This window comes from Leuresthes tenuis, unplaced genomic scaffold (assembly GCF_036924035.1).
Source record: "Leuresthes tenuis unplaced genomic scaffold, fLeuTen1.0.hap1 SCAF_18, whole genome shotgun sequence".
Lineage (NCBI taxonomy): Eukaryota > Metazoa > Chordata > Actinopteri > Atheriniformes > Atherinopsidae > Leuresthes > Leuresthes tenuis.
The window spans coordinates 24864414-24924854 of record NW_027325372.1 but is presented as its reverse complement, the minus strand read 5'-3'; the positions used below and the strand labels follow the sequence as shown (position 1 = coordinate 24924854).

The 60441-nt window shown below is 41.4% G+C and overlaps 1 protein-coding gene and 1 long non-coding RNA gene across 9 annotated transcripts; one reads left to right on the top strand and one right to left on the bottom strand.

Annotated features, from left to right (window-relative positions):
* Positions 1-16555: 16555 nt before the first annotated feature.
* phactr4a (phosphatase and actin regulator 4a) lies at positions 16556-44393 on the bottom strand. Of its 8 annotated transcripts, none has more exons than XM_072370732.1 (16): positions 44037-44393; positions 40562-40666; positions 38497-38538; positions 32147-32317; positions 31942-32022; positions 30271-31818; positions 27976-28341; positions 24537-24668; positions 23516-24092; positions 21844-22076; positions 20333-20501; positions 20099-20154; positions 18998-19059; positions 18239-18376; positions 17788-17864; positions 16556-17648 (listed from the first exon to the last, which is right to left on the bottom strand). In XM_072370732.1, exons 3-16 carry the CDS (start codon positions 38507-38509, stop codon positions 17633-17635), a joined length of 3639 nt encoding a protein of 1212 aa, XP_072226833.1. In that variant the 5' UTR covers positions 38510-38538; positions 40562-40666; positions 44037-44393; the 3' UTR covers positions 16556-17632. The 8 variants fall into 8 exon arrangements, with proteins under 8 accessions (XP_072226833.1, XP_072226834.1, XP_072226832.1 ...); XM_072370733.1 differs by lacking the exon at positions 44037-44393 and adding an exon at positions 43291-43391; XM_072370731.1 differs by lacking the exon at positions 44037-44393 and adding an exon at positions 42136-42674.
* Positions 40375-42038, top strand: LOC140275296 (uncharacterized). The gene is made up of 2 exons (XR_011908395.1): positions 40375-40481; positions 41606-42038. It is a non-coding gene; the product is annotated as an uncharacterized lncRNA (long non-coding RNA).
* Positions 44394-60441: the final 16048 nt, after the last annotated feature.

The following is a 60441-nucleotide window of genomic DNA, read 5'->3' as shown; positions in this document are numbered from 1 at the left end:
GTCATACAACAAAATTGCACTGGAAGTCAAGGCTGTGCTGCTACCAAAGCCTTAAACTGACCCTCACAGGGCAGGGGATGATACACATTACTGTCCCTGCTGCTACCAATTACTTGTATGTGTGCAGATACAGCGTGACTGCTTTTTCCATTTCCAGTTCGCTACACCATGGCTTTTATACTTTGCTGTTATCAATTCTCTAATTATTTAGGGTAAATCTAATTTCCCTTGAAATACTGGTTTTCAGTTTTTGATAATTATATAAATTAGGTACATTCACCTTTTATACATCTTATTGCAAATATCCATGGCTGTTCCATGGATATTTTGAAGAAATAGGACTTCTACCGCCACAGCAGCGAAGAAAGAGCAGAAAAAATGCACTTATAGGTTAAAGTCTTGCTCTAAAGTCCCAGCCTTTTAAAGTCCCAACGTTTTCTGAATCTGATGAAGTGCGAGAAAATGATTGATGTGTTTACCTGTGCTACCCTTATCAGGGAAAACAACATTTAGAAAAAGGGGAAAGAAATAGATCGATAAATCCTGCATCAAACATTTTCAAATTATTAAAATACTTTTTTTTCTGGTCAGGTAACAAAACATCTTTCAAACTCACTGAGTACTGACAAACAGTACTGAACAGTACTGTAACAGTACTAAACTACATAATGACCTGGGCCCTTCACATGCCTTCAAAAGGCCACAGGTAGCAACTGTATTTCTCAGGCTCATTGAGCACTTTTTCAGCTTGATGTTGAAGGGCAGAAAATGAAGACTCTTAGGACTTCTTCCTTCTTTCCACAGGTGCAACACTGGTGCTTAAGCATATCTGGGCTGGCTGGCGAACAAACAAGCAGGAGGTGCATTCCAAATGAGGTTTCATTTCTCTTTGATGTAGAAGAGATCATCAGTTTGTTTTCTTTGGGTCCTGATTTCTTTGGAGCTCCAGTCAAATCCAGTCATGGATTTTTTTTTTTCAGAGCACCAGAGGGAGGATTATGAAAAATGACTGAACGAGGTCTTTAATGTGATTATAGACATTGAGAATTTATTATTTTTTCCTGGAAGAGCTTTCCAGAAGCCTAAAGTGAGTTCAGTTCATTTTATTCATGCAACATGAATAAAGTGTGCATTACAGAAGCAAAATAAAGTAACACCAAGGTGGACGGTATTTTCTTGTGTGGTTGATTTTTCACTTTGTGCTTCTTTTTTTTTTTATAAAACAAAGTTGTTAACAGAGGCTGATGTTGCTCACTCTAGCTACAAAGATGCTTAATGGGCAACAATGTAGCACAACAGGCCTTCATTCTACGAATGATCGTGTTTGATTTTATGTAGCACGGGGCTGATGTGGTGTGTGTGTGCGCCTGCATGCCTGAGAGAGAGACACAGAGAGAGGCTGAATCAATGTGCTGCATGCGGCCTATTCAAATATTTATTCTATTTTGGATTGTAATGTTGCAGGCCGACTGGGTATAGAATTTTGGGTGGAGACTTTACTAGATGTAACCCAAACGAGACAATCCATAGATGAGTCACAAATATTTCACTGCTGCGTAAAATCATGTGCACAAAAATATAGAATGATTTGTACGCATGGATAACTCGTGTAAACATTTTGTGCACCCAAGAAAATACACAAAATATTTACAATATTTTCACTGATGACAATTCACTGATGGTTGATATTACTCTTTGACCGTTGGATTGTGGTAAACCAGTGACAAAAGGGACAGCTGGCATATTTATTTTAGACTGATGTTCTAAGAATAAATGGCTAAGCCTATGTACTCTTATTAGCTCTTATTAGTGGCATGTCAGTATAGTGTAGCTCTGTCCTAGAGCACATCCTCCTTTATCATGTATTTTACTAATATTTACATTTCAAAATCGGAAGAAAATTATCAGTAATTGCTATTCTGACACGCTTGGGACACTGCTGAATATCCCACAATGTCAAAATGTCAGTTCTTGGACAGAGAGTCCATTTGGGGAGTTGCTGGAGAATAGCTTTATTTGTTCCTTTTTAATGACAAGGGTGTGAAAAGCATATCTCATAAATACGTTTGCAGAGATGTGTTGACAGACACACCTGCATTTATTTAGTGCTTCCCTCAGGCACCTCCTTCAGCCTTCTCCAATAATCAGGATAAATTTCCTCTCTGACCTGAACTCTTGAGCCTCTGATTCTTCACCTCCCCCCATTATTCACTTCCCCCCAGCAGCAGTTTCCTTGAGGGTTTGATACCGTCAGAACCTACTGTAAGTCCATGTTGACCAGGATGAGGGTTTGAGTTCAGCCCAGGCTGCAGCAGGTCAATCAAGTCAGTTTAATTCCTGGAAACTATGTGGTCATTTTCTGTAGTAATAGTGGAAATTTATGAATGGTTGCACTCTGTCTTTAGTTATATTTTGCACAGCTTCCAATGCTTTATGGAAATAACTGAGATTGTAACCATGTAGTGGGGAGCAAACACTTCTGAATCATCATCATTCTGCTTCATCACCAACCCTCCAAGCATTTAATTGCCCTAAGAGTCCCCCGAAGCATTCATGGTGAGGAAGTTTAATTAAACTGAACTTCTGGATAAGCACATAGCAACTGACATGGGGGGAACTGCACAGCTGATCCTGTTTTACTATCTGATCTCGAAGCACTGTTTTTTCTCACAAAGCAGACTTATGTTTTGTCAGGAAAATAAATACTACTTTCCCTAAAAACAGCTTGGCCTTGGAGTTTTTGTCAAATTATTATTTAAAAATGTCCCAATATTGCCTTTACTAGTTGCCAAAAACATCTTTTCATCTACAAATGAGGCTATTCCACCTTCAGCTGACAATGTGCTATACCACACAGAAAACTGTCTGTAATACCCACAGAATAGCATAGGAATACTCATTACATGACACAGAGTCAGTGTTCTTAATAGCAGCTGAACAGAGATTTCTTTTATCCTGTGGGGTTTGAACCATGGTCAAAGACCATGACCACTACTCTAAAGGGTATGATAGTCCACTGGTGGAATCTCAGAAAAAAAGCTTGAAAAAGTAAGCACACCCTCTTTATTTGGCCCCCGGAAAGGACCAGATGATCCTTAATTATTGCTGGATTCTTTAAACTTTTGAATTAAAAGAGGATGAACTTTTTTTCACATGGCTGTATTCTTAGTTCCAGTGTGGGGAGGTTTTTGCACTCTACAATTATAGGCTTTTTTCAGCTCAGAATACATTCAGAGAGGATAATAGATATTTGTTTTTATTTAATAAAGAATTTATATATATATATATACTGGTTCTTGGAGCTATACCTTCAAAAGTAGGATAAGACCCATGAAGATATCTGATTTGTTACCAGAAGAGAGCACTGATTTCCTGTATTAAATATTTATGCTTTTGGCCTCAGAGCTTTTGTGGTGACCCCTTCACACAAAAGAGGAATTCATTAAAAGTGCTGATTTGATTAGCCAAACTCTACGTCAGTCAGTGAAGATTTATTAACATAAAGATTTAAATATATAATTTATTAACCTTCACAAAGAATTATGAAACTTGAGCTATGGAACATTTGCCTGGGACTAAAAGGATCTGCTACCAACACCCCCATTCCAGACATTACATTCATGGAGCTAATCCTGCAAGCTGATGTGCAGAAATTATGTACAATTCACGAAAAAATTTAAGGTGCAGTTATTGCTGTGCAAGAGGTTCACAAATGGCCAACTATGATACCTCAATCCAATCTTATCACAAAACATGTCATACATGTGTTTCTCCGCTAGTCCAAAACATAGTAATGTCACAAGCTGTGGCTGACTCAAGGCAACTGCGTTTTCTGTCGTGACACGTGAATAGTAACATGTGTAAGCAATAACGATGTAGACTTTTAAAACTCTCTAACTATGTATTTTGTCACATGTAGAACTAAACAGGAACATGAATTCCAGTCTTAACCATTTACTTTACTTTAACGCCTAACCCTAACAATTTGGGGGTGAGAGTGCAGGAGAAAAATAAGGAATACATAGAGGGGAGGGAAGAAGGAAAGTACAATGACTGTTGAAAGCATTGTGCAGGACTAGGCTTGAACTACCAATCTCTTTCACGGCAGTGTCTACAGTATGTCTGATCTCTCACCATCTCATCCCTCCTCCAAAAAGTGTTTGTGACCAAGAGAGATGTGGAAAGAAGGTTGTCATAGGAACAGATGTGGAGACATTGGACATTGATTTGGTAACAAATCCAAACCTAAGCTGTATCTGTGTAATGAACACGTAAGAGTAAGAAAGGAACAGTTATTGTACATCTTTTTAAATCTTAATTGGGATCGAAAGGGGTTTTTAAAGTTTGATTTGTCTCTCTTTCGCTGGTGTTGTATATTTGCAGAAAATCTGCTTTTTAAATTATTATTATTATATTCATTCAGACACATAGACTATTATATTTGTGTAATATTACTCAACCTTGTTAGTCAAAAGGGGGTCATATATGGAACAGATATGGAGATGTTGAACACTGATGTGGTAACAAATCCAAACATAAGCAGTGTCTCTGTAATGAACAGAGTAAGGTAAACACAGAAATATAGACTATTCCAAACTGTTCAAAAACGTTTTAGCTCCATCGTAGATTCATCAGATTATGGAGACACCAACTCAAATGTTGCTGTTGGTATTTAGACCACTTTAGTGGGATTAGGAGGACATTTACCATCACCTTTCATTCTGGTTAATCCCAAGGAAAAACGCCCAAAATATATTGCTTGAGAATAAATACACAACATATAAGAATATGTAGATTTTGTACCTTTGGACAGTGAGTTTGTAGTCACAGGCCAATAAGGGTGCCACGATTAGTCGACGTTGTCGATAAAAATCGATAACATAATTAGTCACCAACGTATTTCATTGTCCATAATTGTCAGTTACATCATCATACGTCTTTTTCACGCTGTCGAGCTGAACATCATTTTTCGTACAAAGTGAGTCATCTCACTTCCTATCTATCTCTGCTTAGAGATGCATGGTGTTTAATAGCGAGAGATGACCTGTATTTAGTGAAATGGCTGCGGCTGAATTATCGTTCTCTGTCCAAAAGTGACCAGGGTTTGGGAACATTTCACCCTCAACACCCAGAAAAAATAGATTACCTGCAAGTTTTGTAAGGCTGACCCCACGTATCACAGATGGTATCATCGTCATAAGATATTTAGCTTGTTAGCGTAGCCTGCTAGCTATAGATAAGCGGAGTTGTCTTAGATTTTAAAATTAAAGTGCAACATTAAAATTGTATCATTCAACTTCACAGTCGAAAGTTACAACCATGCTGTATTCTTTTTCCCTTGTTCACTTTTTGATATTGATTTGACTGTTGGTGCATTACAGCCGCACTCTTCTTAGCATTTTCATTTTATATTAATGTTAAAAGTCAAGATGAAATATGGCTTGAATATATCCTTTTTCAGTTTTAGATTGTTTTAATTAGTAATTAACTGATTAGTCGATTAATCGTTTAAATAATAGTCGATTATCAAAATAGTCGTTAGTTGCAGCCCTACAGGCCAATGACAGTGCACATGGATGCGGGGACTATGAAAACATAGGGATGAGTTCAAACAGCGTCTCCACGTCTACACCACACATATGTTTAGGCTTAAATGGTAGAATGGGGACTGTCCATAAAATCTGGCAGTGTAGCACCTTCCCAAGGGGTTGTGTGAATTTGTAAATATCTTAATTTTTCCCTTAGAACTTTATTACTGTGAAACAGTTTGTAAATTAGGGTTTATTTGTGCTTTTTACTGCAGTCTGAAAAAGAAAACAAACAAAAAGAAACTTGATAATTGCACTACCATGTGTTCTGAATTAAGGAGTGATAGAAACATTAGATTTACTATAGTTCGTCATCTGCTTCACAGGATTATTGCAAAAGCTAAAACATAGGGATGAGTTCAAACAGCATCTCCCATTTGTCCTTCTGAACGTCTACACCACACATATGTTTAGGCTTAAATGGTAGAATGGGGACTGTCCATAAAATCTGGCAGTGTAGCACCTTCCCAAGGGGTTGTGTGAATTTGTAAATTTCTTAATTTTTCCCTTAGAACTTTATTACTGTGAAACAGTTTGTAAATTAGGGTTTATTTGTGCTTTTTTTATTTGTGCTGCAGTCTGAAAAAGAAAACAAACAAAAAGAAACTTGATAATTGCACTACCATGTGTTCTGAATTAAGGAGTGATAGAAACATTAGATTTACTATAGTTCGTCATCTGCTTCACAGGATTATTGACTGTGACAGCAGTCCTGATTATTCTGTTCAATCCTCAAAAAGAAGACTCAGTTGGTCCATTCAAGGAAACACAAAAATCACTCCTGTTAATGAAAGGCACATCTCAGTTTGCACAATTTTGTTTTAAGAGAAAATAAAACTGAAAAGAACTCAAAGCAACAAAATTTCTGATAATAAAACTGGGTTATGTATTTGTTGTAATCTTAATAAAATCAGAGTTTGCTTGCTTTCTTTTACTGAGCAAGATTATTGGATTCAAACTACACTCGTTTTGATTAAATCCATTAAATAACAAGAGACAGTGTGCTTAGTTAGCTCAATAAAGGGAAGCATCATACTTATGTGTGTTTAATAAGGGCTGTTGGACTATAAGAAAAGGAAATTGGTAATCCAGGTCCTTGCTCTGAAGGAGATGATACAAAGTTGGCTGTTACAAAGTTGGCAGTGGAGACTGTTTTTCAAAAAATAAATCTTGTATTGTTATTGTCTTGTAAGTTTTTTGACAAAACCAGATAAGTATGGTGACTTCCTACTGCGAGGGTTGTGACAATGAAGGCTGCTTCAACGCACCTGATTCAGATTAAATTAATCTCTTCGAAAGATTGTTACAGTCTGCACAAACCAGCTAATGAGGCATTGACCTCAATCAGGTGTGTTGGAGCAGGGAAACATCTAAAACCTGCAGGACAGCGGCCCTCGAAGACCGGAGTTTGACATCTCTGCTATATACCATCCGAGCTGTTTGCCACTGCAAGGCCAGATGAGATGCAAAGGGGAATAATAATCCCCCTATATTTGAGTTTCACAAGAAACCTACCAAAACTAAACCAAAGCACCTCTGCACCCTTTGTGTATGCAGTGACTGGAGGCAGTCAATCTAAACACAACCATTAAGCAAGGAGCACAATGAAGACATAGACACTCTCCAAACAGCTCAGGGACAACATTCTGAAGTACAGATGAGGATTGGGTTACAGAAAATATTTTAAAAAATCACTTGCGTCTCCATTAAATCCATATATGGTAAATGCAAAGAAAAAGCACCACCTGAAAACTGCAAAGAAAGGACTGTCCACTAAAACTGGCGAACCAGGCAAGAAGGGAATCATTAATCAGAGAGGTAACAAAGAGACCAAGGTCAATAGCATGGATTGGGTTATTTTTCCATAGGGCCACTTTAAATAATACACTTCCACTGCTCGAAGAAAAAACAAAAATACTGATAATAAAACATTTTTCAAGGATTTTAAAATGTAGAAGAGCTGACTCTGTTCAAATGAGACTTCACCTGGATGTTTCCTTTTCTGCAGTGGGGTTGTATGAAGTATTTGAGCTGCCAGTGTCTTTCCTACAGTATGGCGGTCAGAGAGCTCATAGTTGGGAGAATCAGAAACTTTGCTGACAGACAAACGAAAGGCATATTGTGGATGTTTCCACCACCTCGCTTCTGTATCAAACAGTTGCTCAGCCATCCTCCAGCGCAGACTGTTTGTGTAGTTAAACTTTCCAGGATGCGTTCAAAAACAATCTATGTGGCAAACATGACCAAGTTACACCATGTAAATATCCACAATGATATTTTGGTCGTCTAATTTTCTGAGAAAGATTCTTTAAGACATCCTGGTCACATCATATCAGTACACAACTCACATCTCACATCAGTAAACAACTCAATACTGACCAATAGCGGTGGTCACTCACAGATGACAAGCAGATGAAAGGGGATTTGGTTTGGTTTCGGAGTGAAAGTGAGAAAGAAAGCTGACAGCAGCACAATCTTTGATCATCACCCACTGTCAGCCTTGAGGATGGGAGTAGTAACGCCACCCATGGATATAAATGCTACCTTATTTTATTCTTTCGTACTCTTTTTTTCCTTTGAGACATTAATAAAGTGAATCGAAAGATTTTTGAGAAAGGCAGTCAGGCATAACTCGGAAGTTTCAAGGCTTACAAAGCTTTGTAGAATCACTTCAGGCTTAGTAATTCAAGTTGAGGTTGTTTCCCTTTTTTGCTTGCTGTCTTAACTTTTGTTTACAAAAAAAGCCTTGAAAATCTTTTCTTGCTTTTTGTGTATGTTCGTTTTAACATCCGGTTCTCAGGGGACACCCACCAGCCTCAAATCCTCTTTTCTGTTTTATGTATTCCAACATATTTTTTTAAACTCCTGTTAAAGAGACACAGCTTGGTTGTGAACAGATATTTACCAGCAACATATGTGTTCTTTGCCCCATCTTTACCCAGAGTAATGTTCAACACTTCCACACGAGGTCAAAGCCATGGCTAGCAAACAAACAAAAAAGCAGTGCTCATCCCAGTTTGTTTGGCAGCGACATAAGCAGAGATGACTCAGCAGTTGACAGTACAAAGCGCTACAAAGATGGATGGAAATTGTTCAGTATTCCAGGAGGATCACATTCCTTTGCCAAGAGCAGAAGATCATGGATTCAGACTGATAGAGTCCGAGAGGCAGCTAAAACTCTGCTGTGCCTACTTTATGCCTCAAATGACAAAAATAAAAACACTCATACTGTGTCATAGAACATCCTCTCTTATAACCATGCAGAAAACATGGTTATAAGCATCGACATCAAAGGATGTGTTTGCATGTAGCTTCTCTGTTGTATGAACCCAGGGCTCCTCAGTGAAATGCATCAGGCTGTGATATTACTCTCTTGGAAAAATTGTCTAAAATGTGTCTTGACAAAAATAGTGCCAGGATCTGGTAACATCTCAGCATATTCTAAAAAGGTTATTGATATGATTGCTGAGACCAAACTAACAATCTAATCAGTGCTAGACACCATCTCAGACTAAACTCACAAGAACTTAAAAACTAGTACATTGTAAATTGATTTATTGCAAAATACATTACTTGAGAATTGATTTACTGATTTTAAAAAACATTTATTACAATCTTGTGACTAACAGCCCCCGTTTTGGCTCACAGAGGCTCACACATCCAATAACCTAATGTTTCATCAGCAAGAAACCCATTTATAGTTTAAATGGCAGCAACGACTTGTCTTCTTTAAACTTTTGGAGTTTTGAATATTGTTGCTTTGAGTGTCACGTTTTGATTATGTTTTGTCATGTTTTCAGGTTTCCAGGTTAATTTCTTGTCATGTTTTCCTCCTGTCACTTAGTTTCACTCAAGCCACCTGTTTCTGTTCCACTGCTGCACACTTGCATCACTAATCACCTCCCCACAGTATTTAGCTTCCAGGTTTTATCATGGTAATAGAATAAAAAACATGTGGACCAAGTATAATACTGTTTTAGAACAAAGCCCTCCTCAATGGAAAAAAAAAACACTCACTAAGATTGTATTTTTATTATTGGACCCCTTTTAAGCATTCACTGCTCTCTGTTAATCTGGTAGCAACTGAATTTCTTAGTGTGAATCACCCATGAATTAGCCATCTGACCAGGTTTGAACTATTGATACCTCACTTCCAATGAAGTGGGGAACTTCTGTACATTAACAGACTGACACAGATATTTTGACATATGAGCCACTATTCAGAGGAATCTAATAAAAAAAATGTAAAAAACATTCCTCCTCCGTGCGATAATCAGTCATCTTTTTACATCACCTGAGTCAAATCAATGAGAGAAAACTTTTTAAAAACGTTTGAATTGTAGCTGAGGCTGTTGCTGTCTGTCTGATCACATAGAGGTGTTTCCATCTGCACCCATCCACTGTGTTCTGCCCAACAGCATTTATGAAAAAAGATCTCATGAGAAAACTGTTACTACTAGAACTTATAGAGTTTTGGTGGTACAGCTGCTCATCTGACAAACTTATCCTTTTTTGCACAGTTGTTGTCTCCATAACTTTTCATAGGAACATTAATCCAACAGTGACTGCATAATGGAATGCCATCCCTCTAACAGAGTGATGAAGCCATTCATGTTATATATATCATGTGGGAAAAGGGCCTTTATTAAAAAGATAGTTAAAAAGGTGTTTGCAGAGTTTGTGTCAACTGATCAACACAACATGCCTACTGACCAAGCTTTTTGGAACTTTTATAAGTTCCTTAAAAAAAAAGTCAAATCTTGATCAGCCACAGACTGTGTGAACCTGAACTACAAGTGGACAGACATCATAGCCTTTGTATTCAGGGCCATGAAATCTTGTGTCAAGGTAAGTAAAAGTGAAAAAATTATAGTAAACTCAGATATTTACAGCTTAACTAAAAAGCACTGCTGCCTTGCAGCAAGTTCCCGGCTTGGCTCTCAGTTGGGTTTCTTCTCTGTGGAGTTTGCATGCTCTCCATGTGTATGAGTGGGTTCTGCCTGGTTATTCTGGCTTTCAGCCTCAGCCCAAAAACATGTATGTTAGATTACTTGATTGTTCTAAATTGACCATAGGTGTGAGTTTGAGCGTCCTTGGTTGTTTGTCTCGTTTGTCTCTGTGTCGGCCCAGTGATGGACTGGCAACACATCCAGAGTGTACCCTGCTTTTTGCCTGATGGTAGCTGGGATAGGCACCAGCCTCGCCACAAATGAATCAATGAAAGAATGAGCTGTGAGGCGAGGAGACTTTGACTGGGCACGATTTTCAGGGTTTGAATGACTGAGAACAGTGTTATACTTAACAAACAATGGGCACTGTGACTGGGGGTTGTGTAGAATAATGGTACGTTTACATGCACAGTTAATTAGAGCTACAGTTACAGCTTAACTGGAACAGTTAATTGGATTGCTCTCCTTTGTCCAGTATATACACTGACTGAAGAATGTCCGATGCGATGATGCTGTGGACTGTTTGAGAAAATGTTCAAGACATTCTGCTTTTCTAACTTTCCTTATGGGAGATCATAGTACGTAAATACAGCGTAAATCTCTGCACAGACGTTTTGAAATTACTGAATTTGCTGCAGTTATAAAATCAGGATTGTATTAGAGTAGAGTTGCTTTAAGTGACCATGGGCTGACACTTTGTCTTAATGGGCTACTATTCTTTTTTTTTTTTCGGACAAAAGAAACAAAAATGTAAATGAGAGCAGCTTTACTGGGAATTCGGCTTTATCAACTTGCAATTTGGCTTTAAAGTTTTTACAGAAAGATGCATGCAATCCCTTGAAGCTGTGAGCTCTTTTCCATTAGCTCTAGCTGACAAAATCGTCAAATGGCTAACTGTCTTTGCTTCTTCTGGTAACTAACATAGTGTTTGCAGTATATCTAGACCAGTACAAATCTGAATTTCCATTTTGATGGGCAACATAGTGTTACTTTTGCTTGCACTTCTCTGGAGAAAACCTCAACTATCTTTTACAATGCAGAGCACGAAACAGCAATATAGATCTGTTTGAACCTGAGTTCAGCATTTTTTTCTTTTTACTTCATATGAGAACCTTGTGAACTTGGAACTCATGAAAGTTTTGTTGATCAGTCAGCATTCCCAGGCGTACAGCAGCACTCCTCTAATTATCTTGTCCCTCTGTTTCCCCTTGAGTTTTTCAGAATTTGAAGTTGATGGCAGCACCAACAAAACTGAAATGCAGGCAGTTTATACACACACACTCACACACATATAGGAGTAGAGATTTTTGAGAATAGAGATAATCAAGAAATTATCATAAAAGGAGGCTGGAAAAAAGCAAAGGAAATGATTGCTTTTCTCTGCCTAATAGCACGACTGAAAGGCTGTCATGTGAGATCTACTCTGTTCACTAGTCTAACGGCTCTCATGAAGAAAGGACCTAAATGAACATGAAATCTTTACATGTTCCAGCTCATATTTCATGTTTTCATTTCTATCTTTCCCAATTCCTTCTTGCTGACCTCCATTGCTTTGCTTTTTCACTGAGCAGCACCCATCCCTTTTTTTTCTTTACCCACAGAAGCTTTCAGTGCAAAGGGCTATGATTCTTCCTGGAACAGAATAGAATTTTCCAGCAGCCAGAGGGAAATCTGAGAGATACAGAAGACTCATAACAGGGAACACCTTGCATCACAGACAGCGTGGTTTACTAAATCTAGCAGCATTAGAAAAAAAAAAGGTTTGATTTTGAGGTTTGGCTCGCATTCATTTTAATAAGAAAATTATGTATGTAATGTAATGTGGCACATATGAATCCAAATGTTAGGATCTTCAGATGTCAGAGGATGTCAGCAGTGGCACTATAGAATTATCATCTAAAAACTGAGGACATTATTCCGCTCAGGTTCAACTTTGGCTTTTATTCAGTACTGGCAAATGTTAACAAGCTAACCTTGGACGATGTACATCTGAAACATGACAAGCAAACAGAAGATGCAGAAATTTGGCCATCGAAAATACTTTGCTTATGGGTGAAAACAAGTTTTCCAGCCAGGAATGAAGGGAAAAATGTGTCACGGCTAGGTGCCTGGTCGACTTACAAAAAGTACCCAAGACCAGACGCAGAACACTGGGAGATTTAGAGCTAGAACAGAGTTTATTTACAGGTGCGCAGCGTTAGGAGGGTGGGAGGGAGGAGCCAGGTAAACGTGGAACTCAGAGAGGAGGGAGACAGTTAGTGAGGAGAATATAAACCCAGCAGAGCTCTTGGATCCAAGGACTCAGGTCAGCTGGTCCAGTCCAGAGTCCAGACTAAACATGGAGAAGCAGCATTTAGCTGTTATGCTGCAAACAAGTGGAACACACTGCCAGAGGAGATTAAACTGTCACCAAATGTAGACATTTTTAAATCCAGGTTAAAAACATTTCTTTTCTCATTTGTCTATGCATGAAATCTGCATGGTATCTTTTATCTCGACTGTTGCTTGTTTTTATTCATTTTAATTATCTTATTTATTTCTATTTATATTGTTTTACATATTTTAATGCTTTTTCCACTCCCTGCTGCAATGCTTTTATTTTATGTAAAGCACTTTGAATTGTTTTGTACATAAAAAGTGCTATACAAATATTTTTGACTTTTTTATTCTGACGCTCCTGCAAATTTCTATTTTCCCAGGCGGAGCAACACAGGCTGCCAGGAAGACACTGAAAAGCAGCTGGAGGGTTGATGAGTTGATGAGTTCTTTGTTATCATTTTCGTTTTTTCATTCTCTGTCGTCCACCCTTCGACACAAATTACCTCATTATCTTGCAGACCACATTGTACCAATGTTCAGCGTCCATGAGCATTGTAAGCACCACTGAGGTGACGGAGAATGGCAGCGGGCTTTGTTATATTTCACAAAATCTAATAACAGTCTCGTATCAGCTCCCCAGCACTGCCCTGAGTACACGCTGTTTGGAGACTCCCAGGGTTCTCTATCGATTCAGTGATGGCCTCCCCCCACCTCTCTTTCTATAGCCTTTTTTGCACACTCTTTAAGATTTTTACAACAAAGACTTTATTTGTTCTTTGTCAGCAGCAGCAACACGTGATGAGACTTAAACATCTCACCTCAAGAGCCCTGAATTTGGATAAAAGCTAAATAATCTCAATGAAAACAAATCATAACCAGATGGTAACGGTGCATTAACTTTACAGCCGAGATGGTATGTGGTCACATTATGAATTGTCTCTTAATGCAGTTCTTTACCTTGATGTAGCTGACTGCCACCAAAATCCATTGCTTTCATTAGTTGTCAAGAGGCAAAATTGGATAAAAAATACTCGACATTCATATCTTGGATGAAGTGAGTATATTGGTTTTCCCTCACACAAACCCATTATAGAAAAAAAGAAAAGAAAAAAAGGGATTTGTTTCTCAGCTCATTAAACATTCATATAACATTATATTACATTCTAATCATACACACAGTACTACACAAGGCTGCTTTTGGGGAACACATACAGTATACACATACTTGACTTAATGTTTCTTGGTTTGGAATTCTTAAGGGAACTCCCTGAGGCAGAAATGATATTACTCTGCTTTTGTGTCTGCAAAGTCATTTTCAAGGTTTTAAGTTTAAATAGTGTTATTTATGAGCATTAAATGTACCACAGCCGCACCTGTCAAATGTCATGCTTTCAATCATTGTGATTTCCCACAAAATCCCAATAATAATAGGGAAAATAAAAGAGAAAAAGTCACAATCTGCTGGAACATGCCCGACATTTAGAAAATGGCAACTATAATCTTATAATATTCCATGGGGGAACAGAGTTGACCGTGAGCTACCAGGAATAATGAAAAAAAAACAAAAAAAACAATCTCTAGTTACAGCCATGCTCATAGCGGTGGGAGTCTGTACACAGTAACAGTAGTGACTGCTGTAGCTCAGGAGGAAGAGCAGCTGCCCATCAACTGGAAGGTTGGTGGTTCAACTCTGGCTTCCTGGAAGCATCAAAGCATGTTGGGCAAGACACTGAACCCCTGTATTAGTATGTAAGTGATTTGGTGAATGTGGTATGTAGTGTTAAAAGCGCTTTGAGTGATCAGCTAGACAAGGAAAATGCTATACAAGTACAGTTCAGTTACCATTTCATACTTTTACCTGAATTAAAATAATTCATTCAATATAAGAACTTCGATAGAACATTCATCACATGAATGAAAGTTCATTGCACAGCAGTCATGGCAAAATAATTTGCCATAATTTGGACTCGAGAAAAGTTGTACAAATACAAAAAACAGGAATTACACCTTCACTGTTAACAGCTTTGCAGATGTCTCTTCTGTTGGTGGTTGATGGAAAATTACACTCTTGATGCATATATTCGATGCATATATATGTATATATATTTGTTTATTTTAACTTCAAAGCAAGGCCAAATAGACTATTAGCAGCGCGTTTTAATGACTCAAGCAAACAACGTACAGTGTCACGGTAAACATAATTAAATTTTATTTTAAAGTGTCGGAGACAGAGCATGTGAACGGAGCTGAGCGGTAAGAATAGACTTTTTTGGGAATGTACTATTTTTTGTTTGAAGGCCTACAGAGTAGATATTTCTGAACTCAGTTATATAGGGCTAATTTAAGTGTGAAACTACTTGAACTAATATTCAAATGTCATAATATTAAATAAACATTTAGTTTCTTTGAAAATCATGTCTAAAAATGTATTTTATTTATGCAATATTTAAAAAAAAAACAAAAATGGAAAAACTTAACGACCACATTCGGTATTATACGGTATTCAGCCAAGCATTTTGATTTTTATTCAGCTTCGGCCTCAAATTTTCTATTCAGTGCATCCGTACTCTCTAACTTTAAGATTAGGCTTAAAACTTTCCTTTTTGAGTTAGGGATGGCTCAGGTGACCGTAAAACATCCCATAGTTAAGCTGCTATAGGCCTAGACTGCTGGGAGAACCTCCCATGATGCACCTTTTCTCACTTTGCTCTCTTTTACTCTCCATGTACATAAAACATTATCGTTGTCATTACCTTGTATTCATCTTTCTCAGCAGGTATCCCTAGCTCGGTGTTATGGTGTTTGTTGTTCCCTATTTCTGGTCCTTTCAACCCCCGACCAGTCACGTCAGTTGGCCACCCTTCCTGAGTCTGGTTCTGCCAGAGGTTTCTTCCATTTAAAAGGGAGTTTTTTCTTACCACAGTCGCCTCATGCATGCTCAAGATGGGCGATTGGATCGAAGAGTAGTTTTGGTGGAATCTATTGGTTTTCTTAGAAAGGCAACTTTATCTTATTGGCTTTATGACTTGGGATAATTTGGAATTTAATTAATTGGAACTGATTGGATTATGATGGTATTACAATGAATACGATTGTAACTGGCAGATTATTTAACTGAAAAGGTTTACGCTGATGCTATCCAGCTTTATTGTTTGTTCAAAGTATCAGAGAATCAAACTGTTGGATGTGAAGCAGATGGTCTGATAATGGTTTCTTGTTAAATTCAGTGAATACAAGATCTTTGATCATTGCCCCATAATGGTTTCATTTTGAAAACCAAGTAACAAATTGGCTCAGTTTGTTTTAGTCTAGCTGAGTCTTAGGAACATGGGTTTGTTTTGACATATGTCTAGAGAATTGCTTCAAAAGTTATTCCCTGCTTCCCTGCTGACTCACCCCTGTTGAAGCCTGTTAACACTGAGAGCAAATGGATCAAAGATACAAACACACCTGTGCTTTTCTTCAGACACAACAGCTGCGCTCGTCTGAAAACATTAAGCCAAACAGCAGCAAGGAAGGAAATCATGGTTTCATGTAACCGCTGCTCTCAAGATGGTGGTGGAATCACTTTGGCTAATACTGCCCCTGTCTGGTCATTTTAAAAAGGACACGTATTTATGACTCATTCCCTCAATCATTTCATTTAAAATATTTTCTTTTCTCATTTTTTAAGAAATTAAAAGACTGGAAGAAGTATGCTGGATTTGAAAAATCAGTGTTTTAATTTCTAAGTAGACTGTTCAGTTATTCAGTGTGTTCACAAAAAACAGTTTAAAGGTCTCTGTATCAAAAAAAAGTACCATTAATAACGGGAAATAACATTTGAGAAATACTTTACAATTAAAACATGTCAGCATTTCATGTCAGTAGTTTACATTATAAAGTCAATCAAATCTACATTATTGATCTATACAACTGCAGTCAGCAATGGACCTGCATATATAAAGTACCATAAAACAGTCAGGAAAATAAAAATATGTACATTTTCCTGCTTTGATTAATTCAATTATAAACATAGAATTAGAGGATCATAAATGAGAGATTTGTACACACCCAATTAAGCAACATAAGGTGCCTTCTCAGAAAATAATCTAGTGATATGGGTACCGTGAGAATAATCAAATGAATCAACAAAAGACGGTAAAATGCACAATTTAGAAGACAGGTTTTTGGAATTAGAGCTTCGATACTCAGAGTTCAGCTGCTGAGTCAAATGAAGCCTCAACTGAGCTTTTAACTAGTCTTTCACATTTTGTCTGAGCCTTAAATCAGGCGGGTAAGTTCATGTGTAAGGCACACACTTATCAGGACTAGTTTAGTGGTACCATCAGCATTGTTAACATAAAGATTTTTCTGTGCTTAGTCTTTGTGATTTGAAAAGAAGGGACATATATACATGAAGGCAGTTAAAGGCAAGAGAGAGTCTTTTCCCCTGAAGGAGACAGTGTGATAATCCTCCTTCAGATCCAGTCTGAGTCTCGCTGAGCTCCCACCCCAGCACAGGAGTGGGGTTTGGGTGGGGCTCTCTCTTGTAGAATTGGCACCGGGCTCCTCCACCGACAAACTCCTCCTGTCTGTACCACAGTCTAACACCTCTCTGAGAACCGGCTGTGTTTGAACCGGTGTGTAGCTCCAGTGACCCGTGCTGTCTTCAGGTGCTGTCGGTTAGCAGACGGTTGGACAAAAGGAGGCCACATATTAGTTCGGAATGGGGAGGGTTGGGCTGTGCCTGCTAATTCCTTCCAGTTTAAGTGCTTTACTGGTTGGTGTGGGCAGCTAAGGCCGATGAAATCTGGAGGAGAGAGCAGAGAGGTAATTCTAAAAACTGCATCACAGCAAAAACAGCTTCAATAAAGTATTAATGAGTCAAATGCTTAAAAGTCCAGTAGAGCTGTGATGCATCATTTATGAGAACTGTGCACAAATCTGACCGAGTATAGATCCTGCTTTCTTCATGAACTTCCATTTCTGAACTCTTGAATTCATTGAGTTCCTTGCGGATGGCAGCCTGAGAGGAAGAGACATGAAAGAAAAAGCAGCAGAGATGATTTCTATGTAACCAACAGAATATATGAAGAAATGGTGTATTAATTGGATTTAGATCACTGATTTTGAAAACTGAGTTCAGTTAGAACTGTAAGTGTTTGTGCCACATCCTTCACTCTAACGTGTACGATTGCTGACCTACATATTTCCAGAGCTTCGCTTGTTAAAACTCAGCCCAGCCCTGAAGGAGCATCTGTATTTCCTTTCTGGAATGAAATACAGATGAATCTGCAGGCAAACTAAATCCTCTCAGAGGTGATGAAAAGAAGACGCTGCAGCTGAAATATGAAGGCTGAAGTTCTCCCAGTTATGTCCAGTGTGAGTGTGGGGCGTCACCTTGTCAGCAGGAGTTAACTTGGTCCATGGCTTGTCTGCGCGGCGGTCGTAGTCTTCAGCGTGGGTGCACTCCACGTACTCGTGGAAACGCAGGATCTTTCTGGCCTGCAGTTCAGCCACTGTGGGTCTCTGTGACAGCTGATGGCAGCATGAAGAGGGGAGGGGTCACTTTAAACTTCATAGTAATAACAAGAACAACATTCAAATGGGCCTGGGCCGGTTTCTGGTACCATGGTTATACAAAACAAAAAGTTACGGTCATAAAGTCCTGTTGTATGAGCTGCTCTTTATGACTTTATGAAGTGCAGGGACGGTATGAGTCCGTATGAGGACTGAAGGAGGAAAACTTTTCCACCAGATAAAAGAAAAAGGACACAGAGGAAGCAATGCTCATGATTTCACATCTACTGGAGCTCTGCACCACTCTTTGTCTAATTCAAGATTTTATCTAGAAAGTGTAAATGAAAATAAACTGAATCAATGATAATATCTGATAATCATTATTAGTGCTTTTAATAAAATCAGTTAGATTTAAACGATGTTCAGTGACCCTAAGTAATTCAGTGTCGCTATAAATACGGGTTTATTAATGTTAAATATTCTGCATGTTGGCTAAAAATGTGTTCATGTTTTTCCATTGAGACTTTTCAAAGGAACACATCTTAGACCTGTTTATTACAATGCTGCGACACTGTCAGAGTCTCATAGCAGTCCATGCCTGCCGTTAAGTGTTTTTCAGTAAATTTGTTGTATCCTGACCTTTCTGGTGAGCCTTCGCTTGATTTCACTTCTCTCCATCCGTCGATCAGCTTCGTTCTTGGCTGTGAGAGGAGAACACATTCCATGAGAGAGGTGGAACAGTACCTCCAGTCAGGTAGATTTCACCTGAGCTGCGGTCGGCGCGCTGCCGTAAAAGGATTCTTTAATCACAGCCCGGAGCTGCACAGGGCGCTGCTTTGTTCTCAGCACGGCTGAGCCATTTGAGGACAAGTGAGACACAGCAGAATCCTGTCTATGGGTGCACTGATCACTACAGAGTCACTTCACCCCACAAACAAGGGGCAGGTGACATATCAAACGCTATTGGAGAAATTAAGAAGTTTGGGATTTTTTTTTCCCCAGTAGAAAACACTCATTCAGATGGAACGACAAGAAATATTTCAGTTCCAAGCTTGGATGCATCTGCTCGGCCATGGAAACCCATTCCAGCTCTCTACGCACTGTTCTTGAGCTAATCTGAAGGCCACATGACGTTTGGAGGTCTGTCACGGTAGACTCTGCAGAAAGTTGGCGACCTCTGCACTCTATGCTCCTCAGCATCCGCTGACCCCGCTCGGTCATTTTACGTAGCCTTCCACTTTGTGGTTGAGTTGCTGTCGTTCCCAATCACTTGGAATATTGGAATATTTAGTGGTGAGGAAATTTCACGACTGGACTTGTTGCACAGGTGGCATCCTCTCACGGCACCACGCTGGAATTCACTGAGCTCCTGAGAGCGACTCATTCTTCCACAGATGTGCATGTCTAGGTTTGGGAATTTATACACCTGTGGCCATGAAAGTGATTGGAACACCTGAATTCAATTATTTGAATGGGTGAGTGAATACTTTTGGCAATATAGTGTAGGATGAGGGTGCTTTTGGACCAGTCATTTAAATGTAGCCACTCAGGTCACACATATCTTAATGAAGTGACCTCAGTGTCATTTTGGACCAACTGCAATAAATCTAGAGACAGTCAATAAATCAAAAGGTTAAAAAGGAACAAGGAAGATGCATAGCAGAGAGCAGATACGTGTAGTTTGCTTCTTGAACTTTCAATGCAAACAAATAAGCAGAAATGAAGGATGAAGAATCTCACCTTGAAGAATGTTTCTCTGCTCCAGCTCTTCTGCTGTCGGTCTCTGACTCAACCGCCTGAAAACATACATTTTATTTATCAATCAGCCCAAAGGCAAGGGGCAAACTCATCATACGAGTGGTGGATGAAGGCTCTGTGGAACAGGATGAACTTCACAATAAATGGATGTAATCAGTGAAACTGCAACAGAAATGATGCTTCAGCTCTCTAAAGCTTTGCTAACATGTTCTTTACCTTGTGAGCGTGGTGCTGATCTTGTTCCTCACAGCCACCCACTGTTCCCTGCTCTGCCAGCTCATGCCGTCCTGGTTCTCCTGAGCGTCCCGCTCCCTCTCCTGCCTCTCCTGTTTCTCCAGCTTCAGGGCCAGCGTGTCCTTCCTCTTCACACGGCTCGCCAGCCCACCTGTTGCACAGAAGACCAACTGGTTTATACAGACTTTCACGAATATGCAGTGGAGTGCATTGCTTTTTTAAGATTCAGAATCAGAGGTGTGTTGGCCAGAGACGTCCCAGTCAAGATTTTTTTTGCCCCGAAACCAACTAAAGTAATTTGGGAATGAACATCTACAGATACAGTTACAGTCTCATTCTGATACTTGCATCTTCCTACAGAACAGTTACAAAAACCAAACACGTTAGTCCTTCATTGGAAGCATGTTCAGTGATTTACACCGTTTTTAATATATCGAGATAAAGCCCAGTACTAACAAAATGCAGTCGGACATCAACTGATTGACCTCTGGGGTTCGTATACTGCGACAGTAACTTAACTAAACATCCATCCATCCATCCATCATCTGCCGCTTATCCGGGGGTCGGGTCGCGGGGGCAGCAGCTTGAGCAGAGAAACCCAGACGTCTCTGTCCCCGGCCACTTCCTCCAGCTCTTCCGGGGGGACCCCGAGGCGTTCCCAGGCCAGCCGAGAGACATAGTCTCTCCAACGTGTCCTGGGTCTCCCCCGGGGTCTCCTCCCAGTGGGACGTGCCCGGAACACCTCCCCAGGGAGGCGCCCAGGGGGCATCCTAACCAGATGCCCGAGCCACCTCATCTGACTCCTATCAATGTGGAGGAGCAGCGGTTCTACTCCGAGCCCCTCCCGGATGACTGAGCTTCTCACCCTATCTCTAAGGGAGAGCCCAGACACCCTGCGGAGGAAACCCATTTCGGCCGCTTGTATTCGCGATCTTGTTCTTTCGGTCACTACCCACAACTCGTGACCATAGGTGAGGATGGGAACGTAGATTGACCAGTAAGTAGAGAGCTTCGCCTTCTGGCTCAGCTCCTTCTTCACAACGACGGGTCGGTGTAGAGCCCGCAACACTGCAGACGCCGCACCGATCCGCCCATCAATCTCCCGCTCCATTCGTCCCTCACTCGTGAACAAGACCCCGAGATACTTGAACTCCTCCACTTGGGGAAGGATCTCATTCCCGACCCAGAGAGGGTTAGGGTTAAACTCGATTTATCCGTTTATGTAAACTCTCTGAGTGACACTGAAAGCTATCATGTAAAAAAAATGAATTAAAAGGGCTTGGATTGGGTTCCAGATCAGACTGGGACACAACCTGGTAACTGGCTTTAGCAGAGGCCCGTTTCCGCAGATTCCGTAAAAGGTTCCGTAACTTTCTCCCTGTAGATTGCATCTAAAAGAGGTTCTACAAACATTTCCTCGTTGGTGAAGCAGGATGCAGAAAGCTGCAGAGAGCTGCTTTTAAACGGCTGTTAGCAGCATTAATGGAACTTACTTGGAGGCCCTTCCTCATCATCATCCTCGTCATCATCTCTGTACAGGATGGGGCCGTCAGAGTCGGTATCCTCCTCGCTGTCCCCGGGGCCTCCTCCCTCAGGGATGACGCTGACTCGGGGGTCTTCCACCAGACCCCTCCTGCTGCGGGGCTCCAGCTGGGGCTGGCGGGGCGGCCTCGGAGGATGGAGCTTCCGCAGCTCCTCCTCCATGTCGAAGTCGTCGTCCTCTGGCCTGTGAGGACACGACAGCTGTGAGTCAAGTGTCAGCTGTCCCTTCTTTTCTGTTTTGAGAGTAGCTGCAACACTTGAAGGCTGCTCGTAAGCAGCCACCTGGTATGCAGCTTACAGAAATAAAGCTCAGTTATTCATTAAAGAGATTACTGCAAACTGCAATCCTTATTTGGAACTCGTGCCATTAGCTTCGGAGCAACAGACTCCCTTCAGGTCAACTAAGTTCTTATATACTGAATTTCTCAGTTATAAACATTCACATCCAGTATGATCATTTAATTTCAAATGATAGCTTTGCAAATCAAGTGCCCTACAGATTCAGTTCAAACTAATTAAAACAGTCGTGTGTATGTGATCAGCTCTCAGTAAATAACACCTGCGTGTGTTGATTTGATAAGAGACGACCCTAATGTGCCACTCTGATATTTCAGATGTGTTCGCACACAAAGACAGGAGCTCCTTATTCAAACTTTTCCTTTTTTCCTTTAGTCTTTTTGTTTGTTCATATACGTCCCATCTACACCAGCTCATTAACACACATCAATCCATAGTGCCACAAAGACAGGTTTCCTCTGATGGAAGTTTTTTTTTTTTTTTTTTTTTTTTAGAAATGTGACCTTAGAAAACCACTAGGTGTCACACTGAAACAGCAGAAGCTAACTCCGAAAGAAACTGAGCCAAAAAATAGAGCAAAATCAAACTCCTAGCTCATAAAATAGCTCAAAGATCCTGATATCCAGAAAACAGTCAAGCTTTAAAAAGTCTCACTGTATCCCTCTTTTTATTCGAGTCTTTTAAAACTAAGACTACGGGTTATACTTCTGATGTATTAGTTTACTGCTGTGTTAAATATGGATGCCTTTAAATATGGAGCAAAGTTTTCAGTTGTTGAGTAATATATCACTTTACATTGTCCTCTCAACACATAGTTTCACTGGTGTAATCAAAAATAAATGAGAAGTATATACAGATTCATCTCCTTTCCACTTGGCATGTGTTCGGTTGGATCTTAGATGACTTTAAAATAAATGTCCAACCAAGTTTATTTTGCAAGAAGAATATAGAGCAACTAATAAATGAGGAAGTCATTATTTGCAGTGTCCATCATATTTCATTTCAATAAACTGTTTATAATACATAAGAGAACTTTTAAAGCTTTACGGTCTGTAGTTGAACTACTGTAGAACTTTACAGTAGCATTATAAAGTGTGCATTTGATGCCTGCTGTAAGAGGAAAAAGACAAAGTTCCAGATTATTCTGATAAGCAGGGATTTAAAATTTGTTTTAAAAGACAAAGACAGAAATTAAAAAGCTATCAGCTCAACCTTAGAGTTTATCAGGCTAGAAGAACACAATAAACTTATCAATTAACTAACTGACTAACCAGGCTGACTGATCCTGTTTCACCTTATGTAACATGGAGTATAAAGCTCACTTACAGTCTGAGAGGTTCGATGGTGACAGGGAGGGAGCGGCGGTGGTTGCCCCCCGCCTCTGTGAGGAAATCTGGGGGAGACTCAAACAGCAGTGAGTGGGCCCTCTGGGAGCTGTCTGGGTTGGCCTGGACTGGGCCGGGGCTTGCCAAAGCTCTCTGGATGAGGATGTGGAGAGGGATGGTGGGATGCTGGCTGGGAGGCTCAGTTGTTGGGCTGGGAGGATCGGCTTGCACAGTTGGCACAGGACCAGAGGAGGTGGCGTTGGGCGGATAGAGCAACTTAACCCGAGGAGGTGATGGAGGTATGTGGGAGGGCGGCAAAGGCAGAGGCTCTGTGGACGTCCGGGGAAGTGCTGTATTTGTTCTGTCTTCACCGGTTTCTCCTTTAAGGACAGCAGGGGGCACCAGAACAGGGGCAGAGGCAGGCTCAGTGGAGGGACCCTCTGGGACCTGACTGGGTGGAGAAGGATCCACAGAATGGCGCTTGGTGACGGGCGTCATCCTCTTCGGTGGGGTCGGCGGGGAGCGCTTAGCAGGTGCTGGGACTACAATCACACTGCTGCCAGGCTGCGAAAGCTCTGCTGCCAAACAAAGACAGTCAGTGTTTTAATAGTTGTCATTTATATAATCTATAACCTAGTAGCAGCCCACAGACAGATTACACTGGAGTGAGGTTAGTTTTATTAACAAAAAACAAGCAAAACCACGAACACGTCAGTTTTGGTCAGCGAGAAATGATGAACCTGTTACTGTCGAGCTGAGTCAGAGGTGGGTAATACACGTGTACACACTGCATCAGACCTTTAATGAACACATTCACTGCACTTCAGCGTTTCCATGCCATGCTTTCTAAGCAGCATTTAGATCACATTAGTTTAAACTAAAAACATGTTGATGGCTGCAACTATGTGCGATGCATGTTTGGTGTTAAAAGGAGATGAAGTTCTCCACATGCTGTGAAGGGAGCAGATCGATACCACCAGGCGGTTTTCAGGAGGACCGAGGTCTGGCTGCTCGCTGGGTACCTGAGCAGGTCTGACAAGCCCCGTGGCGCAGGTACACGGGCAGAGAAAGGTAGAGGTCGAGCTCACTCTGCCGTCTCCAGCTGGTCCAAAAACAAGGCTGCCTGATTCTAGAGCCTCTGTTCAAGGAGGAAGCTGGCAAAAATGAGTGGATATGTCAGGGCGCTGGGTTTACATTCCAAGCTGGGAGATAAATATGAAAGGTTCAGATAATGTTTGTCTTGGCTTTACACTGTCCAGAAGAAGAGTATACATCCATCATTACACCATAAACACAATCAGTAGAAACGTAAGTGAGCAGAAGATAAGAAACATTTGTGCAGCATGGTAATTCTTTATCGCTGTTTTCTGACATTCCTGCTCACTCATGATAGTACTTTTTTTTTACTTTTGTCCTAAACTGATCAGACTGCCAGGGTCAGAAGTCTTGAGCCACCTCTCATTTCTTTATATATTGCCAGGAAAATGTGACCGAGGTGCAGTTGTTTCTAATATGTTTGAGAATCAACGTATGAACAGATGTTGGCTCGCTGTTTCTTTGTTGATTAATGAGAAGCACGCAGATTATATGACATATGACATATCCACAACCTCAACGAGTAGATGATGTGAAACACAAACTAATGAACCAGCACAGTGAAGGAAAGGAGAGCTGAAGACAGCCATGGAGAATATTCAATAACACGACCGGTGCAATCTCAGACAACATGCTGGTAAGCTATTTCTAACTGTGAAATTGCAACTTGTGTGCAGAAGCCTCGCCTAACAAATGGCAGTGGAATGTATAATGCCATAGAGGCTGTGCGTTTTTCTAACTGACAGTACAGGGATGGGCTGTAAACAAGAGCAGCTGTGGCATGCTGGGACAAAGGATATTAAAAATCCAAAGCTAATCAGTTTCTATCTGCCCTCCAGATAAAATTCAGATGGTGTTGCATAAAAAGCACACACAAGCTGACGCACGCCTGCTGCTCGCAGACTGCTGGCTGAACACAACATCAACATGCTGAGAAATTCCCACACAGCTACGTGAAACTCCAGCTTATAGTCAGTACTCTAATAGCCTGAAAAAGCATTGTGTGGACGTTCTCTAACAGCAGCTTTGACTCCACCTGAACTGAAACGGTCAGTGTGAAAGGATTGATCCACATGACAGAAGCCTGAGAACACTTTGAAATGATCCGCATTTATGTGTGAACGTGATCGGATCTCAGTCACAATTACAAACACACGTGTTGTGCTGCCATGACCAGTATGTGAAGCCCTTAACCAACGATATCAACAGAAGCTAACTGGCCCAATGGCTGTAGGAAATCCAACATGAAACCATCAGTTAAAAGGTGAGGCGTGGTGGAGGCAGCATCATGATTTGGGTCGTTTGGGTGCCTGCGGACCTGGACAGACCTGGTTCCAAAGAAAAAATGTCCGAGTGTTTGTTCGGCACCACAATAACTTTACATATCATCACCTAATACCAGCTGCAGATCTGCTGAATTCTGTGGTAAATCTAAAGCAGAATGACTTCAAACAGGAAAGTGTGCTTTTCATCAAACTTCAGCTCCACAGAGATTGTGCTGAATGACTCACGCGAGTCATTCAGAGACAGTCTGGCTCAGCTGAAGCAGCAGCAAAGCTTCCCCTGAATGTTGCTCCACTCTGCAGATAACACAATCTCATGTGAGTCCATCACTGCTAAAGCGAGGGTGGAATCGTTACCGAATTCAGACTTTTTTCCAATACTTTGATGTTGGATCTGCTGCTCAACGTGTACAGTTTCAACTCCAGTAAAAAGTAATTAGTGCTCAGGCTTTCCCTCACATTTTGGTGCCTTTGATCATTTTTTGTTTAATAATTTAATGACACTTAAGTGGAGAAGCCTAATGGATACAGCAAGCCTGTATACTAAATAACTGTGTAAAACTACATCTGCTGGGACTCAAAGGAAGCGTGACAGCCGACTGTCACCAACATGGTCCCAGACAACACAAAGCCGAACACTGTGTTCTTTGTAAGTCTCTGCAGAACAGAGGTTAGTGCTGAGCTACAAACCCACATCCTGTTCAGGATGACAAGAAGCCAATCGCCCTCCCAAATCTCAATTGTGTCATAGAGGATGGACCTTTGTGTATCTTTGATGACGAGTACGTTTTTACCCGCATAATTAATCAAAGAGTTTGATTTACAGCAGGGAAAACTAAAGGAAAAGGCTGAAAAACAACAAAATATGGAAGCAAACTGGACACAGCTTAACAACAAGACAAGAGAAACAATGACTCGAGTTCCTAAGACCTCACAGCCCTGGTCTGATGGCGACTGGGACATACAACTGGGGGTTTCGTGTGACAGAGACATGAAACTACACTGCCATGTTCACCGCAGTTTTAAATAGTAATGGCTATTTACAGAAAGCAAGCTGAAACAAGCTGATGATTCACAATAAAAACAACCGGTTCAAAATCCGCCCCACGCCTCTAGCAGCTTTCTTCCTATTGTTGTTGAAAAACTTTTAGGAAATCATTTCTCATAATCATAACATGGGAAGTCAGACTCATCAGATGTTTGTCTTGATTTCACACAAAAACATTCCGTGATTTGTGGAGTAGATTTATACGAATTAAATCTTCTTTATACACATCTTAAAGCCGCCATTTCCTTATATTTCCCTTCCAAGCAGCCAGCCCTTTCTTGTAATCTTAAGTGTTCTGAAGCAGCTGTTCTGCAGACTTTTTGAAGGTTTTTCAGAGTTTTTCTTTACACATTTGCAAAAAAATAAATAAATAAATAAATAAATACTCATTTTCAATCCAGTCTTTGTCTGACCATTTTCAGAGAAATTAGTTGGTTTTTTTTTGCCACTCATCACTGACCGATGAATCATTCAAGCATACAAAAGGCACCCGACTCCAGAGATGAACCAGTATTGTGTCCACATATCACAGAAAACTTGAACACAGAAAAAAATGCCAAAAACACCACCGTCAGAGGTAGAATCTTATCTTAACACCAACAAGATGACACAAAAGAGCTCAAACTTGGCATGTCTCAGCATGGTGTGTGGCGTGTCATTAATAAAAAAATCATTCCAAAAATCTGTTTTCCTTGCAACTGTAAATGAAAGCGGAGCGGTTCAAGACTTTTTCCACAGTATCAAGTTGGTACGTTTCTCTAGGCTGCAGCTCGCTCTCTGTAACAAGCAAGTTTCAAAAAGGTTTAGCCATTTTGTTGCAACATTTCCACGTTGCAACGTCACTTCAAGTCGACCAAGTTCTGACACCTACAACAGGCCAATAAACAAACACTTCATATAATTAAACTGAGATATTGTATGTGATGGGACTTCTTTTTAAGATAAACAGTCAGTCTGAGAATGCAGCATGAAACCACGGGGAAAGAAAAAAAAAGACACAGAGAGGCTCGTTTTATGTGACACCAAGAAACTCACCGAGCAGTGCGGGATTGCTGTTGCGGTTGGTGGGTTTGGGTGGAGGGACGGGAGGCTGCTTGGCATGAGGAGGGACAGGTGGGGGTGTGTCACTGTCAGCTGATGAAGCGGCAGCGTGAGGTTGCCGAGGCAGGTCGTCTGCTATTAGGGAGACCGTCCTCGGCGGCTTGGCCACAGGTACTTCAACAGAGGATGAGGAGGAGGAAGATGAGGAGGATGAAGAGGAGGGGGGCGGACTTCTGCTAGACTCAGAGGGAGGACCAGTGAGGAATTTTGGGGGCAGCAAAGCCTGCTTGGGTGGGGGAGGATCCAGTTGGGAGTCTTGTGCAGGGTGAGGGTCGGGAGCGAAGCGGACACCAGCAGACTCTACAGAGGCGGGCACACACACAAACACAGACACACAGTCATTAAAGGAGCCACTTCTAATGCGGATCTATGAAAACTATGTAAACAGGAAACAGACAAGGGTCAGCGCGCACACACACACGGGACAAGGAAACCAAAAGCTGAGGTGAGGAGCCAAACTTTTAACATATGCAGAACTTTCAGAGGCTTTTAGTCTTTACAGAAGCATGAACAACATGAATCAAGACGATGTGAAGCTCAGACAGCAGACATGAAGAGATGCCACAGAAGGGTCCTATTGATTTGTTTTCTCTCATCTTTTCATGTTAACTGAAACAACGTATCAAAATCCAAAGTTTACTCTTCATCTCTAGAACCAACAGTCATCCATCTGACAGGTTTGTCTTTGCGACAGGTCGCCAGTCCATCACAGGGCCACATAGAGACAAACGAGACAAACAACCATGCACGCTCACACTCACTCCTACGGACAATTTGGAGTCACCAATTAACCTGACATGCATGTTTTTGGATGGTGGGAGGAAGCTGGAGAACCCGGAGAGAACCCACGCATACACGGGGAGAACATGCAAACTCCACACAGAAAGGCCCCAGGCAGGGATCGAACCTGGAACCCTCTTGCTGTGAGGTGACGGTGCTAACCACACCACCACACCACCATGCAGCCCCCCAACAGTCATCATTTACCCAAAATGCCTTTAGCGCACCACCCTGAGACTCTGGTTAGGCAAAACATTAACTGCTTAACAAAAAAGGAGTCATCTGTGACTTGGCAGATCTAGAGCAATTATTACATCTGCTGACAACGGGGAACAACACAGTGAAAAAGAACATGGGGCATGTGTCCACACAATATTTTTATTTTTTTCCCTTTGAGCAACAAAAAAAAAAAGAAGTAAAAACTTGTCTTCAAAGTCTAGTTTTGTTGAACCCCATAACAGCAGGCCCCAGGTGTTTGATTGAAGTCTGGTGAACAAAGTAGCTTTTGACAAACACTTTGTATTCTCTTATCAGTGTTCGGAGCTGTACTCAGAGATTTGAAATGCTGTCACGTAAAGAGGACTCCCTGCAGAGTCCATTTAAGGGAGTCATAGCTACACATGTGACGCACATAAAAATCAGATCTGACTCACTGTAAGTTTGCAGCACCATCTTTAAACTAGAGGGGTGAGTTAGCCGTTACTGTATGCTTACAACATAGACAATAGGGAGGCTGGAAATGGGTCCAAATGTTTCCAGCTCCTGGAAAAAAAGACCTTCATTTCAATGCAACTTAAACCGAATTTGTCAGGCTTGAATTGTTTAACTTACTAAAAAGCTGGATTTGCTTTGAGAAGAATACAACTGAAACAGGCTGTTTTTTAAGATTAAAAGAAAGACCGTATGGGCAAAAATACAAATATTGGACAACAGTCAAGTTTGTAGTTTTGAATATAAAACTTTAATAACCTTTAAATGTGTTCTCTTGTAAGTATCATCTTAAAAGATACAGAGAAACTCTGTGTGGGACGTCCCCTCTTTACACTTTAATCTGTCAGGACAGTGACGGTCCAAAGACAAAACAGAGTCCAACAGTTAAGTCAGAAAGCAGGTGGTCCCACCTCAGGTCCTCAAGAGTAAAGAAGATTTTTAAAAAAGGGGTGGCAGCCATGATGTGGAATTTGAGCACATTTGCTGAGGTTGAAAACCCGGTAAACATTTTTGTGCTGGGGACTTGTGCAGCACAGAAATGTTTCTAAGATAAGTAAAGTAAGTCTGGTGTTACCTTACAATACCAGAGACAATGTGCACGACATGCATAGGCAGCAGATGAAATGTTCACCTTTTAAGTGTTTTTCTTCACATCCTTCGAGAACTCCGCAGCTCACTTTCTGATAAATGGTACCATCGATGTGAACTTGAATAATTCAGCACAGTGACAGGTCTTACCTGAGCGCTCTCTGAACTCAGCAGGTGGGTTGTATCTGGGCAGCGTAGTTCTTCGGTCATCCTCTGAGACCAGGTGACCTTTCTTTGCTTCTTCTGAGGAGCTCTTCTGTAGAGGAGGCCTCAGGTCCATCTCAGAGACGGGTCTAACAACAGGCCTCGACTCGCCCACAGGCCGCTGAGGTCCTGGTCTTTCTTTTCTCTCACGTTCATCTCTATGATCTTTTTCATTTCTCTTGGCCCAGTCATCCCATTTATCCCTGTCCTCTGTCTTCTCTCTGTCCTCCAGTCTGTCCTTGTCACCTTTCCTCTCTCTATCATCTCTCTCCATTTGAACGTCTTTATTCTCTCTGTCATCTTTGTTCTCTCTCCTTTCACGCTCAAGCCACCGATCTCTATCATCACGCTCCCCCCGGTCTTCCCTCCTTTCTCTCTCATCTCTATCCTTCCGTTCCCGCTCATCCCGATCTCTGCGTTCTCTCTCATCTCTATCTCTCCGTTCCTGCTCGACCTGGTCCCTATCCCTCCGTTCCTGCTCGACCCGGTCCCTATCCCTCCGTTCCTGCTCGACCCGGTCCCTATCCCTCCGTTCCTGCTCGACCCGGTCCCTATCCCTCCGTTCCTGCTCGACCCGGTCCCTATCCCTCCGTTCCTGCTCGACCCGGTCCCTATCCCTCCGTTCCTGCTCGACCCGGTCCCTATCCCTCCGTTCCTGCTCGACCCGGTCCCTATCCCTCCGTTCTTGCTCGACCCGGTCCCTATCCCGCCGTTCTCTCTCGTCCCTATCCCTCGGTTCCCTTTCGTCTCGATCTCGATCCCGTTCCCTCCGTTCCCTCTCGTCCCGATCCCGTTCCCTCCGTTCCCTCTCGTCCCGATCCGGATCCTTCCGTTCCCTCTCGTCTCGATCCTTCCGATCCGGATCCTTCCGCTCCCTCTCGTCACGATCCCTCCGCTCCCTCTCGTCACGATCCCTCCGCTCCCTCTCGTCACGATCCCTCCGCTCCCTCTCGTCACGATCCCTCCGCTCTCGAATGTCTCTGTCTGTTCTTTCATCTCTTCTATCCCTGTCATCTCTCCATTCTCGTCTTTCTCTGAAGTCTCTATCTTCTCTCCGGTCAACTCCTCCATCCCTTTCCCTTTCCTCTCGCTTGTCCCTTCTTTCCGTGTCTTCCCTGTCCTTCCTTCCTCTGTCCTCTCGGTCATCTTTACCGTCTCTCCTCTCTTCTCTGCGGTATCTATCATCTTGTGGAGGTCCTCGAGGTAAAGATCCTCTCTTATCAATATCTGAGGGAAGACGGCTTCGTCTATCTACATCCACAGGGAGCCTTGCATGAGAGTCCACATCAAGAGGTGCTCTGTTACTTCGGGAAGCATCAGACGGCACTCTGCTTCGACGTTCATCTCCCTGAGGGAACCTGATGGGATTCCCCTTGATGTCAGAGTCCCCTCGGGACACTCGCACTCCAGCTTCTGACACTCTATCCACATCCATGGGCACAGGGTGCCCATTTTTCACTGGCAGAGCTTTGGAGTGGTTCACATCATTGGTCTCTATCAAAGTGCAGACACAAGCAGTGAAATATGCGTCATTAAAAGGTCATTTAAAAGAGCCAGTTCACTTTCAGACTTCCCATGGATTATTACTGAGAAACAAGAGCTTACAACTCTACCTACCGTTTTCAGGAATTTCCTTTAAAACACCTCTAGCAATCAGCTCTTGGCGACTTTTTCGAACAGAAATTTTTCTTTCCAAAACTGGAAAAAAAGAAAGTCCACACAAATATGTCAAGCATCACATTAGGCACAACCAAGGGAGATAATAAAAAAAAATTACGATAAAATGAACAAAAAAAAAAAAAACAGAAGAAGAAAAGCATACCTATAGATGTTTCAGTGAACTTATCACTTGGCTTCTTCTTCCTCCATTTCCAGGGCTTGAAGATCCTTCCCATTTTAGCAAACTTGCCTTTGCGTTTAGTTGGAGGTGTTCCTCCACTGGAGTTTCCTTCTTCATTACCAGTTGTGCTCTGCTGCAGGTCAACCTCATCATCTGCATAAACAGAACACCGGCAATTACAAAAAAGCACTAATACAGACAGAAGTCAACGATGTGGTCTTTAATTGGAGCAGAACTCTGAACATTTCAATAACAGAGCACTTTAGCATTTACTGACATTCTCACACCTTTATTCTCACATACTTTTCCTTTAAATTTGCCAAACAAGTCCCTACTACATCGTAAGGCTGCAATGACGAGTCCACATTGTCAATTTACAGAAGACATAATTTTGTCTATTTATGCAGCATATGTCAAGGCATTGCACTGTTTACATCCATCCTCAACAAGTCTTCCAAAGTGTGAGATTTTTTTCTCTCTTTCTTCTTTGTTTTTCAAATGGAGACACAGTAAAAGAGTGCCATGTGATTATGTGGAAAGGCTCTCCCATCTCAAAACAACAGGAAGTATTCGTTACTTTAGGTCAAGTCCAGTGATTGGTTTATATCAGCGGCTGGGAATCGTTATTCTTTGATGTTCCATTGTGCCTATATAAAAACTTGTGTTAACACAAGTGAGATCCTGCATTTATCAGGGAAAGCAGAGGCTAGGATGGCAAAGCTGCCGCTTCATTTCTGCACAGGGCTCAGCAATAGATTGAATTTTACATCTGTTTACAGCTCAATGATCATGAAAACAAGACAATCTGCATGAAACTACAAGCGTGCTGCATTCCATCTCACAACAACACTCCTGTTTTGTCTTCAGTGATAAATACAGTGCACCCTATTCATTATTTCATTAGTCCAAATTGACTCTGTGTGGATGTCTGAGCTCTGCTTGAGTCAACAGATGGAGTTTTCCAACGAGCTGTTTCGAGGAAATAAAAGTCGGAACAGCTTCTGGAAACTTTTACTTAAGCAAATCTTTGATTCCCCAATTATGGAGGGTTACTCCCCATAGTTTCAGTGCAGGTCTTAATAGGTCCACGAGTATCGCTGGGCCCCCCAGTCTGTTTGGCAGGACAGGCTTCACACTTTGGAGTTCTGTCTACAACCCCTGACTAACGACTGTGTAAATTAAGGTTGTTTTAAACATCAATGAACAATTTAGTTAAACAATTGTGAGCCTAATTTTGACCAAAATAATCATGATTAGGACTTTCGCTACAACTGAGCAGGACCGAATATTGGTTGAAAGATCGAATATAGGTTGAAAGATTAATGAAAAAAATTATGGTAAGCATTTAAAAGAAGATTCCATCTCTTAACAAAACTAGTCCCACTGCCACTCTAACAGCTACAGCATTTTATGTCCCAATTTCAACATTTGGAATGCAACTTTCAGCGTTCTTAGTTTAAACCAGTAATGAGTAATGGGAACCAAATAAAAAAATGTAGTCTGACAAAATAAACAATACACAAGAGGATCAGAAACTGTGAGTCAATACTCTACAGTTGTTCTGATGGTACTGAAAACACGAGGCAATAATTGGGTGTGAAAACACTAAATATTCTTTGATGAGTTGTAAGACAGCAGTGACAGCATGCCCAGCCCTGCATCACAGCAAGTACTGAACCACAACTATGAAGTAGAAATCACTGTGTCGGCTCTAATGTACAGAAATAACACACAACAAATGAGGCCTTGAACTGAGGTTGCAGCTTATAACCTTTAAATAAACTGCAGCGGTTGCGCTGCTTGGTTCCAAAACCCTTAGAGTTGTTAACAGGAGAAGCAACACAGCTCAGTATTAAACAGACCAACCCAAAACTTTCTCAAATTTAATTGGTGACACCAAAGTGAGCGTGTATTTCTCTGCTACATTTGTCTAAATAATCACTTTAAATATGATTTCTTCAGGTGAAATTTGACAACTTTTTTGGACTTGTGAGCAGATGTGATCCTGATCGTTTCGACACATCTGCAAATACAAACAACTGTAAAGTTACTGAGAAGGTGCGGCCGCAATCAAACAATAACATTACCAGTCTGTACACGTAGCCGTGACAACGAAACATGATGATGAAAAACATTTTCGTTTTGATGATTTAAAAAAGTGAGAAAAAAAACAAACAAACTGTCCTGCAGTGTGAAACTATGAGTCCCACAACTTAAAATGGACTTAAAGGATGTTATACTTCAATATTCTACATATTTGTAGTTTATTTTTCCTGACTGCTAGAGTTTTCAATTCTCTCTGATACTACAGCCCAGGTGCCATCAATCAAAGAAAATGTGTCTACAATCTGCTCCTGAAAGATTGTTGGCTGTTTATCTCCTGGCAGAAAGCAGGAGTTGCTGAGTCATGCAAAGTGAGATTTATAAATCTAACCATATGTTTTAATCAATTTATTAGCATTTAATCAGAAAATGGATGGATTTGAATATTAACAGTCAGTGTAAACCTGCTCTACTGTCCTGCTGACAGATAGATGCTGTCCTACCCTGAGTCATCAAACAAAGTCCAGCACAGATGGATTTGCACTTTCACCCCTGACCCCATTTTTGAGAGGCACTTTGTTTCAACACTTAGTTCCACTTATCTCTGCTACAAGCAGACAGAAACACTTCTAAAAGGCAGGTCAGACGAGGCTGTGAGGTGCTGCAATACGCAGGGTTTTCTAACATCTGCTACCATCCATTTACATTTACATTGTGCTCTCTGTTCGACATACATGGATCCTTTAATGAGAGGAGGCTGTTCTCTGTTCAGATTACAGATAACAAGTGGGGAAATTGATCAATTATCTGACAGGAAATTTAATTGTATGAATTTTAACTTCAGCAGTTTGTCAGAGAATAATGAAAAAAAAAACACCACTGAGATCAATCAGTGAGGATACCAGTCCAAAAAAATCAAATTCAGCTAAATTGAAACTGAAAAGATGACAACATCCTTCTCTGTGAATGTTTACATTATTCTTTCTGAGAGACAGCAGATTGCCGGCTGCATGTATGAAGCTGAGGACAGCAAACTCAGATCATTGGCTCTCACAGCTATTTCTGAAACTTTTCAGTGTTAAACAGGTATGGGTGGAGTGGCAGGACTGGGAGGACATTGGTGTGGTTTAGCTACAACAAGGACAAAGAGTGATGTGGTGAGCAACAAAAAGAAAAAGCGCTGAATAATTGCTGGTTTGTGTTTGTAGGCAGACTCTAAACAGAAACCTCAAACCTTACTATTAACGCGTGTTTCTGCAAACGCGCAGAGATCTAATAAAAGCACGAAGGCTGCATTAGCCAGCTGGCACTATTGCAACATTCTGCAGTCCTCTGGTCAAACTCTCCACATGACTCATGCCAATCACGAGACAAGTTGACACCAACTATGCAGAGCGACACTCCAGAGGCAAAAATATACCCTGCATGTTGAGCAAATGTGTAACAAGGAGGATGTTTGTCAAGAAACGTGGAGAACAAATAATGATTCACCACAGTGGGCCATGACACCGACATGAGAGTCAGGAAGTGTACATGTTCTACTACAAACAGAGGACAGAAGATAAGCAGCATTACTAGAAAGCTGGGCTGTGGTGGCTGCAAGATGTTAGAACTTTTATACACGTGAAAAAACTGTCATATACCTTTGTCAGAAGCTTTAAACCAGTTCTAAAGGTTCGAACAAAGTTGTTTGAATAAAAACATGAAGACAATTGGTGTCAATTGCTGCATTGTCCCCTTTAATCTTAGTTTCACATATGCTTCCACTGGGATATGAGTGCTGTGTGCACACAGAGAGAGGTTTGTGTGGCTTTTACATTTCACAATCACCACATTCCATCTGCATGCATTCTTCTCCACCTGTCTCTACCTGCAGTTTCTTTCCACTTTTGCAACACCTGCTCGTCTATGAGCTGCGTTCCTGATGGCTTTCTGCCCTTCGTAATGTAAGCACACCTGACAGGTCGCTTCCACAACGGAAATCAAGTGAAAATTCTGTTGATGACAGTCAACAGTAACACAGTCTGTGGCCTCGGACTCACCCGTGTTGTGTTGGGCCGGTTGCTGGGCCACAGTCCCGCTGCTAGCACTGTGTCCCATGCTACGGCTCCTGTCCCTGATGACCTGCCAGGCGCTGCCTCTCCGGAGGCCCGCGGCAGGAGAGGAAAACCTTAAGCCACCTCGCTCTTCCCCACACAGACACAGCTACTGTAACTACCGATCGCTTTGACTGCTCTCAAGGCGATTAGTTTCTCTTGGCTCCACAGTCTTGCCCTCCCCCTTCCTCCCTCCTCCGTCTTCTCGCTTTAAAACACAAACCTGCTCCCTCTCCCGGCACTTACTTGGGTCCCTCCCTTCTTGGAGATCTGACTTCATGAATAAGGTAGGCCAATAAGGTAATCCAGCAGTCTAAGATGCCATTCATTCCTGAGAGCAGAATTCAGGGGCAAAGTTCATCGCAGGCTCGGTTTGACACTTGGTCGGTCCAGGCACCAGGCCTTGAGGAATTTGCACACACACCCTCCTCCCTCTGTAAGCACCATTTTACACACTGACAGAGGGGCGGGCTCAGTAAGGTGAGGTAACTTGATAAGTGCAGGGTGAGCCAGGCCAAGGTGGAGCTCAGCTCCAGAAAACAGGAAGTGACACAGCGCAGGTGTATAGTGACACTCTGTGGGGATTGTCCTTTTAAGCAATTAAATGATCCACATAAGGATGACTTAGTCATACATTCACAACTCAGTTTTTCCTTGGTAAAATCCTACATATCTCCACAACATTTAAGTACAAAATAGTTTCATTAAAACGGAAACTTCAAGGGTTTGAATAAAGAAAAAACAGAAATTGTGATAAATTTAACAACTCCTGCTGAAAGGCTTCTTGTAACTCTGAGAAAGCAGCACTAACAGTTCACTGTAAATGGCCTTAATCACACTAACAGGGCAGAAAGGGGACAGCCTGCTCCCAACAGTTCTGTCAGAGCAGTTTGATTAGATTACACATTTTCACAAAGGAAAGAGCTTCTTTTAAGCTGCTAACCAAACAGAATTTAAATGTAACAAGCTCAACAGACAAGAGAGTAATATAATAAACATGAGCATCTTTTTCCCAACCTGACTTTAAGCCATGCTGCAACCCTGTTGCTCCCTCTGCAGTTCAATTATAGTTACAACAAGGCAGCACAGCGCTAACACAGGAATGTGTGGAATGTATGACCACAAGTCAGCTTCTGGAACAAGGACGGTAGTTTGAACAACAATCCATGAAAGCATAGGCAAAGATAACAGTCTCCATCTGCTCCATGTTACCGACATCTTCTCCTTCTTTTTAAAGACAAACATTTCCTCAGGAGACCATGAACGCACCACTGAACAAAGACGTCGAGCTGTCATTAAAAGATATCATCATGACAACAGCAGATGTAACGATCCTTTGGATGAAAATGGCAGCACACGTGAAGCACTTCTGTTGCTGAACAGCTGCGTCTTTATGTCAGAAAGGCATCACTTTTAGAACAGAGCTGAGGAGGAAGTCCAGTTTATTTTTACTGCTTGGCCACAAGGCCAGGCAGGGATGAGCACATCAAGCCTCTTAATCTGTTCTCATCATGGGCCAGTTATCTGTAAAGTGCTCATGGAGCCATGTTGATCCTGCCAGTTCAGCCCGATACCATCAATTCAGCCTCAAACAGACATAGTCAAAGTCAACAACGTATAATATATAACATCTATGAGAAAACCGGTTTACTCACAAATATACTCAGACTGCACAGCCATCTCACGTGTTCCACCACAGATGCTTCAGCTGAACTGTAACGAAGCTTAGAAATGAAGAGCGTTGGCGCCACGTGTGTGTACAGTGATACCCAGCGCTTGTCAAATGATCGAGGTCAGCGGTGAAATGAATTCAAGGCCATGTGTGGTGGTAAGAGAACCCAGCAGCTCCGCTAACACTCAGGAGTGTCCTCAGGGGGAGGGCTTATCAGGTAGTTTCAGCGATAAACAGCTCAATGCGTCACACGGCCAAGCCCTTAAAGGACACCTTCACAATCTAAAACTATGTCAACACTTAATTTTCATAACACTACAGCCGATACAAGGAGACTCCCCCGCATGTAACATGCAGGATTCAAAACCCTTGAAATCAGAGGGTATAATTCAGCTTCAGATTTTACAGGCTTCCCAAAACGTTTTGTACGAACTTAACAAAAGGGATATTTTCAAACAGCAGCATCACAGAAGTACAGAGCAAATATAAAAGACAGAACCACACATCTCAGTGTGTCTTACCAGGATTTTCCATTCCAGTGTCCAAAACTCAGCGGTCAGCAGCTGAAAGAAATTGAACAGGATCAGTTCACAAAAATCTGAAAGGTGGCTAAACAGAACATCAGAAGACAATATACAAGCTTTACAATGATTCCTATAATTTGGAAAAAGAGCCAACAGGCCATTTCTTTAAGTGGCAAAGGTATGTGATGCCTCAGGGTGTGCTCGCACCTGAATGCCATCGTAAGTACAAGTGGGCTAAAGTCTGAGCTTCACAAACATGTTTGAGCTGGTTTATCATGGGATGAACAAAGGAGATTTCTGAGGAACTCATTTTGAAGTTAGACTGTGTACAAACAGCAGAAATGCCTGACTTTCAGGGTGGAAAGGGTCACGTGGACAAGGACATGTCACAGTAAAATACTGCAGGCAAGGGAGCAGCACGGGGTTACACAGAAACCGCGCATTGCATCATATATCCCATCACTGTGAAACACGCCAGCGGTAGTATCATGCTTGGGGCCCCATTTTGCTACGTCTGGCCCATCATGGCTTACATACACAGCAGAAAACATACCCAAACCTTCCTGAAAGGCACTGCTGACACCAGGGTGAGCATTATATGGAGTTTTATAGAATCTCTGTGGCAACATACAACACATTAGATTTGGATTTGAATTCCAAACTATAAACACAGTATAGTTACAGTACAGTGGAGAGTATAGTTTGGTTTTTGTGCACAGTGACAGCAGATACTGGAAGCAATTTTTCTAAATGAATAAGGAACAAGCGTAATATTTTTGTCTTGTTTGTGTAGATTTCTCTTTATCAAAATTAGATATATGCATAAACGCCATCTAAGAAAATATCAAGAAATTATTTTTCCTTCACTTGCCCATTTAGAGAAAGAAAATCGATAAATGATTTTCAGAGATGGGAAGCAGATTAAAGCTAAAACAGGAGCTCTGCTAAGTTAGCCCAGTGGCTTCAACCTCAAAGTGACAACCAGTTCTGGGCTGAAAGGGAAACAGACACTCATTTGGAATTCCTTAGGAAAATAAAAACACGATGAGGAAGTTTCAGTGTTATTCAGAAAATGTCAAATCATCTAATCCCAACTGATAAACAGCACAGCAGCAAGAGGCACTGAACTCTTCTCCGAGCACAGTTGTGATCCGTTTACTTTAAAGGAGACTTCAGGTGTGTTTTTGTTAATACTTCTGAATTTTAAATAATCCAACAAAACCACAGACGACTTAACGTTCTGTGTGGAAAATTATATATTCACAGGTGGAAAACAATAGGAGGCAGACTTGGGAGTAATTCATGACATGAACATGAAGGTAAGTAAGAGATGTTCTCCTCATTAAAAATCTGAGCCTAAAGTTTGCAGGCAGAACCATCGAAAGCTTTGAGCTGAGAGAGAATTAAACTGGTGTTTAAGGACTCTTGATTCGGTTCATCTTCAAGGCCTGGATGAATATTACGATATGATCTCTGTATTTCTCTCTGTGGAAGCTGATCTATATTGAAGACAGAGGAAGAATCATGATTTAATATGGGTTTATTTTTGATGTCCCAAACAAGGCCATAGAAGTTTAAAAAGGCCCAAAAAAGACTGTTTAATGGGACCAAACCTCAACTTAACAGAATTTCCATTTCTGATGATGCCCTTGAAAAGGTTGCCAACAAAATGTGTAGAAGGTCGTGGAGATGCTCCTCATCAACATCATGTCCTGCAGCTTTAAGAGTGAGCAGCGTGTGTGACCACAGAAATATCAGGATGAAAAGGACAGAAACGCAGCTGACACTGACTAACTAACAATTTGTGTGTTCAAATAGCTATTCAAAGGATGCCCCTGTATGCAATTGGTCTAAATCAGTAGGTGGGACCACATTAAGTCAACAGCTGAGGTGGCTCCACACAGCAGTATCAGGCTGCACTTTGGAACATCAAAAGTCTCCAGAGAGCAAAGTGGTAAAACCCAACAAAGGTGAACAAACAGGTGAGTGTAGCTTCATGAGAGATTTCTTTTCTACTGTTTAAGTATAGCAGTTCTGTGAATTGTAGTAGCAGTCGACTTACTTCTACTGAGGATCATTGATGGTCAATAAAATCCTCCCTGGAGACAGTCTGACCGTGACTTCTGGAACCAGTGTCACAACTCGGCAGCAAGTGATCACGACACTCCTGTAAAAGTACACGATGCATGAGGACACAAAGGCAACTTCCTTTGCTAAATATCTGCAGAGTAAGATGTTTATTAAAGATTTTCTTGGACATGACCTGTCAACTACCAATAACTTTGTTGTACTTGTTGAATAATTAGCTCATTACCTCAAAAAGTGTTCAAGAAACTCAAATATGAGCATTCTATGAGCGACCAGCCAACGCCTCAGCATGGTCAGCTTTGATTCAGCTCAACTGGTTTGACGAGTCTTGGCTCATGATGTGCACACTCAGTCTATACTGAACAGTAGCACTGTTCACCACTTCACTCATCCCTGATTATTGTGCAACATAATAATCAACACTAACCAGCACACAAACTACCCAATAAATGATAAACACATGATTTAATTCATTTGCTTTTTATTAAAAGGCCTAATCACTTTATTAATCATCATTTCCAATCAGCTCAAGTAGAGAGAGAAGCTGATACACAGACCAATTCATAAATAATTGACTCGGTAAACTTCAGCACGTCTGCAACCCAACTGTGTTCTCAGATGTCATCACAGTGATGGTGCGGCCTAACAGCAGAGCAAACACTCACCAGAGTTAATGTGCACCAGCTTGTTTGATGACATACAAGTACAAGAACACTAGAGCAGCTGAGCCAGTCAACACCACGTGAACAAGTTCAAACACAAACAGTTGACACCCAGAACGGTCGCTGTTTACCAGAGAAATCAGGGGGCTGAGGAGGAGACAACCAGGACTCTGATTTACGCTGGGTTCAAACCATTGCCTCCATGTTGGCGTCGTCAATCTACGTCTGTATGAAAAACAGCTGAGTACATCTGAAAGAACTGTGCTCAAAATGGCAACCAGATTTTCAGGTTTGGTAATAGGATCCATCGGCAGGATTGACTTGACATGAGAATCTTTTTGTGTTTGTCCATACAGATGAGCACTTCCACCCTGACTGCACAACCCTGAGTGACGTCTACCGATTTATACAGCTGACAGTTAACACAGTGGCATATATGTGAGACACACCAATCAGTTTCATGACTGTACCAAACTCAAAGCTACAGGTGTTATATAGTGTCATTACAACTGAATTTACGGTGGCTCACAAGTATAAAACCCACTGAACGCAACAAGCTCAAAAAGTCCAAATCTGACTAATCTAAATCTTGTGCTTTTGAACTGGGCCTGGCTTAAAGGGTTTTGTCAAAAGTGCAATGACAAAAACTGACAATCCACCCCACCACACACACAAAGTTTAAAGGAGACTCTACTGTATGTGGGACAACCAATCTGGGATTTAACCCGTCTAATTGGTTTTTACTGCCAAATCGGAGGCCAAGTTCCGGCTTGTGCCGTTGTGTGCGGCGGACTGTGACAAAAACAGCTCGAGAAGAGCTGCAAGTGTTCAGAATTTTAGGGCGCCAGTGAGAGTGAACACACCAGAAAGAGGAAATGACACCAACCTGTTGCAACAGACATGGAGTCTGTCCAGTCACATGGGGGAACTGTTGATCCCATCTTCTCCATAAAAATGATTTGATCCGTTTCGTAAAGTGTTGTTGGTTTCTATGATGTGTCGCTGCATTTTCCCTTTTATTTGCTGCGTTTGGCGCTTTAGGGTCAACATAGATGTCCCCTTTCTGTGGCTCTACTGGAGCTACAGTGCTGTTTAATAAAGAGAGCCTCTCATAAAGCCTCGCTCCTTTGATTATTGTATGAGGGAAGATTCGCTCTGACAAATCTCCCAGACTCTGTGTCGAAACTTTTCACGCACGTGAGTCCACTGAGAAGTCAATGTTTAAACTAAACTGTGCTCTGGTTGCCACACTGGTAGTTCATAAACTCTTACACAATCCTGTTTATTCACCGTGAGATCTCAGTTAGCTCATTAAAAACTCCCCTCGGACAAACAGCCATCGCACAACTGAGAGGAGCACAATCATCCATTGTGCCGTGTTCATTCTGCAAAGCAGGCATCACTAAATGAAGCGCCAAGCAGCAGTTTGCATGAGACAGATCTCTGAAGCACAGTTAACAGCTAGCTGATGATTGCACACAAATATAACACACTCTAATTATATAAGTCCCGCTCCATAACAGTCAGACACACGATTAACTTCCATCACTTGTTTTTAACTCTACAAACTGCAGTAGCTTCTTTTCCAAAATGTCAATGTTTGCTGTTCATTTATAAATTTATATTAAAAGATTTATAAAAAAAAAAATCACAGAATAGCTCAGAGGACGCATATATAATGATATAAACATATATATAATTCCAAATTTAGTTTCAAAAAGTATCTAAAAGATACTCCTAACTGCCAGTCAATCTGAGCCAAAACATTACCTCCTCTATTGAAGTGAGGGAACAGTTGGATATCTGCCAGAGAATCTGTCCTGGTAAACAGGATTACTGGAAGTAGGTGTCCCTTTCCCACCACCAGAATCCTCCGAAAATAAACCTGCCCCAGCCCTGCCAACATCTGTCTCTCTCCTCGATGTTACCCACCTTCAACACTGAACTGGAATCTGCCACCTGCTGATAACTGAGATCTAATCCCTGTCAAATGCAAGAATCCGTAACTTATCTGCATACAAAGCGCAATGACATGACTGACCTGATTACGGTGCTGGATATCTACAACAAATACAATACACGGCAGCTCCTTTTGTCCTCCCTCTTTCCAGGACTCTGTATAGTCCCTACAAGGCGTTTGACTTTTTTCAGTCAGAACCAAAAGCACTGCGTGCTTGTTGAGACAAGTCAACGGGCCTATCAGTGGAATGCGGCGGAATGCTTGACAGAGGCAACCTGGTTCCTTCCCAGAGAAATACTTCACACCTGAGGCCTTCTCCAGATTCAGTGTAATGTAATATAATGCTACAGCTGCCATGCAAAGGTTTCAGTGAAAATTCTACTGACTATTCAGAACACCAAAGATAAATTTCGACGTTTTTTTTTTTTTCATTTTCATTTGGCAGCGACTTTAACAAACGTGGCATCACCCTAGCTAACAAAACATTCGCACTAATGCTAACGTCAAACAGGTACAATTACCTGTACTAAGGGAGAGTTGCTATACTGTATTACAGTCCAAAAACAAACCGTTTTCGGTCTCCTTGTAGATATCTTCCTTCTAGTTTAGCCGACTGAAACTCTATTTGGTAGCTTAAGGCAGACGTGTATTACAACAGTAAAGGTATAATCCTTGGCTGATGCTAACTAAAGTTAAGTCAGGCAGCAACAGGTGGCTACTGTCCCTCTACTGTAGCATTAGCCTGGTGTGCTAACATAAATTAGCTAATACTTGCCAGTCCAATTTTCAAAAATACCTTTGCAATACCGCTTACAATAGCTACTCACCTTTAAAAGTGCGATGTTTTCCTGAATGTAAAAGGAACCCAAAAACTCAATGAAGCGATTTTCCCTCTATACACCGAAGCCCTGATTACTTTTGACACTTCTCGCTGCTGTCCATCACAGGGAGAAGAGCAAAGAGCAAGGCGGAACTAGTTCCAGCGACTACCTTTGGGTCAGAATCAGGTCACATAAGCAACTTTGAAGCGAACGTCAAAAACTTACAGCCTGCAAAAATTCCCCGAACGTTACACGGAGTGCCTGAAAAAAATGTAAGAATCGTATTTCAAACTTCTTTCTGAACACTTTGTTTTCAAAAGGTGTCGTTAGTTAACTCGGTAGGAAGATTAAGCACTTAAGCGCATGCGCACTTCCTTTGGCACTGTGGCTGCTCCCCCACCTGATGAAAAAGCTCCGAGCACGCGCCACAGGCACAGAGGCAAACCTCAGCAGTCACGTGACCGGATTACTGTAGGAAATGAGATTTATTGGTTAAGGTTGACTAGAGGGTGGTTACATAGAGTTTAAAGTATGGTTTAAGGTTGGTCACTGAAACTCTTTCGTTGAATATGAAAAGTCGAGACTCGAGGAAGAGTTTGATAGAAGCAAAAAAGGGGGGGAAAGTGATAAATACTTGCAACATAGAGGAAAACCAGACGGACAACATTGGAAAACATAGGAAAACATGGATTTAAAAAGATTTCAAAATTGCTCAAATTACTCAAAACACAAAGCAGAAGCTTTGATTTTTTTTCTATAGGTGTTTTTAATCCCTTTTGTCATCCACCTTTTCCTCTCTTATGAAGTCATCGTGGACAGTAAGTAACATAAAGACCATCAAAGGAGTGGCATTGAAAATACTTGTACTACTAATTAAGATTATGCAATAAAGCATAGGATCAAGTCAGAATACCTCTCAGCTGTAAAACCAAGGCAGGATTCAACAATTCAACAATGCAACAACGTTTAACAATGCCATAGTTTAGGAGAGAGGAAATGGGAACTTGATGCTTACAGACACTTAAAATAAGGGAAATGCAACCTCAAAAGAACATCACATGACAAATTACACAGAGCTATTTTTTTCCCCCAAAACTGCCAAGATGTAAAAGGAGTATGTGAAATACTACACATCATGATTCAATAAATATCAGTAAATAACTTTAGCAGCAATAACTTGAAGTTGAATCATTTTCTGTCAGTCTCACATTGTTGTGGCAGAATTTTGGCCCACTCAGCTCAGTAGAGGTCCAACCACTGCATTTCAGTCTGCTTCAGGTCTGAACTTTGACGCCACCTTTCGCAACATCTTCAGTCTTCTGTTTTTTCAGACATTCTGCCGTAGATCTGCTGCTGTGTTTGGATCATTATCCTGTTGATGACCCAGTTTCAGCCAAGCTTTGGCTGTCGGACAGATGGACTCATATTTGATTTTAGAATACTTTGGCATACAGAAGAGTTGATGGTGGACTCTGTGACCGCAAGGAGGCCACAACAATGCCATCAAAAGCCCACAAAAACATCAAGCATCTGTAAACCTAAGTTAAGAACTGCTATATCTCAGGCCCCGTGTGCTCTAGGACAGTTTCAGGCTTGGCAGCGTGCATATCAAAAGTCACATAGTTTTAAAGTTCACAAACTCCTCAAACCTCAATGATCCAGACCAACAAACCAAAACCTCTGCTTTTATAGAGGTGCTCACGCTTGTTTGATGATCACTTCATCAAGTGCCTTTTATTCCCAGCGCACAGCTGCTACTTACCCTCCTAATTATATTGAAACAGTAAGAGTTTTTCACACATTTCTTCTACATTTTGACATTGTTTTTGTAAATAAATACTAACAATGTGGAACATGTTTTGTGTTTTTGTTCAATAGATGTTTTAGTTTCCTAATTTTGAAGACCCCATTATGACCAGGTTAACTTTTGTTATGTGAAACCTTCAAACTGAGAGAGGATGAACTTACTTTTTCACATGAGTGTGCACAGAGAGGTTAAAGGTTGCTGACTGCTGCAGACGTGCATGTTGGGATTTTGCGGATATATGCTACCACTAAAGTCTTTTGCGAGGTAAATATGAGACCTCATTCTGCATGACATCATTGACACAGAGCGTGTGTGTGCTTGACTGGCCTGTCTGCAGCCCAGATCCGCCTCTTATCAAAATGTTGTTTGGCAGAAAGTGCAGTAATCAAACGTTTGAAAACTCTGACCTCTTCTGGCCGTTTTGTGGAACTACAGCACATGACTTGCATAAGTATGTAGACTGTACAACACAGCACGCATCAGCGACACAATCTGCCACCTTCTGGGCTCGTGAAGCTCCTGCTACTGATTGTAGGCACTTAAAGATGCTGGAACACCTTGCAACAAACACCCATAAATATTAAAAAAGTAACTAATCACATATCGGAACAGAGGCAGGGATTTTTCAACCCACAGAATTGTCTAAACCCTGTTTTAAAAATAACAGAAAACTGGTTTGTTTTTTCCCCAAAATCCTTTTCCACTCTTGTTTTCAGTAATTCAAGAACATGGCATCAAGGCCAGAGCTGATAGTGAAGTAGTTCAACTAATTTTTAAATCTTGTACAGACCTTTATGCATTTGTTTCATCACAATTCGCATTCCTTCATCACAGAGCTCTGCAACATGCCATTTTCTCCCTTGTTGGATAATAAAGGTTATTCTAGTCTAGGTAAATGCATGTGCCCTTTCTTTGCCTGGCATTAGGAAGTAAACACAGAGCTGCTGCCTGCTTTGAGAATAGCAACCAACGGCATTCCCAGTCTGAAATTGCTTTTGTTTTTTTATCTGAAAACTGATGAATAAGTCTCGGCGGGAGGAACTGCTGGGCATGAAAGAAAAGTCAGACAAAAGCGACCCTGCCAGTGACCTTTCGCACAGACCAAGACCAGTCTTACCCAGACAGGGTTTCCCAGACTCTTACTGCATTTAATTATAGCATGCATTTCTAAATTTGATTGCAGACAGTTTTAGCTAAGTAACCCCAGCATGGAATGTAGCTTTTATTGTTAAAGTGTCGGAATATCAAGATTCAGGGGAAAGGGAAATGTAGAGCTTTTATAGTTCAGCTGTTGACAGCAATATGCTAAAAGTATGCATTGTCAAGGCTTTTCAACTGTGAAATTTTCCCACCAAGAATTCAGCCTTTTATTAGCCAGAGTCTGCCTTACGATCACACTTTTGATTTTTCTCTTACCCATCTCTCACCTCAGGTCTTAACCCATTAAGACCTGAGGTGAGCCCCAAGAGCAAAGTCATGCATTGCTCCGTGTGTTAATGGGATAAAATGGAGGCCAGGATAGTAAAAGTCTCAACTCCTTAGCAACTGACTGTATGTTAGTTTCTATAGTCGAAAAGGTTGTACGTTGTTAGAAAAATTAACTAACAGACAACGGTATGAAACCAAGAAATCCCTCAGAGGTCTCAGAATTTTACTTGCAAGGGGAGAACAACACACGAACCTTCTCTCTGCAGATTCACAAGAGTTCTCCAACGAGTGGTTGCCTCCCTTGCTCTTTTATTAGGTGACACACACACACATACATACAATCCCCTATGTGCCCAGGTCTGGCTTATCTCCTTAGTTTGGAGGCATCTCCTTATTTGGGGTGCTATAAAGATAACAATCAGTGGGGATACAACATTCCTTCTTCGAACACAGTTCTCTTTGTCTCCCAAATTCTCCTTGTGAAGTTTTGATATGAAATGGCCTCTTTGGCTGTGACTTTTATTTAATGATAATAAGCAAACTTTTCTGACATACGTTTAACTTCTAAGAATTTTTCCTGAAATGATGTCAATGATTTCATTGTTTGCCAGCTCAGATCGGAACAGCTGGTGAGTCTCGTCAGCGTAATCTTTACCTGGTCAGAGATGATCGATGATGCTGCTATTTTTCAAAACAGGTCGCCGTGTAAACTATTTCGTGGAAGTTTTTGAAAGTTTCCAAAATTTCTATCAGTATTTTGTTATTCACGTCTCTGAATACAAATGAAAAATGGCAATGGATTAGCTGCTTATGACAAAAACACAAAGACGAGTAAAGGTTGCCTGTCAATCACAGGACTAACAGAATTAAAGAAACAACCATCCACATTGTGACCTGTGGAGGGAGCTGGAAGTTGGAAGTCAATTTGGATGGAATGAAACCGCAAAACAAATGCCAACCAAATACCTTCTCCTCAGCAGCTGAGAGAACTCTTGGTCATCCTATCCTGGGGTGATCCTCATGATCCCACAGGTGAACATGAAAAAACATTCAAACTTGAACATTTCTGGACTGATTGACCCATATGTGTTTAAGAAATGATAGACCGTTGTTCCTTCTTTTTTTTGCATTGTTGAGAAGCTTTTGCAATTATATATACGAACAGTTCGTAAACACAACTCAGATGCATTAGGAAGGAAAGAAGTTAGAACAAGGGTTAGTGAAAACCAGACGCTTCAGGTGACAACCTCATGGTGAAGATCATGACGCATATGCATCGTCCACCTTTATATAAAAAGATGAACGACATGACATCCAAATATATCTCAGGAATGGGTGCTGGCATTTTGGGCTGATGACATCACTTGCCACCAGAGTCCTGCTCCTACCCTCTTGAAAATGTTGAACATACAGATCATACAATCACTGTACAATCTACTGTTAACATCATTCCAGCAACCCTGTACAGTATACAGCAGTAAATCAGACTCACTACCATATAATAGATCCTTGAAAATACTTTCACATGACCTTTTATGTGCCTGACTGTATGAGAGACGTTTTTTTCCTGCCTTACAAGCTGGAATAAAAATGGATCACTGAAGGGGTTTTTATGAATTAATTCACACACAACATGGGCACTACCTTAAGGTACAAAAAAGAATAGACCTTTATTGATCCCAAAGGGGGGGGGGTTAATTGTTGATTTATTTTCTTAATTCTCTATTCTAAGTTGTGATACAAACAAGAACATGGCCAATTTTGTTTCAGATCGCATGGTTGAACATCTATTTTGATGGATTTTTGGCCCAGTTCTCAAGAAAAAAAAAACTGCACCAGCTCCTACAAGCTGGATGGGTTCTGTTTGTGTGGAACACTCTCAGTCACACCAAAGATTGTCTGTCAGATTGGCAGTGTGGGTTTTGATTTGAGGGTTTAATTGTTTACCCTTTAATCACTTGAGTTTTGCTTGAGTTTTGCAGTGTTTCCATGGCCTTACCAATGAAAATATTTCCACAACACCATGCTGCGCCCACCATGCTTCAGAGTGAGGATGGTGCTCACGAGGTGATGAGAGACGTTGGGTCTGGGTCAAAAAAGTTCAATCTCATCTGATCAACATACCTTCTTTCACATGTTTGGGGAGTCTTCCAAATGCCTGCTGGTGAATTTCAAGTATTCTTTTTTTTCCTTCCTTTGAAGCAAGATCTGTTTATAGTGCCCATTTCCACCAGTCCAGCTTTCTTGAGTGTACAGTTTAAAATGATGGTGTAGACAGACACTCCTAACTCAGCACGAGGCTTTGTAGCTCCTTCATGGACATCCATGGGCTCTTTTTCTCTCAAATTAATGCTCTTGTTGCATGTCTGTGAGTGTTGGTGGTCTACCCTTTGTTGGCAGGTTTGATTTGGTATCATATTTTTTAAATGTTATATCTACATTTGGTCCATTGTGAGATATTCATGTTTGTTTATAGATCTTTTCAAGCCCAAACTTAGTTTATAATTCTTTATCTGTTCTACTTTCTGCATGGTTCTGTACATATCTAATTATAGCAGCCTGATAATCAGACTATTTCTCAGAGACTGTCACATCAAACTGTTCCATAAGTCTTAGTTTCAACATGCATGGAAATATCCCATCGTGGGTACATTTCTTCCAAACTGAATCCTTTTCCAGTCACCATTGTCATCATGCGTGGACCTCCCTCATATTCAACTAAGAAACAGTGAACAAATAAAGGAAATCTGCATCTGTAGACCCTCAAAATGGCTTCTAAAAATATACAAGATAGTCTGACCTTTATAAATAGTAAATAGGATCTGCACAATACATGTGCCATTTGATTAGTTACACCCATGTCTTCAAATCTATTATTAGTGCACAATATTATTTTTAAGCTTTTGACTTTAATCTTTTTAAGGTGTGCATTTTCTGCGACACATTTAGATCGTTTGACCATAACATTTCTTCAGAATGAGAAGGAAAGGTGCTGATTTCAGGTCAGCTCACTCAACTGCCTGTGAATTTTTAGAACTTAACAAATGTATAGATGTCTGACAGAACAGCAGGAGCTTAATGTTGTGCTGCACTCACAATCATAAATCAGACACCGCAGTCCTGCGACTTTCTGAATTAAAAATCTAAATCTAATGTTTGTGAGAAAAGTCAAGCTTGTATGCTCTTTCCTGTGCACCAACACCTTAACTGCAGCTCTGTACATGATGTGTCTCCCTGCCTTTATTTTACCTGGTGCAAGCATAAATTGATAAAGTATATACGTGTTTTTTTCTCAAATAGTGTTGAATCATTTCAATGGTTAAATGGATAAAAAGTGAAAGTCATTGTATTCATATCAGTTGATGTTTTATTGTGACAAATAGCATGACTCATGATTAATCCCAACCACATAGTTTTTCATGCCCTACTAACCAAACACAAACTACACTCAAGCATGCACACAAACACACAGAGATAGATGCAATTTATCTTCAGTGTTAAGTTCTGTCATAGTTGTCTAACCTTCCTGGAGACTGTGTTAGGTCAGTGATGTGGTAAAGGTTTAGCTGATGTTGCATTAATGATCAAAACTATAATGCTAAAACGTACAATTTGATAGATCATTATACATTTATGTCTGTAGTCTGGAAAAACTATTTTTTCTGTACCATGAATTTGGAAAGTAAATCAATCTAATTGCTAACCTAAATACATTTGGCTTCACTTGTTTCTATGTAGTTCATATTATTTTTCTTTTCTTTTCTTCTTGCTTCTCATCTAACCATAAATGTTTTGTATTTGTCAAGTCACTCAATGAATATTACCAAAACTGGCTGTTTCACTTATTCTGCCAACTGTCTGCAACGTTGCTCATTTTTGTGCAAGGCTGCACTCAGAGATGTTAGAAATACACTCATTTAAATTCCATTTTATTTGTATAGTGCCAAATCACAAGTCATCTCAAGCCTGATCAAAGAATTGTCTTTGGGAAAGCACTTGCCAGAAATGGGAAGGAAAAAAACAAACTCCTTTATTAACACAAAAAAAATTCCTGCTGAACCTAATTCAGGGAAGTCAACCATTGTCCTTGACTTATTGGGGTGGTCAAGGCCAATGTGGGCCTTTCCTGCATCTTTGTACAGTATGGCCACTGATATAAGACTAAAATGAGGCCTAATGAAATCCTGATGGAAGTTTAAAAACTTTCCACTAGCGGCTACTGATCTGGCTGCAGATAAATTGGCTCTGGTAACTGACAGACCTGTGTTGAGAAATAAGAAGCTGTTGACGCATGTATCCAGTAACCCACCTGGTTAACTATGTCTAGGCTGGTCCATCCTAGCAACCCAATGGGATAGGCCATTGGTCATTAGCTAGCTTCGGGTAACAACTGGTATGATGAGGCGATTAGCTACTCTATTCTAATATGTTGTTGAAGATAAACCATATAACTGGATTCTTTTTAATGATTTCTTGGTGGATTGGATCTATGAGAGGGTAGGAGGGAGTGTGATGCTGTAGTGTCGCGAGATTGTGTGAGACTATCGGCAGATTCAAACAAGGCGCGCCTCAAACAGAGCAAACAATATAGTAAGATTATAATTACGCCAATAACTACTGTTTAAATAAATATATTATCGGTTGAAACAAAAACAAAACACTGGAGTACAGTGAAGAAAGCCTGGAGAGCCTCACGGATTTCATCGACGAGTGTTTTGACAGGATCGTCATGGGGAAAACTAACCAAACCCCAACTGCTAGCACCAAGGCTTCAACTTCAAAGAAAAGTCGTAATGAAGAGTCACCCGGAGCGACGTCTCCAGCTGGTAATGATTCGACGGACATTTTAACATCGATCGATAACAAATTATCCAGCTTCGACGCCCGTATGTCTCTGTTGGAGATTCTACACAGAGAGTTCCAGGCATTACGGGAGTCGATGGAGTTCAGCCAGCAACAGGTGCAGACGCTGGCTGCAGAAAACGCAGCCCTCAGAGGATCGGTGAAAACACTCACCGAAGGAATGAGCCGGATCTCTGATGATAACAAGAGGATGAAATAATCAATTATTGATCTCCAGGCTCGTAGTATGAGGGACAATCTGGTGTTTTCTGGAATCCCGGAGCAGGCAGACGAGGATCCTGAACTCGCAGTGAAAAACTTCATTCAAAATCAATTGAAACTTCCAGTAGAGGTAGTGAAAAACATAACTTTTCACCGAGTCCACCGCCTGGGAGGGAAGAGACCTGATGCCCGCCGACCGAGACCGATTGTGGCCAAGTTCGAGCATTTCCAACAGAAGGTCCAAGTGAGGGGCCGCGGCAGGGAGCTGAGAGGAACGGACTTCAGCGTCAACGACCAGTTTCCCAAAGAAATCCTGGAAAGACGCAGGGTTCTGTTCCCCATCCGGAGAAAATTCATGGAAAGAGGCTCCCGAGCTGTCATCGCGGTGGATAAGTTATTCATCAACGGGCAGCTGTACCGCGACCAGGAAACCACTCCTTGGCTCTTCTAAACTCCAGGTGATCTGTATTCGTTAACTTGTATGAATAATTTCACTGTAGATGACATATAAGCAAGATGAAATAATCTATCCAATTCACAGTTATCTATCAAGGCAAAATATATAACTCACTGCCAGTCTCACCAGCACAGGATGTATGCAGGTCATATGTGTTTATTTGGGTATGTTTTTTTGTTTTTGTTTTTTTCTATCTCACACTTCCACTCTTTTTCTATTCTGTCTTTCTTCCCCAACCCGCTGCGTTTCCACCTTAATAAGTAATGTTAAGAAGCACGGCGCACATAGAGTTTTGAGCAGAGCACATCATCAAGTTCCACACAGCATCGACAGCGCAAGTACATATTGTAGCAAGCTCATACTGACAACTGAAACACCAACAATGGCATGTTCATGGAAGCATATATGCACACACACGCACGGGATGCTTTTAGCAAGCATCCAGCACTCACTGCGTTAGTCTGAGCATGTCCACGCTGATGTTTATCTCATGGAATGTGCATGGAGCTGGGTCCAGGGAGAAGAGATTAAAAATCTCCAATAAATTGAAGGATTTACAGGCGGACATTGTTTTATTACAGGAGATTCATTTATCAAAGACTGTAGCTGATGTTCTCACCACAGCACAGTTTCCTCATGTGTACTCAGCCTGTTACAACTCCAGACAAAGAGGTGTAGCCATTCTGATAAATAGAAGAGTAAATTTCACCGTAAACAACACAGTTCTAGATCCAGAAGGTAGATTTCTAATAGTTAATTTATCTATTGAAAATATGAATTTATGCATTGCAAATATATATGGTCCAAATGTGGATGACCCCTCATGTTTTCACTCTTTTTTCACTTCACTCTCTGATCACTCAGATAACACACTCATCATAGGTGGGGACTTTAACATGGTATTAGACTCAGGAGTAGACAGACTCAGAACTTCAGGAAGTCAGCGAAACTGGCAGTCCACAAATATTGTTAAACAGTATATGAAAGATTTTGGTCTTTGTGATGCTTGGCGCTACCACCACCCCACTCTTAGAGAATACACCTTATTCTCACCGGTACACCACTCATATTCAAGAATAGATTATTTCTTAGTTAACAGTTCCTTGTTGAGGGATATTTCAGACACCAAAATCCACCCCATCACTATCAGTGATCACGCTCCAGTTTCTATCACACTGAAGAATAACAGAGTTACACCACCAGCTAGGAATTGGAGATTTAATACATCATTACTAAAAGACCCTGATTTTATTAATTATTTCAAAAGGGAATGGTCTGTATATTTAGAAAATAATGACCTATCAGGAATGTCAGCTTGTACTCTTTGGGAAGCCGGAAAAGCAGTTATGAGAGGCAAAATAATCTCTTTTTCATCAAATAAGAAAAAGAGGGAAAGTTCAAGAATATCAGATTTAGAACTCAGGATTAAATCATTAGAAATTGTGTACAGTACCTCCAAAGAGGAACACACACTGAATGAACTAAGAAAAGCTAAACTTGAATTAAACAAAATTATTGATAAACAAACACAGTTTCTAATACAAAGACTTCGCTTGGAGAACTTTGAGCACGGCAATAAATCTGGAAGGTTCCTAGCTAACCAACTAAAGAGAAACAAAGAGAAAACAACAATCACTTCTGTTAAAGACTCAAAAGGAAATGTCACCCATGACCCCGATGTAATCAACAATGCTTTTAGGGGCTTCTATAAAACCTTATATTCATCACAAAATGATCCATCAGACAGTAACATAGATCAGTTTCTTAGTAATATCAACCTTCCAAAATTACAAACCGAACAGGCAATGGCTCTGGATTCACCTCTTTCAATAGGAGAACTCCATGAAGCCCTTCAACATATGCCTAGTAACAAAGCCCCGGGACCAGATGGTTTTCCAGCAGAGTTCTACAAAGAATTTTGGACTGTTTTGGCACCTGCATTTCACAAAATGGTATTACAAGTTAAGCAGAATGGCAGATTATCCCCACACATGAACTCTGCTAACATTATCTTGCTACAGAAACCAGGAAAAGACTCCATATTTCCATCCAGCTACCGCCCAATATCTCTAATAAATGCAGACCTCAAAATAATTTGTAAAGCCCTTGCCAAAAGAATAGAAAAAATAACTCCACTTATAATACATCCTGACCAGACAGGTTTTATAAAGGGTAGACATTCATCCACTAACACTCGCAGGCTAATTAATCTCATAGACTATTCTAACATCAACAACCTGGAAACCACAATAGTCTCTCTAGATGCAGAAAAAGCATTTGATCGAGTGAACTGGAAATTTTTATTCGCAGCATTAAACAAATTTGGGTTTGGATCACACTTCATCAACTGGATAAGGATATTATATAGCTCCCCAAATGCGTGTGTCAGGACAAATGATCAAACCTCTCCAAGCTTCAGTCTGCAGAGAGGTACAAGACAGGGTTGCCCACTTTCTCCCTCACTTTTTGCTATTTTTATTTAGCAGCTGCTATCAGACAAGATAGAAATATTAAAGGCATCCAACCCCAAAATATTGAGCATAAAATAAGTCTTTATGCTGATGATGTTTTACTTTTCCTTCAGAACTCTCAAACGTCTCTCACTCACACGATCACACTCATAAATAAATTCTCAGCACTTTCTGACTACTCTATCAATTGGTCTAAGACCACAGTTCTGCCCATTAACTGCAGGGTCCAGAATATACCTGCGATCACTTTACAGTCAGGAAATATTAGATATTTAGGCATAAACATTTCCTCCAGGCTCTCAGAGCTAACAAAGCTAAATTATGTGCAATTATTAAAGACAGTCGAGGACGATCTATCTCGTTGGAAATCCTTACCTATATCACTTATGGGGAGAGTTACAACCATTAAAATGATGATACTACCAAAAGTTAATTATTTGTTCTCAATGATCCCCATAAAACCATCTGCTACTTGGTTTAAGTCACTAGATTCATGCATCTCCAAATTTCTGTGGAAAAACAAACCACCACGTATTAGTTTAAAAACCCTACAGAAGACCAAGGACTGTGGTGGATTAGATTTACCTCATTTTCAGCACTATTCCTTAGCCAATAGGTTACAGTATATATCAAAATGGTTTAAACCTAGCCCAATAGATGAACCATGGATAAATATAGAACAAGCATTGTGTGATAATCTGGAAATCTCTGACCTCCCACTTATTAGTCAAAACGTAAAAAATCACAAATGTTTCAAAAGCATTAACATCAGCACCTCTCTGACAGCCTGGTGGGAATTTCTTAAAATAACAAAGTCTTCAATTGTCCCATGTAAGCTTACACCCATCTGGAACAATCCTGACATACTGCAAAACAAAAAAATGCTAAACTTTACTCTGTGGAAGATCAAAGGAATCAAACATCTGGAACATATAATCCAAAATGGACATTTTATTTCATTTGATGAGCTCATATCACAACACGAGATAGGCAGCAATAAATTCCTAGAATATCAACAACTTAAGTCTATAATAACAAAGAAATATATCCTCCACCAACCAGACTTACAACTCCCGACTAGGGTAGCAGAATTTCTAAGCATCTGCACCCCAAAACTACTATCAAAAATATATAAATTATTGTCTAAAATAGATGAAACAATGTCTCTTCCATCCTCAAAATGGGAGGCAGATTTATCCATTAGTTCTAGTCATAGCTTCTGGCCACAAATATGTTTGAACACCTTCAGAATGACTCAGAATTCTAATTTACAGCTCATACAATACAAAATCCTTCATAGAAAACACTATACAGGACAAAGGATGTTCAGGATGGGTCTAACACACTCAAACATCTGCTCACATTGCACAGATAACACACCTGATGATTATGCACACGCTTTGTGGTTTTGTGCGCCTGTCCAGAAGTTCTGGCTTGAAGTCTGTGAGGACCTATCAACATGGCTAAAGTGTAGCATCCCTGCATGCCCCACACTGTGCATACTGGGTGACTTAGACAACATCAACATGGAAATGAACTCAGCACACATGGTTCTCACAGTGTTATGTATCGCAAAGAAAACTATTCTCATGAACTGGAAAGCGAAGAACAATCTGTGTATTAACCAGTTTAGAAATTTTCTTTTAGACTATATTAGCATGGAAACAATGTCTGCCTCCTCAAAACATCAATTGGCTGAATTTAATTCTCTCTGGTCCCCTCTGATTAGCTTTATCACATAGTGGTGGTGGTGGGTTGCTGTCCCGTCGCTCTGGGCGGTTGGGTGTGTGCTGGGGGGGGCTGTGTGGCTTCGGGCGTCTGGTGGTCTCTCGGGTCGTGGGGACCGGGTTGGTCATTGCTGGGGGGGACTGTGTGTCGGGCTTGGAGGGCAGTTTTGGGGGCTTGCGGGTGGGACTGTCTTGCGGTGTGGGGCGGGGTCCCTTAGGGGCCTTGGGGTGGTGGCTGCTGGCTCTATGCCGGGTGGCCGGGCCGCTCTGGCGTGGGTAGTGGTGCTGGGCCTGGGCCCTGGTGGCTGGGCGCTGCCTTGCGCCTGGGGGGGGGCCCTGCCTGTGACTGGGGGGGCTGGGTTACCCTGGACGCACCACAGTATGGGTGGGTTGGTGCAGGTCCTGGTGCCAGGCTTGTTGCTCTGGGACCTCCAAGGTGTCCGCAGATGGTTGTTTTTTTTTTTTTTTTCAGGGTGTTGGGGCATGTGGTGGGCGGGGCTCTTTGGGTATGTAGGCTGCCCAGAGGGCTGCGCTCCCAGTTCTATAAGTTTGGCTGCCCCTCAATTTTAATTGCTCACTATTAGAAAATATTGTAGAGCCAGAAGGGTGAGGGGAGGGGTCTTCTTCCCACACCCCTGTTTCCTGGTTGCTGCTCGGGGCGGGAGGGGCCAAGAGGATTAATTAATTGTTCTGCTGGTTCGGGGTCTGTGGTGGCTGGGGGCTGCTGGCCCCCTGGTGTGCCCGCTGCACTACACCCCAGCGGAGTCGAGGGAGGGAGGACGTGTGGATGTGTGGGACGTGAAAGTGTGTGTGGTGATGATTGGGCCTGGGTCTGGCACTTGCTGTCGCCTGGCCTGCCTTTGCTTCTCCCGATGGGGGGGGCGGCGTTGCCTCTCCCCGTTGCTTGCAACTTCACCCACCTGTGGGCACGTCTTGACTCCCAGGGCACTTGGCCAGGGGACTGGGGCAGGCGCTGACCCACTGTGTGGCTGTCTGGGGCACTTGGCCCTCCTGGGTATTGGGTGGGGCCTCTGCCGGGGGGTTTGGGGGCGCTCGGGCTCCCGGGGCCCGGGTCCAGTGCACGGCCCATGTCTGGGCGGCTGGGGCCTGGCGGGGTCGGTGGGCTGTTGCCCCTGGCTCCCGGAGGGCCTCTGCCCTATGCTTATGGGGGCTCTGTCCGGGGGCTTCCTCTGCAGTCTTCTGGGTGGATGCGTGGTTGTCCCTGCGGTGGGCTTCCTGGGTTCTGTGCTCCGTGGGGGCTGCTGGTGGCCTGGGTCTTGTGGCCCTCTCTACCTCCTTCTGATTGCTGGGGGGGGCTGTGGATTGTGGCTCTGTACACTTATACACTCATAACTAAGCACGGTTATCATGTAGGACCTGTGTCATGGGTGTTGCATGTTCACACACACACACACACATTTATTAGCCCAGTAGCATGGTCGCTAAGCAGTTGATGTGTTATCATGTCGTCTCAGGTCATCTATATTCACAGCTGTGTTGTATGCGATTGCCGCTTCTTGTGCTTGTTTTTGTTTGTTTGTGTGTTTGTTTTTTTCTCTGCTTGTCTGCTTTCAGGTGCTCCTGGTGGCGCTATGGCTGAATTCCCCTCAGAGGCCATGGATTGTTGTCTGTTTTGTTTTTTACAGGTGTAGCAGTTGGTTGTCTGTTTTTTGTTTCTATTTTTGTTCTGTTTCCCCTTCTTTCCTCTTCTTCTTTCCTTGTCGTCCGGTTCAGTTCTATTACATCTTATATATTGTAAACAGAAATAAATAAATGGGCATCAAGGGGAGCTTTACATTTATAAAACTTCCCTTGGCAAAGCAAATCTGTTTAGCATCAAAGGTATTCAGACTACAATTCTGTTGCCATAATGCTGAACAGGACAAGGAAAAAAGAAAAAAAAAAAAAAGGATCTATGACAGCAATATCGACACCAACAAAGTGAATGTGGTTCTCAAGTTGGTTATCTTTAAGCTGGAAAGTCAGAAATTCCATGCCCAGGAACTCAATGTGGCCTTGGTCAAAACATTCATTATTGCTCCCAGTATGTTCAACTGTAGAGAAAAAAAAGTGTTTATATAAAGTTCAAAATATATATAGTAGCCTATGTCTATGGATAAGTATATATTTGTATGTTTGTTTAAGTCAGTGCATGACTGTATTATGTCTTGCATTCTTTCTCATGTTTTGTTCATGTTCAGCACGTTGGGTTTATGTGCAATAGATAAATAGACAACTTTATTAATCCCTTTGGGAGGTTCCCTCCGGGAAATTGAAATCTCCATCTTACTCATGCTTAGCACTGTTATATACAGAAATGTACAGAATATTGAAGTGTGCTGTAGAGACAAAGTTGCCAGTGGTATTGCTTATACCAGGGTTTCTTACTGTGCAGACGCCTCCATGTTGTTATTCATCTGTAAATTGCTTTGGATTAATTCATCTTGTATATGACTTGATGTAAATGTATATTTTCTGTTTATTAAAAATCAAACAATTAACAACAGTTCAGAAAGTATATAAAGTGTACTTAAGTAAATTGGCTGGTATCTAAAGCAGCATTTAGAGAAAGTCTAGTATGGTTCTCTCCGTGTGTCCTCATGACCAAATGTGGCCCTGGAGATGGATGGCAATTTTCAGCACTTCGTTTGTCTAATTTTTGTCAGCATCACAACTATGAAAGATGCAGTCAGGAAGTTTGACAGCTGTTAAGTTGAATTCCAACATGGGTGCGGCCTGAGCCCTGTGTGGTAGCTGGTATGATCACATCACAGGATCATCTTTTTTTCCCATATTAAGGCATGAAGTTGCTGAAGAATAGTGAAACAGAAATAAACAGACACATGAGCTATTTTTGGTTCCTGAGGTAGTCCTGATAGTGCCTACACTTTCCTTGTGTCATCCTAGAGGAAACAGGAAAACCAATTAAGGTCATCACTGTGGACACAAAAGGCTTCATTGTGGAATCAGTTTCACTCAAACATTAGACAACACAATGCCAAGCAATTTTCAAAAGGATATTCTGGATGACTCATAATGACTCTGACCCTCAGTTCCTCAGTAACAGTCATCATTACAATACATACGGAACATGCCCACTGACCGAGCTGGCCATTGTTAACTTTACAAGCTGATAGCAACAGATTATGCTCTATTTTGTGCTTACAAACCTTGTAGCGACATGTGTGAATTAATTATTCATGAAACACAAACTGAAGGATGTACTAATAAACTGCTGATCACTGCAACTATTACTTCTTTTTATGCTGGTAGCCATGTTTAATTTTTTTTAGGTTGGTGGTTGGTGAGATTCCTCCGACTTTCTAAGTTGAAAATTCAACCTTGGGGTAGTTCTAGTTCAATTTTTTCAACAGAGAACTTGTAACTTCCAAGTACAGAATGCACCATTGGGCCACGGCATTCTACCAAGTGAAAACATCTTAAGAGTTGCGAAAGA

Excerpts from the sequence above, each read along its gene's own strand:
- phactr4a (XM_072370728.1), bottom strand. The coding sequence starts at position 36,307 with ATGGGACACAGTGCTAGCAGCGGGACTGTGGCCCAGCAACCGGCCCAA. Across the intron at positions 24,669-27,975 it reads CAGCAATCCCGCACTGCTCG|CTTCCTCCTTGAACAGAGGC; the intron begins GTGAGTTTCTTG and ends CATTTTTGCCAG. Across the intron at positions 18,377-18,997 it reads AGCGAAGGCTCACCAGAAAG|CTGTCACAGAGACCCACAGT; the intron begins GTCAGGATACAA and ends TGCTGCCATCAG.